The sequence below is a fragment of the Solanum dulcamara genome, chromosome 12 (assembly GCF_947179165.1).
Source record: "Solanum dulcamara chromosome 12, daSolDulc1.2, whole genome shotgun sequence".
NCBI classification, from domain to species: Eukaryota; Viridiplantae; Streptophyta; class Magnoliopsida; order Solanales; family Solanaceae; genus Solanum; species Solanum dulcamara.
Genome location: NC_077248.1, coordinates 66964730 through 67029861, shown reverse-complemented (window position 1 = coordinate 67029861; position 65132 = coordinate 66964730). Strand labels below are relative to the sequence as shown.

General features: G+C 37.3%; 3 protein-coding genes across 4 annotated transcripts; all 3 read right to left on the bottom strand.

Moving 5' to 3' along the window:
• Nucleotides 1-44546: 44546 nt before the first annotated feature.
• Nucleotides 44547-48895, bottom strand: LOC129876959 (transcription initiation factor TFIID subunit 6-like). The gene is made up of 12 exons (XM_055952436.1): nt 48513-48895; nt 48299-48385; nt 47963-48064; nt 47757-47865; nt 47392-47495; nt 47183-47320; nt 47003-47098; nt 46554-46678; nt 46117-46249; nt 45896-46021; nt 45620-45731; nt 44547-45120 (listed from the first exon to the last, which is right to left on the bottom strand). Exons 1-12 carry the CDS (start codon nt 48636-48638, stop codon nt 44738-44740), a joined length of 1641 nt encoding a protein of 546 aa, XP_055808411.1. The 5' UTR covers nt 48639-48895; the 3' UTR covers nt 44547-44737.
• Nucleotides 48896-50133: 1238 nt separating this feature from the next.
• LOC129877093 (EH domain-containing protein 1-like) lies at nt 50134-56321 on the bottom strand. Its single transcript, XM_055952573.1, has 16 exons — nt 56097-56321; nt 55826-55905; nt 54840-54908; nt 54690-54747; nt 54463-54518; nt 54350-54389; nt 54174-54244; nt 53476-53589; nt 53236-53338; nt 52957-53006; nt 52610-52738; nt 52260-52511; nt 52092-52171; nt 51040-51166; nt 50688-50831; nt 50134-50501 (listed from the first exon to the last, which is right to left on the bottom strand). The coding sequence occupies exons 1-16, from the start codon at nt 56179-56181 to the stop codon at nt 50313-50315; spliced, it is 1647 nt and encodes a 548-aa protein (XP_055808548.1). The 5' UTR covers nt 56182-56321; the 3' UTR covers nt 50134-50312.
• A 2546-nt stretch (nt 56322-58867) lies between these two features.
• On the bottom strand, nt 58868-63458 carry LOC129876503 (uncharacterized). Of its 2 annotated transcripts, none has more exons than XM_055951955.1 (5): nt 63197-63458; nt 62246-62688; nt 61269-61718; nt 60019-60328; nt 58868-59321 (listed from the first exon to the last, which is right to left on the bottom strand). In XM_055951955.1, exons 2-5 carry the CDS (start codon nt 62648-62650, stop codon nt 59185-59187), a joined length of 1302 nt encoding a protein of 433 aa, XP_055807930.1. In that variant the 5' UTR covers nt 62651-62688; nt 63197-63458; the 3' UTR covers nt 58868-59184. The 2 variants fall into 2 exon arrangements, with proteins under 2 accessions (XP_055807930.1, XP_055807931.1); XM_055951956.1 differs by lacking the exon at nt 63197-63458 and adding an exon at nt 62804-62887.
• Between the last annotated feature and the right edge of the window lie 1674 nt (nt 63459-65132).

The window sequence follows — 65132 nt, the reverse complement described above, 5'->3', positions numbered from 1 at the left end:
TTCGATCCGAACCCTCGACATCTAAAAAATCCATTGCCTAATACACACGTAAAGCTGACAAAATCGCCTAATGTCTGTTGTGTCCCCAATAAAATGCTCTTAGACCCTGTAAAGCTCCATCAGAGCTATTGGAGTCGTTCCCCTGATCGTTACGGATGATACTATGGAAGAATCCAAGGAAATTCGACCCGGACCCCCGGCACCTAAGAAATCTGTGTGCTAATATAGACGAAAAATGGAAAAATGGCCTAATTTCTATTGCATCGTCAATAAAATACTTCTAAACCCCACTAAAACCCTGCCGGGGCTACTAGAGTTGTTCTCCAGGTCTTTACGGACTCTACTATGGAAGAATCCAAGAACATTTGACCCGAACCACCGCCACCTAGAAAATGTATGAGCTAACACACACGAAAAACTGGCAAAATGGCCTAATTCTTGTTGCGTCTTTAATAAAATGCTCCTAAACCCTGCTAAAGCGCTATCGGGGCTAATAGAGTCGTTTCCCAGGTCATTACATACGCTACTATGAAAGAATCCAAGAAAATTGGATCTGGATCCCTGGTATCAAAAAAATCTGTGGGATAACACACACAAAAAACTGGCAAAATTGCCTAATTTCTATTGTATTGCTAGTAAAATTCCCCTAAACCTCTCTAAAGCGCCAACGAGGTTGCTTGAGTCGTTCCTCAGGTCGTTACGAACGCTACTATAGAAGAATCTAAGAAAATTCCACTAGACCCCCGGTACCTAGAAAATCTGTAGGTTAACACATACGAAAAATTGAAAAAATCTACTAATTACTGTTGTATCGCCAATAAAATGCTCCTAAAACCCTCTAAAGCGCCGCCGTGGTTACTAAAGTCATTCCCTAGGTCGTTACGGATGCTACTATGGAAGAATTCAAGAAAATTCAACCCGAACCCTTGGCGTATAAAAACTAGCAAAATTGTCTAATTCCTATTGCGACGCCCATAATATGCTCCTAAACTCCTCTAAAGCATTGTTGAGGCTACGCGAGTCATTCTCCAGGTCGATATGGACGTTAATATTGAAGAAGCCAAAAAAATTCGACCTGGACACCCGACACCCAAAAAATTCGTGGGCTAACACACATGAACAACTGGCAAAATCGCCTAATTACTGTTGCGTCACAAATAAAATGCTCCTAAATAACTCTAAAGCACTGCCAGGGATAGTAGAGTCTTTCCCCAAGTCATTTAAGATGCTACTATTGATGAATCCTAAAAAAATTGACCCGGATCCTCGGCACCCAAAAATCACTAGGCTAAGACATACGATAAGCTGGCAAAATCGCCTAATTCCTATTGCGTCTTCAATAAAATACTTCTAAACTCATCTAAATTATCATCGGGGATACTGGAGTCGTTCCCCAGGTCTTAAAGGACGCTACTATTGAACAATCCAATAAAATTTGAACTGGACCCCAGAACCTAAAAAATTTGTGGGCTAACACACACGAAAAACTAGCAAAATGGCCTAACTTCTATTGTGTCGCCAATAAAATTCCCCTAAACTCTCTAAAGCGCCAGCGAGGTTACTAGAGTCATTCCCAGTTCGTTACGGTTACTACTATGGAAGAATCCAAGAAAATTTGACCTGGACCCCCGACAGCTAAAAAATCTGAGGGCTAACACAAATAAAAAACTGGCAAAATTGCCTAATTCCTGTTGCGTCGCCTAGAAATGTCCCCTAACCCCTCCTAAAGCACCGCCGGAGATACTGGAGTCGTTTCTCAAGTCGATACGGACGCTATTATAGAAGAATCCAAAAAAATTTGAACCGGACCCTCGGAACCTATAAAATCCGTGGACTAACATACACGAAAAACTGGCAAAATGGTCTAATTCCTTTTGTATCGCCAATAAATTCCCCTAACCCCCTCTAAAGCGCCGCCTGGTATACTAGAGTCATTCCCCAAGTCGTTAACGACGCTACTATGAAAGAATCCAAGAAAATTTGAACAGGACCCCCGGCACCTAAAAATTCCGTATGCTAACACACACGAAAAAATTGCAAAATCAGCTAATTTCTGTTGCGCCGCCAATAAAATGCTCCTAAACCCCTCTAAAGCGCCGCTAGGGATACTGGAGTCGTTCCTCAGGTCATTAAGGACGCTACTATAGAAGAATCTAAGAAAATTTAAATTGGACCCCTAGCACCTAAAAAATCTGTGGGTTAACACACACGAAAAACTGGCAAAATTTCCTAATTCCTGTTGCGTCGCCAATAAAATTCCCCTAAACCCTCTGAAGCGCCGCCGAAGATACTGGAGTGGTTCCTAGGTCGTTATAGACGCTAGTATAGAAAATCTAAGAAAATTCAATCCGGATACCCAGTACCTAAAAAATTCATCGGCTAACACACATGAAAAACTGGCAAAATTGCCTAATTCCTATTGCGTCTCCAATTTATATTGCGTAGACAATAAAATGCTCCTTAGATAGTTACAGATGATATTATGGAAGAATCAAAGAAAATTCAATCCGGATCCCTGCACCTAAAAAATTCGTGGCCTAACAGACATGAAAAGCTGGGAAAATCGCCTAATGTCTGTTGCGTCTCCAAAAAAATGCTCCTAACCAATCTAAAGCCCCGCCGGGTTATTGGAGTCGTTCCCTAAGTCGTTATGGATGCTACTATGGAAGAATCCAAAGAAAATCAACCCGAACCCCCGGCACCTAAAAAAATCTGTGCGCTAACACACACGAAAAATTGATAAAATGGCCTAATTTCTATTGCGTCGTCAATAAAATGCTTTTTAACCCCTCTAAAATGCCGTCGGGGCTACTAAAGTTGGTTCCAAGTCGTTACGAATGCTAATATGGAACAATCTAAGAAAATTCAATTCGGACCCCGACACCTAAAAATATGTAGGCTAACACACATGAAAAACCGGCAAAATAGCCTAACTCCTATTACGTCGCTGATAAAATGCTCCTAAACCCCGCTAAAGCGCCACCGGGCCTACTGGAATCATTCTCCAGGTTGTTACGAATGATACAATGGACAAATTCAAGAAAATTTGACCCGGATTCCTGGCACCCAAAACATTTGTTGGCTAACACACATGAAAATTTGGCAAAAATGCTTAATTCCTATTGTATCGCCAATAAAATGCTCATAAACCCCTTTAAAGCGCCGTCAGAGATACTTGAGTAGTTTCCCAGATCGTTACAGACGTTACTATGGAAGAATCTAAGAAAATTCGATCCGGGCCCTCGGCACCTAAAACATCTGTGGGCTAGCACACAAAAAATTAGCAGAATCGTCTAATTTCTGTTGCGTCGCCAATAAAATTCCTCTAAACCTCTCTAAAGAGCCAGCGAGGTTATTTGAGTTATTTCCCAGGTGGTTACGGACGCTACTATAGGCTAACACACATGAAAAATTGGAAAAATCTACTAATTCCTGTTTCGTCGCCAATAAAATGCTCCTAACCCCTTCTAAAGTGCCGCTAGGGATACTGGAGTCATTCTCCAAGTCGTTACGGACGCTAATAAAATGCTTCTAAACCTCTCTAAAACACCGTCGGGGCACTATAGTCATTCTCCAGGTAGTTATAAACGCTACTATGGAAGAATCCAAGAAAATTCAACCCGAACCCCGGAACCTAAAAAATCTGTGGGCTAACAGACATGAAAAACTAGCAAAATGGTCTAATTCCTATCATCACCAATAAAATTCTTCTAAACTCCTCTAAAGCATCGCGGGGGCTACTGGATTCATTCCCCAGGTCGTTAAGGAAGCTACTATGTAAGAATCTAAGAAAAGTCCACCTGGAGCCCCTGGAATCTAAAAAATCTTTGGGCAAACACACACAAAAATCTAGCAAAATCTACTAAGTTTTATTGCGTTGCCAATAAAATATTCGTTAACCCCTCTAAAGCACCGCCGGGGATACTAAAGTTGTTCCCCAGGTCGTTACAGACTCTACTATGGAAAAATCTAAGAAAATTCAACCCGAACCCTTAGGACCTAAAAAATTTGTGGGCTAACACATACGAAAAACTAGCAAAATCAGCTAATTTCTATTGTGTTGTCAATAAAATTCCCCTAACCCTCTCTAAAGCATCGCCGGGGATACAGAGTCATTTCCCAGGTCGTTACGGATGCTACTACGGAATAATCTAAGAAAATTTGATCCATACCCCAACACTTAAAAATTCTGTAGGCTAACACATATGAAAAACAGGCAAAATCATCTAATTCTTGTTGTATTGCCAATAAAATTCCCCTAACCCCCTCTAAAGCAACGTTAGGGATACTAGAGTCAATTCCCAGGTCGCTAAGGACGCTACTATACAAGAATCCAAAAAAGTTTGAACCGGACCCCCAGCACCTAAAAAATCTGTGAGCTAACACACACGAAAAACTGACAAAATTGCTTAATTCCTGTTGCATCACTAATAAAAATCCCCTAACCCTCTCTAAAGTGCCGCCAGAGATACAAGAGTCGTTCCCAAGTCGTTACGGACGCTACTATGGAAGAATCAAATAAACCCCTCTAAAGCGTCGCGGTGCTATTAAAGGTATTCCTTATATAGTTACGGATGCTACTATGGAGAATCCAAGAAAATTCAATCCAGACCCTCGATACCTAAAAAATCTATTTCCTAACACACATGACAAGCTGGCAAAATCGCCTAATGTCTGTTGCGTCTCCAATAAAATGCTCCTAGACCTCTATAAAGCCCCACCGGAGCTATTAGAGTCGTTCCCCTGGTCGTGACACATACTACTATGGAAGAATCAAAGAAAATTGGAACCGAACCCCCGGCACCTAAAAAATCCGTGCACTAATAGACTAGAAAAATTGGCAAAATAGCCTAATTCCTATTGCATCGCCAATAAAATGATCAAAATTATTTAACTCCTATTGCGTCGCTAATAAAATACTCTTAAACCCGCTAAAACACAACTGGGGCTAATAGAGTCATTTCCCAAGTCATTACGGATGCTACTTTAGAATAATTCAAAAAAATGCAACCCGAAACCCCGACACCTAAAAAATCTGTGGGCTAACACACATAAAAACCTGGCAAAATCGCCAATAAAATTCCCCTAAACCTCTCTAAAGCACCAATGAGGTACTATAGTCGTTCTGCAGGTCATTACGGATGCTACTGGGGAAGAATCTAAGAAAATTCGGCCTGAACCCCCAGAAGCTAGAAAATCTGTAGGCTAACACACACGAAAAACTGGAAAAATCTACTAATTTCTATTTCTTCGCTAATAAAATGCTCATAAGCCCTTATAAAGCGCCGTCAGGTCTACTAGAATAATTTCCTAGGTCATTACGGATGCTACTATGAAAGAATCCAATAAAGATTCAACCTGGACCCTCGGCACCTAAAAATTTCATGGGCTAACACATGAAAAATTGGCAAAATTGCCTAATTGCTATTGCGCCGCCCATAATATGCTCCTAAACCCCTCTAAAGCACCGTCGGAGCTACTAGAGTCATTCTCCAGGTCGTTATGGACGTTAATATTGAAGAATCCAAGAAAATTTGACCTGGACCATCGACACCCAAAAAATCCGTGGGCTAACACACACAAAAATCTGACAAAATAGCCTAATTCCTATTGCGTCACAAATAAAATGCTTTTAAATCCCTCTAAAGCACTGCCATGGATGCTAGAGTCGTTCCCTAAGTTGATTAAGATGCTACTATGGAAGAATCCAACAAAATTCAATTCAGACCTCCGACATCTTAAAAATCTGTAGGCTAACATATACAAAAGGTTGACAAAATTGCCTAATTCTTGTTGCATAACCAATAAAATGCTCCTAAACTCCTCTAAAGCACTGCAGGGGCTACAGTTGTCATTCTCCAGGTTGTTATAGATGCTACTATTAATGAATCCTAGAAAATTTGACCTGGACCCTCGGTACCTAAAAAATCTATGGGCTAACACACATAAAAAACTTGCAAAATCACCTAATTCGTGTTGCGTCTTAAATAAAATGCTCCTAACCCTTAAAAAGGGTCGCCGAGGCTACTGGAGTTGTTACTCAAATCGTTACGGACGCTACTATGGGAGAATCCAAGAAAATTTGACTCCGATCCTCAGCACCCAAAATATCTGTGGGCTAACACACACGATAAGCTGGCAAAATCACCGGGGCTACCGGAGTCGTCCCCTGGGTCATTAAGGACGCTACTATGGAAGAATCCAAGAAAATTTGAACCGGACCCCCAAAACTTAAAAATCTGTGGGATAAACACACGAAAAACTAGCAAAATAGTCTAACCCCTTTTGCGTCGCTAATAAAATGCTCTTAAACCCCGCTAAAGCGCCATTGGGCTAATGGAGTCGTTCCTCAGGTTGTTACAGATGATACTATAGAAGAATCTAAGAAAATTCGACCCGGATCTCGAAACCCAAAAATTCGGTGGGCTAACACACACAAAAAACTGATAAAATCACCTAATTACGATTGGATCTCTGATAAAATTCCCCTAACCCCTCTATAGAAGAATCCAAGGATATTTGAACTTTAACCCCGGAATCTAAAAAATTCATGGGCTAACACACGCGAAAAATTGACAAAATAGTCTAATTCTTGTTGCATCACCAATGAAATTCCCCTAACCCCCTCTAAAGCACCGCTGGGGATACTAGAGTCGTTCCCTAGGCCGTTAAAGACTCTACTATAGAAAAATCAAAGAAAATTTGAACCGGACCCCCGGAATCTAAAAAATCCATGGGCTAACACAAAACAAAACTGGAAAAATTACCTAATTCTGTTGCGTCGCTAATAAAATTTCCCTAACCCCCTCTAAAGCGCTGTCGGATATACTGAAGTGTTTCCCCAAGTCGTTCAGTATGCTACTATTGAAAAATCCAAAAAAATTCAACCCAAACCCCCGGCACCTAAAAATTCTGTGGCTAACATACACGAAAAACTGGTAAAATTGCCTAATTCTTGTTGCGCCGCCAATAAAATACTCATAAACACCTCAAAAGCGCCGCTAGGGATACTAGAGTCATTTTCCAGGCCGTTAAGGACGCTACTATGAAAGAATCCAAGAAAATTTAAACCAGGCCCTCGGCACCTAAAAAATCTGTAGGCTAACATGCACAAAAAACTGATAAAATTGTCTAATTTCTGTTGCGTCGCCAATAAAATTCTCCTAAACTTCTCTAAAGCGCTGCCGGGGATATTGAAGTGGTTCTTAGGTCGTTACGGATACTACTATGGAAAAATTCAAGAAAATTTGATCCAAACCCCAGCACCTAAAAAATCTATCGGCTAACACACACGAAAATCTGGCAAAATCGCCTAATTTCTATTGCATCTCCAATAAAATGCTCATAAACCCCTATAAAGTGTCGTGGGGGATACTGTAGTCTTTCTCCAGGTCGTTACAGATACTACTATAGTTGAATTCAAGAAAATTCAACCCGAACCCCCGGCACCTAAAAAATCCGTGTGCTAACACACATGAAAAATTGGCAAATTGGCCTAATTTCCTTTGCGTCACTAATAAAATGCTTCTAAACCACTCTAAAGTACCATCGGGGATACTTGAGTAGTTCCCTAGGTTTTTACGGGCGCTACTATTGAAGAATCCAAGAAAATTCATACCGGACCATCGGCACCTAAAAATTCTATAGGCTAACACACACGATAAGCTAGCAAAATCGCCTAATTCCTGTTGCGTCTCCAATAAAATTCTCCTAAACCTCCCTAAAGAGCCAGCGAGGTTACTTGAGTTATTCCCAAAATGGTTACGGACGCTACTATTGAAGAATTTAATAAAATTTAACCTGGACACCCGACACCTAGAAAATCTATGGGCTAACACACATGAAAAACTGGTAAAATCGCCTAATTTCTGTTGCGCCGCTAATAAAATTTTCCTAAACGCCTTTAAAGCACCGCTCGAGATACTGAAGTAGTTCCCAGGTTGTTAAGGACGCTACACAGGAAAAATTCAAGAAAATTTAAACCGGACCCCTGAAAGCTAAAAACCCATTAGTTAACACACACGAAAAATTGGCAAAATTTTCTAATTCTTGTTGCGTCGCCAATAAAATTCTCCTAACCCCCTATAAAGCGCCGCCAGCGATACTGGAGTCGTTCCCCAAGTCATTACGAATGCGACTATTGAAAATTCCATGAAAATTCAACCCGAACCCCCGTCATCTAAAAAAATTGTGGGCTAACACACATGAAAAACTATCAAAATTGCCGAATTCCTGTTGCGTCGCTAATAAAATACTTCTAAACCTCTCTAAAATACGATCGGGGCTAATGTAGTTATTCCTCATGTCATTACGGACGCTACTATGAAAGAATCCAAGAAAATTCAATCCGAACCCCGAAACCTAAAAAATCGTGGGGTAACAGACATGAAAACCTGGGGAAATGGTCTAAATCCTATTGCATCGCCAATAAAATTCTCCTAAACTCTTATAAAGCACCACCGAGGCTACTGGAGTCGTTCTCCAAGTCGTTAAGAAAGCTACTATAGAAGAATCTAAGAAAATTCGATCCATACCCCTAACACTTAAAAATTACGTGGGCTAACACATACGAAAAACTGGAAAAATCATCTCATTCCTATTATATCGCCAATAAAATTCCCCTAACCCCCTCTAAAGTGCCACTAAGAGTACTGGAGTCGTTCCCCAAGTCGTTAAGGATGATACTATGGAAGAATCCAAGAAAATTTGAATCGGACCCCAGACACCTAAAAAATCTGTGGGTTAACACACACGAAAAATTGACAAAATCACCCTTACTCTCTAAAGCACTGTTGGGGATACTGAAGTCTATCCCAAGTCTTTACGGATACTACTATGAAAGAATCTAAGAAAATTCAATCCGTACCGCCAACACTTAAAAAATCCATAGGCTAACACACACTAAAAACTTGCAAAATTGCCTAATTTCTATTGCATCTCCAATAAAATTCTTCTAAACCCCTCTAAAGCATCGTGAGGGCTACTGAAGTCGTTCTCTAGGTTGTTACAGACCTACTATGGAAAAATCCAATAAAATTTGACCCGGACCCCCGTCACCTAAAAATTTCGTGGACTAACACACAAAAAACTAGCAAAATCGCCTTATTTCTATTGCGTAGCCAATAAAATACTTCTAAACCTCTCTAAAGCGTTGCGGTGCTATTAGAGGTATTTCTTTTAGAGTTACGGACGCTAATATAGAGAATTCAAAAAATTCAATCCGGACCCTCGACACCTAAAAAATCTATTTCCTAACACACACAACAAGCTGGCAAAATTGCCTAATGTCTGTTGCGTCTCCAATAAAATGCTCCTAGACCCCTATAAAGCCCCACTAGAACTATTGGAGTCGTTCAGCTGGTCGTTATTCATGCTACTATGGAAAAATCAAAGAAAATTCGATCCAAACCCCCGGCACCTAAAAAATCCGTGCGCTAACACACTAGAAAAATTGGAAAAATGGCCTAATTCATGTTGCGTCGCCAATAAAATTCTCCTAAATTCTCTAAAGCACCGTCGGGGCTACTGGAGTTGTTGCCCAGGTCATTACGGATGCTACTATGGAAGAATCTAAGAAAATTCAATCCGAACCCCGGCACCTAAAAAATCTATGGGCTAACATACACGAAAAACTGGTAAAATTATCTAATTTCTATTGCGTCGCCAATAAAATTTCCCTAAACATCTCTAAAGCACCAGCGAGGTTACTGGAGTCGTTCCCCAAGTCGTTACGGATGCTAGAATGGAAAAATATAAGAAAATTTGACCTGTACCCCGATAGCTAGAAAATCTATGTGCTAACACACACAGAAAACCGGAAAAATCTACTAATTCCTATTGCGTCGCCAATAAAATGCTCCTTGCCTATCTAAAGACCTGCCGGGGATACTGGAGTCGTTTCCCAGGTCGTTATGGATGCTACTATAAAAGAATCTAAGAAAATTCAATCCGGACCCCCGACACCTAAAAAATCTGTGTACTAACATAAACGAAACATTGACAAAATGGCCTAATTCCTGTTGTATCGCCAATAAAATTCCCCTAACCTTCTATAAAGCGCCGCTAGGGATACTGGAGTCATTCCTCAAGTCGTTAAGGACACTATTATGGAAGAATACAAAAAAAGTTGAACTGGACCCCTGGCATCTAAAAATTCTGTGGGCTAACACACACAAAAAACTAATAAAATTACCTAATTCCTGTTGCATTGCCAATAAAATTCCCCTAACCCTCTCAAAAGCGCCGCCGAGGATACTGGAGTCGTTCCCCATGTCGTTACAGATGCTACTATGGAAGAATCCAAGAAAGTTTGATCCGGACCACCAACACTTGAAAACTCCATTGGCTAACACACACGAAAAGCTGGCAAAATCGCCTAATTCCTATTTCATCTCTAATAAAATACTTCTAAATCCTTCTAAAGCATCGCGGGGGCTACTAGAGTCGTTATCTAGGTCATTACGGACCTATTATAGAAGAATCCAAGAAAATTCAACCTAGACCCTCGGCATCTAAAAAATTTGTGGTCTAACACAAACAAAAAGTTGACAAAATTGCCTAATGTTTGTTGCGTAGCCAATAAAATGCTCCTAAACCCTCTAAAGCCCCGTCGAGGTTACTGGAGTCATTTCCCCAGGTCGTTACAGATGCTACTATGGAAGAATCTAGGAAAATTTGACCCAGACCTCGGCACCTAAAAAATCCATGCGCTAAGACACACGAAAAATTTGCAAAATGGCCTAATTCATGTTGCGTCGCCAATAAAATGCCCCTCAACTCCTTTAAGGAGCCGCCGGGGCTACTGTAATTGTTCCCCAGATCATTACAGATGCTACTATTGAATAATTCAAAAAAAATTCAACTCGAACCCCCGACACCTAAAAAATCTATGGGCTAACACACACGAAAAACTAGAAATATGGCCTAACTCCTATTGCATCGCTAATAAAATGCTCCTAAACTCGCTCAAGCGTCGCCCGAGCTGTTGGAGTCGTTCCCCAGTTCATTATGAACACTACTATGGAAGAATCCAAAAAAATTCAACCTAAACCCTCGGCACCTAAAAAATCAATGGCCTAACACAAATGAAAAGATGGCAAAATCACCTAATGTCTGTTACATCTCCAATAAAATGCTCCTAAACCTCTCTAAAGCCCTGTCGAGGTTACTGGAGTCGTTTCCCAAGTTGTTACGTATGCTACTACGGAAGAATCTAAGTAATTCGACTCAGACCCCCAACACCTAAAAATTTATGCGCTAACACACAAACAAAATTGGCAAAATGGTCTAATTCCTGTTGTGTCGCTAATAAAATGCTCCTAAACCCCTCTAAAGCGTCGTCAGAGCTACTAGAGTTATTCCCCAGGTCATTACAAATGCTACTATTGAAGAATCCCTGAAAATTTGACCCGGACCCCCGACACCTAAAAAATTCGTGTTCATAATATTTTTGAAATTTTTTTTAATCGAAAGCTAGTTCAATAAAATATTCAAAGGCTAACACATGCAAAAAATGAAATAATTGCCTAATTTTGATTATGCAGCCCTTAAATGCTATAAATAAATTGTAAATCATGGCAAAACCACACATACTGATTCTCCAGACACCTAAGGATGGTCCCATAACGTTTACAGGAAGAAATTGATTCGAAGTGAGTTCACCAAAATATTAATGAGCTAATAGATACAAAAAATGAAAAATTGCCTAATTCCATTTATGCGGCCTCTAAATGTTATAAATGTACTGTGGATCATACTGAGACCACAAATATTGATACCTCGGGTACCTACAGAGGGTCCAATAATGCTTTTAGGAAGATATTAACCTGAAGGAAGTTCACCAAAATATTAATGAGCTAACACACACGAAAAATGAGAAAACATCATCTAATTCTGCTGGTGCAGCCCGTAAATACTATGAATTCATCATCGATCGTACCGACACCACACGTACTGATGCCCGGGTACTTAATGAGGTTCCCATAATAATTTCGGGAATAAATTGACTAGAATCTAGGTCTCCAAAATATTAATGGGCTAACACACACAAAAAATAAGAAAATCACCCAATTTCGCTTGTGCGACCTCTAAATGATATGAATGCACCGCGGATCATGCCAATGCCACACGTATTGATCCCTAGGGTACTACAGAGCTTCCCATAATGGTTTCGGGAATAAATTAATTGGAAGCTAGGTCACCAAAATATTCATGGCATACATACACGAAAAAAATGAGAAAATCGCCTAATTTTGCTTGTGTGGCCACTAAATATTATGGATGAAGCATGGACAGTGCCGATGCTATACATATTGATACCTCAGGTACCTATGGAGGGTCCTATTTTTATTTCATAAAGAAATTGACCGTAATCTAGTTCACCAAAATATTCATGCGCTAACAAACACGAAAAATGAGAAAATTACCTAATTTTGCTTGTGCGACTTCTAAATGCTATGAATGCGCCGTGGATCATGATGAAGACACACATACCTATCCCTCGTGTACCTATGGAGGGTATCATAAATATTTCAAGAAAAAATTGATCGGAAGCTAGTTCACCTAAATATTCATGGACTAAGACATACGAAAAATGAGAAAATTAACTAATTCCACTTGTTTGGCTCCTGAATGCTTTGAATATGTCGTGTATCATGCCAATGCCACACGTACTTATCCCTCGAGTACCTCTGGATGGTCTCATAACAGTTTCGAGAAGAAATTGACAGAAAGCCAGTTCCCTAAAATATTCTTGGACTAACACACATGAAAAATGAGAAAATTGCTTAATTCCGCTTGTGCCGCCCGTAAATGCTATGAATGCGCCTTGGATCATGCGGAGGATATAAATAATGATACATCGGGTACTTTAAAGGGTCCCATAATGGTTTCGGGAAGATATTAACTTAAAGGCAGTTTCCTAAAATATTCATAGGCTAACACACACGAAAAATGAGAAAATCATCTAGCTGCATCAACTAGCAAGGAAAATGGATGGCGCTTAAGCACGCGATCTAAACCCGTTCATCAGGGCAAGTGCTATGACTTGATAAGTAGTACGGCGCGGAGGTTGCTGCAAAACCTTTAGCGTGAGACTGAGCGGAGCGACCGTTGGTGCAAATCTTGGTGGTAGTAGAAAATATTCGAATGAGAACTTTGAAGGTTGAAGAGGGGAAATATTCCATGTAAACGCCACTTGCACATGAGTTAATCTATCCTAAGGTTCGGGGAAACCTCTACGGATACACACATGAAAAAAATAAAAAAATAGCTTAATTTTGCATGTGCGACCCCTAAATACTATTAATGATCCGTGGAACATGTCGAGGCCACACATACTATGGAAGAATACAACAAAATTCAACTCAGACCCCGACACCTAAAAATTCTGTGGGCTAATATACACAAAAAGCTGACAAAATCACCTAATTCCTGTTACTCACCAATAAAATGCTCCTAAACTCCTCTAAAGCACTACAGGAGCTATTGGTGCAATTCCCCAGGTCGTTATAGATTCTACTATTGATGAATACTAGAAAATTAGACATGGACCCTCGGCACCTAAAAAATTTGTGGGCTAACACAAATGAAAAACTGGTAAAATCGCCTAATTCCTATTGCGTCTCAAATGAAATGCTCCTAACCCCCCCAAAGGGCCGCTGAGCCTACTGGAGTTGTTCCTCAAGTCTTTTCGAATGCTACTATGAGAGAATCCAAGAAAATTTGACCCGGATCCTCGGCACCCAAAAAACTGTGGGTTAACACACACGATAAGCTGGAAAAATTGCTTAAATCCTGTTGCGTTGCCAATAAAATTCCCCTAACTCCCTCTAAAGCGCCGTCGGAGATACTGGACTCATTCTCCAAATCATTATAGATGCTACTATGAATAATCAAAGAAAATTTGAACCGGCTCCCCCGGAACCTAAAATATTTGTGGGCTAACACACACGAAAAACTGGCAAAATTGTCTAATTCATGTTGCGTTGCCAATAAAATTTTCCTAACCCCCTCTAAAGTGTCGTTGGAGATGCTGGAGTTGTTCTCCAGGTCGTTAAGGACGCTACTATATGAGAATCCAAAAAAATTCGACCCGGTCTCCCGGCACCTGAAAGTTCTGTGGGCTAACACACATAAAAAACTGGCCAAATTGCCTAATTCCTATTGCGCCGCCAATAAAATGCTCTTAAATCCGTTTAAAGCGCCGCTTGGGATATTAGAGTCGTTATCCAGGTCGTTAAGGATGCTACTATGGAAGAATTCAAGAAAATTTAAACCAAACCCCCGACACCTAAAAAATCTGTGGGCTAATACACATGAAAAACTGGCAAAATCGCCTAATTCTTATTGCATCGCCAATAAAATTCCCCTAAACCCCTCTAAAGCACCACCAGGGATACTGGAGTGGTTTCTAGGTCGTTACGAATGCTACTATGGAATAATCCAAGAAAATTCGATCCAGATATTCAGCACCTGAAAAAATCCATCGGCGAACACACACGAAAAGCAGGCAAAATCGCCTAATTACTATTGCGTCTCTAATAAAATACTTCTAAACCCCTCTAAAGCATCGCGGGGGCCATTGGAGTCGCTCTCTTGTTCGTTACGGACCTATTATGGAAGAATCCAAAAAAATATTTTATCTGGTCCTCCGGCCCTAAAGAATTCATGGGCTAACACACGAAAAATTGACAAAATCACCTTATTTCTATTGTGTAGCCAATAAAATGCTCCTAAACCCCTCTAAAGTGCCGCGGAGCTATTGGAGGCATTCCTTAGATATTTACGGACGCTAATATGGGAGAAATTAAGAAAATTCGACCTGGATCCTCGACACCTAAAAAATTTGTGGCCTAACACACTTAAAAAGTTAGCAAAATCGGCTAATGTCTTATACATCTCCTACAAAATGCTCCTAGCCCATCTAAAGCCCCACAGGGGCTACTAGAGTCGTTCCCCATGTTGTTACGGATGCTACTTTGGAAGAATCCAAGTAAATTCAATGCGGACCCCCGACACCTAAAAATTCTATAGGCTAACACACACGGAAAACTAACAAAATCGCCTAATTTCTATTGTGTCACCAATAAAATTCCCCTAAACCTCTCTAAAGCGCCAGCGAGGTTACTAAAGTTATTACCCAGGTCATTACGGACGCTACTATAGAAGAATTTAAGAAAATTCGACCTGGACCCCTAGCATCTAGAAACTCTATGGGCTAACATACACGAAAAACTGGAAAAAATCTACTAATTCTTGTTTCGTCGCCAATAAAATGATCCTAAACCCCTCTAAAGCGCTGTCGGGGCTACTAAAGTCGTTTCCTAGGTCGTTACAAATACTAATATGAAAGAATCCAAGAAAATTCGACCCGTACCCTCGGCACCTAGAAATTCCATGAGCTAACACACATGAAAAAATTAGCAAAATTGCCTAATTTCTATTGCGTCACCAATAAAATGCTCCTTAACCCCTCTAAAGCGCCGCTGGTGATACTGGAGTCGTTCCCAAGGTCTTTAAGGATGCTACTATAGAAGAATCCAAGAAAATTTGAATCGGAATCCCGGCACCTAAAATATTTGTGAGCTAACACACACGAAAAATTGGCAAAATTGTCTAATTCCTATTGCGTCGCCAATAAAATTCTCCTAACCCTCTCTAAAGCGCCTCCGGGGATACTAGAGTCTTTCCCCAGGTCATTACGGACGCTACTATGGAAGAATCCAAGAAAATTCAATCCATACCCCTAGCACTTAAAAATTATGTGGGCTAACACATACAAAAAGCTGACAAAATCGCCTAATTCCTATTGCATGTCCAATAAAATGCTTTAATCCTCTCTAAAGCACCGCCGGGGCTACTAAAGTAATTTTCCAGGTCGTTATGGACCTACTATAGAAGAATACAAAAAAATTCGACCCGTACTCCAGTCACCTAAAAAATTTGTGGGCTAACACACGAAAAACAGGCAAAATTGCCTTATTTCTATTATGTAGCCAATAAAATACTCTTAAACCCCTCTAAAGCTCCGCAGGGGCTATTGGAGTCGTTCAACACCTAAATAATTCGTTGCCTAACACACATAAAAAGCTGGCAAAATTGCCTAATGTCTGTTACGTCTCCAATAATATGCTCCTAGACCCCTCTAAAGCCCCACTGGAGCTACTGGAGTTGTTCCCCTAGTCGTTATGAATGCTACTATTAAAAGAATCCAAATAAATTCAACCCAAACCCCCGGCAACTAAAAAATCCATGCGCTAACACACACAAAAAATTGGCAAAATGGACTAATTTCTGTTGCGTCGCCAACAAAATACTCCTAAACCCCTCTAAAGCGCCACCGGGGCTACTCGAGTTGTTCCCAGGTCATTACAGACGCTACTATGGAAGAATTCAAGAAAATTCGACCCAGACCCCCGACACTAAAAAATGTGTGAGCTAACACTCATGAAAAATTGGCACAATGGCCTAACTCCTGTTGCGTCGCTAATAAAATGCTCTTAAACCCCGCTAAAATACCGTCGGGGCTAATAGAGTTGTTCTCCAGGTCATTATGGACGCTACTATGGAAGAATCCAAGACAATTAGATCCGGACCCCCGGCACCTAAAAAATTAGTGGGCTAACACAGACGAAAAATTGGCAAAATCGCCTAATTTCTATTGCGTTCCCATTAAAATTCCCTTAAACCTCTATAAAGCGCCATCGAGGTTACTAAAGTCGTTTCCCAGGTCGTTACGGACGCTACTATGGAAGAATATAAAAAAATTCAACCTAGACCCCCGACAGATAGAAAAGCTGTGGGCTAACACACATAAAAAACAGGCAAAATGGCCTAACTCTTGTTGCGTCGCTAATAAAATACTCATAAACCCCGCTAATGCGCCGTCAGAGCTACTAGAGTTGTTCTCCAGGTCTTTACGGATGCTACTATAGAAGAATTCAAAAAAATCTGACCCGAACCCCAAAACCTAAAAATTCCAACACACACGAAAAACTGGCAAAATTGCCTAATTCCTATTGTGTCGTTGATAAAATTCCCCTAACCCCCTCTAAAGCACCACCGAAGATACTGGAGTTATTTCCTAGGTCGTTACAGACGCTACTATTGAAGAATTCAAGAAAATTTAACCCGGATCTCCGACACCTAAAAATTCTGTGGGCTAACACACACAAAAATTTGGCAAAATCACTTAATTTCTGTTGCACCACTAATAAAATGCTGCTAAATCCCTCTAAAGTGCCGCTAGGGATACTGGAGTCGTTCTCTGAGTCGTTAAGGACGCTACTATGGAAGAATCCAAGAAAATTTAAACTGAACCCCCAACACCTAAAAAATCTGTGGGCTAACACACACGAAAAATTGGAAAAATCTACTAATTTCTGTTTCATCGCCAATAAAATATTCGTAAGCCTCTCTAAAGCGATGTCGGGGCTACTAGAGTAATTCCCTAGGTCATTACGAATGATACTAAGAAAGAATCCAAGAAAATTCGATCCTCACCCTCGGCATCTAAAAATTTCATGGGCTAACACATATGAAAAACTGGCAAAATTGCCTAATTCATATTGCGGCGCCCATAATATGCTCCTAAACCCCTCTAAAGCACCATCGGGGCTATGTGAGTCGTTCTCTAGGTTGTTATGGCCATTAATATTGAAGAAGCCAAGAAAATTTGACCTGGACCCCCGGCACCCAAAATATTCGTGGGCTAACGCACATAAAAAACTAGTAAAATTGCCTAATTACTGTTGCATCGCAAATAAAATACTCCTAAATCACTCTAAAGCACCGCTAGGGATACTAGAGTCTTTCCCCAAGTCGCTTAGGATGCTACTATTGATGAATCCTAAAAATATTGACCTTGACCTTCAGTACCTAAAAAATTTGTGGGCTAACACACATGAAAAATTAGCAAAATCACCTAATTCCTGTTGCGTCTCAAATAAAATTCTCCTAACCCCCCAAAAGGGCCACCAGGGCTACTGGAGTCGTTCCTCAGGTTGTTACGGTCGCTACTATGGAAGAATCTAAGAAACTTCGACCCAGAATTCTGGAACCTAAAAAATCTTTAGGTTAACACACACAAAAAACTGGCAAAATCGCGTAATTTCTTTTGCGTCCCCAATAAAATTCCCGTAAACCTCTCTAAAGCTCCGGTGAGGTTACTGGAGTCATTCCCCAGCTCGTTACAGACGCTAATACGGAAGAATCTAAGAAAATTCAACATGGACCCCTGGCAGCTAGAAAATCTGTGCGCTAACACACACGAAAAACAAGAAAATCTACTAATTCTTATTTCGTGGCCAATACAATGCTCCTAAGCCCCTCTAAAGCGTCGTCGGGGCTACTAGAATAATTCTCTAGATCATTACGGATGCTAATATGAATAAATCCAAGAAAATTTGTTCCGCACCCTCGGCATCTAAAAATTTCATGGGCTAACACACACGAAAAACTCGCAAAATTGCCTAATTCCTATTGCGGTGCCCATAATATGCTCTTAAACCCCTTTAAAGCATCGTCGGGGATACTGGAGTCCTTCTCTAGGTCGTTATGGATGCTAATATTGAAGAATCTAAGAAAATTCGACCTGGACGCCCATCACCCAAATAATCCGTGGGCTAACACACATGAAAAACTGACAAAATCGCCTAACTCTTGTAGCGTCTCAAATAAAATGCTCCTAAACCCCCAAAAGGGTCATCGAGGCAACTGGAGTTGTTTCTTAGGTCGTTACAGACTCTACTATGGGAGAAACCAATAAAATTTGACCCGCATCCTCGGCACCAAAAAAATTTATGGGCTAAGACACACGATAAGCTGGCAAAATTGCTTAATTCCTATTGCGTCTTCAATAAAATATTTCTAAACTCGTCTAAATCACGCCGGGGCTACTAGAGTCGTTTCTCAGGTTGTTACGAATGCTACTATAGAAGAATCCAAAAAAATTCAACCCAGACCCTCGGCACCTAAAAAAATTGTGGGCTAACACTGGTAAAATTACCTAATTTCTATTGCGTCACTAATAAAATTCTCATCAACCTCTCTAAAGCTCCAGCGAGGTTACTAGAGTAGTTCCCAAGGTCGTTATAGACACTACTGCAGAAGAATCTAAGAAAATTCGACTTGGACCCCCGGCAGCTGGAAAATCTGTGGGCTAACACACAAGAAAAATTGGAAAATCTACTAATTCCTGTTTCGTCGCCAATAAAATGCTCTAAAGCGTCGTCAGGGCTACTAGAGTAATTCCCTAGGTCATTACGGATGCTACTATGAAAGAATCTAAGAATATTCGATCCGTACCCTCGGCATCTAAAAATTTCATAGGCTAATACACACGAAAAAACTGATAAAATTGCCTAATTCCTAGTACGACGCCAATAATATGCTCCTAAACCCCTTTGAAGCACCGTCGGGGCTACATGAGTCATTCTCCAAATCGTTATGGATGCTAATATTAAAAAATCCAAGAAAATTCGACGTGGATGCCCAGCACCAAAAAAATTTGTGGGCTAACACACACAAAAAATTGCCAAAATCGCCTAATTATTATTGCGTCGCAAATAAAATGCTCCTAAATCACTCTAAAGCACCGCCAGGGATACTAGATTCTTTCCCTAGGTCGTTATAGATGTTACTATTGATGAATACTAGAAAATTAGACATGGACCCTCGGTACCTAAAAAATCTGTGGGCTAACACACACGAAAAACTAGCAAAATCACCTAATTCCTGTTGCGTCTCAAATAAAATGCTCCTAACCTCCCAAAAGGGCCGCCGAGACTACTGGATTCGTTTCTCAGGTCGTTACAAATGCTACTATAGGAGAAACCAAGAAAATTTGACCCGGATCTTCGGCACCCAAAATATCACTGGACTAAGACACACGATAAGCTGACAAAATCATCTAATTCCTATTGCGTCTTTAATAAAATGCTTCTAAACTCATCTAAATCGTTGTTGGGGATACTGGAGTCGTTCCCCAGGTCGTAAAAAACGCTACTATTGAACAATCCAAGAAAATTTGAACCGGACCCCCAGAGCCTAAAAATATTATGGGCTAACGCATACGAAAAACTAGCAAAATGGCCTAACTTCTATTGTGTCGCCACTAAAATTCCCCTAAACCTCTCTAAAGCGCCAGCGAGGTTATTAGAGTCGTTCCCTAGTTTGTTACGGACACTACTATGGAAGAATCTAAGAAAATCCAACCTGGACCCCCGACAGCTAGAAAATCTATGGGCTAACACATACGAAAAACTGGCAAAATCGCCTAAATCCTGTTGCGTCGCCTATAAAATTCCCTTAACCCCCTCTAAAGCGCCGCCAAGGATACTGAAGTCATTTCCCAGGTCGTTAAGGATGCTACTATGGAAGAATCTAAGAAAAATTTGAACCGGACCCCCGAAACCTAAAAACTCTATGGGCTAACACACGCAAAAAAACTGGCAAAATTGTCTCATTCATTTTGTATCGCTAATAAAATTTCCCTAAACCCCTCTAAAGCGCTAGGGATACTAGAGTCATTCCCCAGGTCTTTAAGGATGCTACTACGGAAGAATCCAAGAAAATTTAAACCTGACCCCCGACACATAAAATATCTGTGGGCTAACACACACAAAAAACTGGCAAAATCGCTTAATTCCTATTGCGTCGCCAATAAAATTTCCCTAAACCCTCTAAAGCGCCGCCGGAGATACTAGAGTGGTTCCTAGGTCATTATAGATGGTAGTATGGAAGACAATTTATATTGTGTAGACAATAAAATGCTCTTAAACCGTCTAAAGCACCACAGGGGCTATTGAAGTCGTTCCCTAGATAGTTACGGATGCTATTATGGAAGAATCAAAGAAAATTTGACCCAGATCCCAGCACCTAAAACATCCATGGCCTAACAGACACGAAAAGCTGGGAAAATCGCCTAATGTTTGTTACATCTCCAAAAAAATGCTCCTAACCAATCTAAAGCCCCGCCAGGCTACTAAAGTCGTTTCCAAGGTCGTTACGGATGCTACTATGGAAGAATCTAAAGAAAACCAACCCGGACCCCCGGCACCTAAAAAATTCTGTGTGCTAACACATAGGAAAAATTGGCAAAATGGCCTAATTCATTTTGCGTCGTCAATAAAATACTTTTTAACCACTCTAAAGTGTCATCGGGCTACTAGAGTTGTTTACCAAGTCGTTATGGATGCTAATATGGAAGAATCCAAGAAAATTCGACTCTAACCCTGACACCTAAAAAATCTATAGGCTAACACACACGAAAAACTGGCAAAATGGCCTAACTCCTATTACGTCGCTGATAAAATGCTCATAAACCCTGATAAAGCACCATTGGGCCTACTGGAGTCGTTCCTCAGGTTGTTATGGATGATACAATGGAAGAATCCAAGAAAATTTGACCCGGATTCTTGGCACCCAAAAAATGTGTTGGCTAACATTCACAAAAAATTGGCAAAAATGCCTAGTTTCTGTTGCATCGCCAATAAAATATTCATAAACCACTTTAAAGCGCCACTGGGGATACTTGAGTAGTTTTCTAGGTCGTTACAGACGCTAGTATGGAAGAATCAAAGAAAATTTAATTCGGGCCCCCAGCACCTAAAAAATCTGTGGGCTAACACACGAAAAACTAGCAGAATCACCTAATTTCTATTGCGTCGCCAATAAAATTCCCCTAAACCTCTCTAAAGCTCCAGAGAGGTTACTGGAGTTATTCCTCAGGTGGTTACGGATGCTACTATGGGCTAACATACATGAAAAACTAGAAAAATCTACTAATTCCTGTTTCGTCGCCAATAAAGTACTTCTAACCCCCTCTAAAGTGTCGTAAGGGATACTGGAGTCCCCAAGTCGTTATAGATGCTACTATGGATGAATCCATAAAAATTCAAACCGAACCTCCGTCATCTAAAAAATCTGTAGGCTAACACACAAAAAAAACTGTCAAAATTGCCTAATTCATATTGCATTGCTAATAAAATGCTTCTAAACCACTCTAAAGCACCGTTGGGGCACTGTAGTCATTCTCCATGTCGTTACGGATACTACTATGAAAGAATCTAAGAAATATTCGATCGGACCCTCAACACCTAAAAATTTCATGGGCTAACACACGAAAAATTAGCAAAATTGCCTAATTCCTATTGCGGGGCCCATAATATACTCCTAAACCCCTCTAAATCACCATCGAGGCTACTGGAGTTGTTCTCCAGGTAGTTATGGATGTTAATGTTGAAGAATCCAAGAATATTTGACCCAAACTCCTGGCACCCAAAAAATTCGTGTGCTAACACACACGAAAAATTAGCAAAATTGCCTAATTCTTGTTGCGTCGCAAATAAAATACTTCTAAATTCCTCTAAAGCACCACCAGGGATACTAGAGTCGTTCCCCAAGTCGATTAAGATGCTACTATGGAAGAATCCAACAAAATTCAACTCAGACCTTCGACACCTTAAAAATCTGTGGGCTAACATACACAAAAAGCTGACAAAATCAACTAATTCTTGTTGCGTTAATAATAAAATGCTCCTAAACTCCTCTAAAGAACTTTAGGGGCTACAGGTGTTATTACCCAGGTCATTATAGATGCTACTATTGATTAATCCTAGAAAATTTGACTTGGACCCTCGGTACCTAAAAAATCTGTGGTCTAACACATAAAAAAACTTGAAAAATTGCCTAATTCGTGTTGCGTCTTAAATAACATGCTCCTAACCCTTAAAAAGGGTCGTCGAGGCTACTGGAGTTGTTACTCAGATCGTTACGGATGCTACTATGGGAGAATTCAACAAAATTTGACTTCGATCCTCGATACCCAAAAAATCTGTGAGCTAACACACACGATAAGCTGGCAAAATCGCCTAATTACTGTTGCGTCTTCAATAAAATGCTTCTAAACTCATCTAAAGCATCGTCGGGGCTACTAGAGTCATCCCCCAGGTCGTTAAGGATGCTACTGTGGAAGAATCCAATAAAATTTGAACCGGTCCCCTGGAAACTAAAAATTCTGTGGGCTAACACACACGATAAGCTGGCAAAATCGCCTAATTACTGTTGCTTCTTCAATAAAATACTTCTAAACTAATCTAAAGCATCGCCGGGGCTACTGGAGTAATCCCCCAGGTTGTTAAGGATGCTACTATGAAAGAATCCAAGAAAATTTGAATCGGACCCCCGAAAACTAAAAAACTCGTCTAAATATGAAAAGCTGGCAAAATGGCCTAACCCCTTTTGCATCGCTAATAAAATGCTCTTAAACCCCGCTAAAGTGCCACCGGGCTACTGAAGTCCTTCCCCAGGTCATTATAAAATATATTATGGAAGAATCTAAGAAAATTCGACTCGGACCTCAAAACCCAAAAATTTAACGGGCTAACACACACGAAAAACTGGTAAAATTATCTAAATCCTATTGGATCTCCGATAAAATTCCCCTAACCCCCTCTATGGAAGAATCCAGGGATATTTGAAGCTGACCCCCGGAACCTAAAAAATCTGTGGGCTAACACACACAAAAAATTGGCAAAATGGTCTAATTCCTGTTGCATCGCTAATGAAATTCCCCTAACCCCCTCTAAAGCGCCGCTGGGGATACTGGAGTCGTTTCCTAGGTCGTTAAGGACACTACTATGGAAAAATCTAAGAAAATTTGAACCGTACCCCCAGAACCTAAAAAATCTGTGGGCTAACACACACAAAAAATTGGAAAAATTGCTTAATTCTATTGCGTCACCAATAAAATTCCCCTAACCCCCTCTAAAGCGCCACCGGATATACTGGAGTTGTTACTTAGGTCGTTAAGTACGCTACAATTGAAGAATCCAAAAATATTCAACTCGAACCCCTGTCATCTAAAAAATCTGTGGGATAACACACACGAAAAACTATCAAAATTATCAAATTCCTGTTGCATCGCTAAAAAAATGCTTCTAAACCTCTCTAAAGCACCGTCGGAGTTACTGTAGTCATTCCCAAGTCGTTACGGACACTACTATGGAAAATTCCAAGAAAATTCAACTCGAACCCCAAAACCTAAAAAATCTGTGGGGTAAAAGACATGAAAAACTGGCAAAATGTTCTAATTCCTATTGCATCACCAATAAAATTCTCCTAAACTCCTCTAAATCACCACCTAGGCTATTGGAGTCATTCTCCAAGTCGTTAAGAAAGCTACTATGGAAGAATCTAAGAAAATTTGATCCGGACCCCTAGCCCTTAAAAATTTTATGGGCTAACACACACGAAAAACTGGCAAAATCATATAATTCTTGTTGTATCGCCAATAAAATTCCCCTAACTCCCTCTAAAGTGTTGTTAGGGATACTAGAGTCGTTCCCCAAGTCGTTAAAGACGCTACTATGGAAGAATCCAAGAAAATTTGAATCAGAACCCCGACACCTAAAAAATATGTGGGCTAACACACACGAAAAATTGACAAAATCATCTAATTCCTATTGAAACCCCAATAAAATTCCCCTAACCCTCTCTAAAGCACTATCGGTGATACTGGAGTATATCCCCGGGTCATTACGGATGCTACAATTGAAGAATCCAAGAAAATTCAATCTGGACCGCCAACACTTAAAAAGTACATGGCTAACACACACGAAAAGCTGGCAAAATTGCCTAATTCCTATTGCATCTCCAATAAAATACTTCTAAACCCCTCTAAAGTGCCGCGGAGGCTACTGAAGTCGTTCTCTAAGTCGTTACGGACCTACAATGGAAGAATCCAAGAAAATTTAACCCGGACCCCCGACAACTAAAAAATGTGTGGGCTAACACATGAAAATCAGACAAAATCATCTTATTTCTATTGCGTAGCCAATAAAATTCTCCTAAACCCTTCTAAAATACCGTAGGGGCTATTAGAGTCGTTCCTTATATAGTTACGGATGCTACTATGGAGAATCCAAGAAAATAAAACCTAGACTCTCGGCACCTAAAAAATCTGTTTCCTAACACACACAAAAAGCTGGCAAAATCGTCTAATGTCTGTTGCATCTCCAATAAAAAGCTCCTAGACCCCTCTAAAGCCCCACCGGAGCTATTGGAGTGGTTCCCCAGGTCGTTACGCATACTACAATGGAAGAATCCAAGGAAATTCAACCGGAACCCCCGACACCTAAAAAATCTGTGCGCTAACACACTAGAAAAACTGGCAAAATGGCCTAATTTCTGTTGCGTCGCCAACAAAATGCTCCTAAACCCCTCTAAAGAGCCGCCGAAGCTACTAGAGCTGTTCCCCAGGTCGTTACGGACTCTACTATGGAGAATCCAAGAAAATTCAACCCGAACCCCGGCACCTAAAAAATCTATGTGCTAACACACACAAAAAACTGGCAATATTGCCTAATTTTTATTGCGTCGCCAATAAAATTCCCTAAACCTCTCTAAAGCACCAGCGAGGTTACTGGAGTCGTTCCCCAGTTCATTACGGACGCTAGAATGGAAAAATATAAGAAAATTCATCCTAGACCCCGGCAGCTAAAAAATTTATGGGCTAACACACACAAAAAAACTGGAAAAATCTACTAATTCTTATTGCGTCGCCAATAAAATGCTCCTATCCTATCTAAAGACTCATTAGGGATACTAGAGTTGTTCCCCAGGTCGTTACGGATTCTATTATGAAATAATTCAAGGAAATTCAATCCAAACCCCCAGCACCTAAAACATATGTGTGCTAACACACACAAAACATTAGCAAAATAGCCTAATTCATGTTGCGTCGCCAATCAAATACTTCTAAACCCTCTAAAGCGTCGTCGGGTCTATTAGAGTTGTTCTCCAAATCGTTACAGACGATAATATGGGAGACTACAAGAAAATTTGACCCGAACCTCCGGCACCTAAAAAATCTGTGGGCTAACATGCATGAAAAACTGGCAAAATGACCTAACTCTTGTTGCGTTGCTAATAAAATTATCCTAAGCCTCGCTAAAGTGCCGTCAGGGCTATTGGAGTCGTTCCCTAGGTTGTTACGGACGCTACTATGGAACAATCCAAGAAAATTTGATCCGGATTCTTGGCACCCAAAAAATGTGTTGGCTAACACACACGAAAAATTGGCAAAATCGCCTAATTCCTGTTGCATCACCAATAAAATGCTCTTAAACCCCTCTAAAGTACCGTCGGGGATACTTTAGTTATTCTCCGTTCATTACGGACGCTACTATATAAGAATCAAATAAAATTCGATCAAGACCCACAGCACCTAAAAAAATCTATGGGCTAACACACACGAAAAACTAGCAAAATCGCCTAATTTCTATTGCGTCGCCAATAAAATTCTCCTAAACCTCTCTAAAGCGCCAGCGAGGTTACTGGAGTTGTTCCCCAGGTCGTTACAAATGCTACTATTGAAAAATTTAAGAAAATTCGACCTGAATCCCCGGTACCTAGAAAATCTAATGGCTAACACACACGAAAAAACTAGAAAAATCTATTAATTCATGTTTCATCGCCAATACAATGCTCCTAAACACCTCTAAAGCGCTGTTGAGGATACTAGAATCATTCCCTAGGTCATTACGGATGCTACTATGAAAGAATCCAAGAAATTTCGATGCGGACCCCCGCATTTAAAAATTATGTGGGCTAACACATACCAAAAACTGATAAAATTGTCTAATTCCTGTTGTATCGCCAATAAAATTCCTCTAACCTCCTATAAAGCGCAGCTAGGGATACTAAAGTCGTTCCCCAAATTGTTAAGGACACTAATATGGAAGAATGCAAGAAAAGTTGAACCGTACCCCCGGCACCTAAAAATTCTATCGGCTAACACACAAAAAAATTGACAAAATTACCTAATTCCTGTAACATCGCCAATAAAATTCCCCTAACCCTCTCTAAAGCATCGCCGAGGATACTAGAGTCATTCCCTATGTCGTTACGGATGCTACTATGGAAGAATCCAAGAAAATTCGATCCAGACCGCCAACACTTAAAAAATCCATTGGCTAACACACACAAAAAGCTCGCAAAATCGTCTAATTCCTATTTTATCTCCAAAAAATACTTCTAAACCCCTCTAATGCCCTGCAGGGGCTGCTTGAGTTGTTTTCTAGGCCATTACGGATCTACTATGGAAGAATCCAAGAAAATGCAACCCAGACCCTCAGCACCTGAAAAATCTGTGGTCTAACACAAACAAACAGCTGACAAAATCGCCTAATGTCTGTTGCGTAGCCAATAAAATGCTCCTAAGCCCTCTAAAGCCCTGCCGAGGTTACTGGAGTCATTCCCCATGTTGTTACAGATGCTACTATGGAAGAATCCAAGGAAATTTGACCCGAACCCCGGCACCTAAAAAATCCATGCGCTAACACATATGAAAAATTGGCAAAATGGCCTAATTCATGTTGCGTCGCCAATAAAATGCCCCTCAACTCCTCTAAAGCGCCTCCGAGGCTACTGGAGTTGTTCCCTAGGTCGTTAGGGACGCTACTATTGAATAATCCAAGAAAATTTGACCCAGACTCCCGACACCTAAAAAATCTGTGGGCTAACACACGAAAAATTGGAAATATGGCCTAACTCCTGTTGCATCGCTAATAAAATTCTCCTAAACCCGCTAAAGCACCGCCGGAGCTACTAGAGTCGTTCCCCAGTTCGTTACGGATACTACTATGGAAGAATCCAAGAAAATTCAACCCGGAACCTTAGCACCTAAAAAATCTATGGCCTAACACAAACGAAAAGCTGGAAAAATCACCGAATGTCTGTTGCATCTCCAATAAAATGCTCCTAAACCCCTTTAAAGCCCCGCCGGGGTTACTAAAGTCATTTCTCAGGTCGTTACGAATGCTATTACAGAAGAATCTAAGTAAATTTGACTCGGACCCCCGGCACCTAAAAATTCTGTACGCTAACATACACGAAAAATTGGAAAAACGGTCTAATTCATATTATGTTGCCAATAAAATACTCTTAAACCCCTCTAAAGCGTCATCGGGGCAACTAGAGTTGTTCTCCCGACAGATGCTACTATAGAAGAATCTAAGAAAATTTGATTCAGACCCCCAACACCTAAAAAATTCGTGTTCATAATATTTTTGAGAAAAAAGTTAATCGAAAGCTGGTTCACTAAAATATTCATAAGCTAACACACAAAAAAAAAATGAAAAAATTGCCTAATTTGGATTATGCGGCCCTTAAATGCTATAAATACACTGTAAATCATGGCAAGGACACACGTACTGATCCCCAGGCACCTCAGGATGGTCCCATAACGGTTACAGGAAGAAATTGATGGAAAGTCAGTTCACCAAAATATTAATGGGCTAATAGATACAAAAAATGAAAAAATTATCTAATTCTATTTATGCGGCCTCTAAATGCTATAAATGTACTATGGATTGTGCTGAGGGCACAACTACTAATACCTCAGGTACCTAAAGATGGTCCAATAATGCTTTCAGGAAGATATTAACCTGAAGGAAGTTCACCAAAATATTAATGGGCTAACATACACGAAATATGAGAAAAAATCATCTAATTCTGCTAGTGAGGCCCGTAAATACTATGAATGCACCGTCGATCGTACCGACACCACACGTACTGATGCTCGGATACTTAATGAGGTTCCCATAATGATTTCGGGAATAAATTGACTAGAATTTACGTCATCAAAATATTAATGGGCTAACACACACGAAAAATAAGAAAATCGCCAATTCCGCTTGTGTGGCCTCTAAATAATATGAATGCACCACGGATCATGCCAATGCCACACATAATGATCCTTAGGGTACCTAAAGAGGTTCCCATAATGGTTTCGGGAATAAATTAATTGGAAGCTAGGTCACCAAAATATTCATGGGCATACACACACAAAAAATGAGAAAATCGCCTAATTTTGCTTGTTTGGCCACTAAATATTATGGATGAACCATGGAAAGTGACGAGGATATACATACTGATCCCTAAGGTACCAATGGAGGGTCTCATTTTTATTTTAGAAAGAAATTGATCGAAATCCAGTTCACCAAAATATTCATGCGCTAACAAACACGAAAAATGAAAAAATCACCTAATTTCATTTGTGCAACTTCTAAATGCTATGAATGCGCCATGGATCATGCTAAAGACACACATACTTACCCCATGTGTACCTACGAAGGGTCCCATAAAGATTTCAAGAAACAATTGATCGGAAGCTAGTTCACCTAAATATTCATGGATTAAGACATACGAAAAATGAGAAAATTAACTAATTCTACTTATATGGCTCCTAAATACTTTGAATATGCCTTGTATCATGCTAATGCCACACGTACTTATCCCTCGAGTACCTATGGATGGTCTCATAACAGTTTCAAGAAGAAATTGAAAGGAAGCCAGTTTCCTAAAATCGTTTAATTCCGCTTGTGCCGCCCGTAAATGCGCCTTGAATCAGGTGGAGGCTACAAATAATGATCCATTGGGTACTTCGAAGGGTCCCATAATAGTTTCGGAAAGATATTAATTTGAAGGCAGTTTCCTAAAATATTCATAGGCTAACACACACGAAAAATGAGAAAATCATCTAGCCTCATCAACTAGCACAAAAAATGGATGGCACTTAAGCACGCGATCTAAACCTGTTTGTTGGGGCAAGTGCCAGGACCTGGTAAGTAGTACGGCGCGGCGGTCGCTGCGAAACCTTTAGCGTGAGACTGAGCGGAGCAATCGTCGGTGCAGAACTTGGTGGTAGTAGATAATATTCGAATGAGAACTTTGAAGACTGAAGAGGGGAAATGTTCCATGTAAACGACACTTTCACATGAGTTAATCGATCCTAAGGTTCGGGGAAATCTCTACGGATACACACATGAAAAAAATAAAAAAATAGCTTAATTTCGTATGTGCGACCCCTAAATGCTATGAATGATCCGTGGGACGTACCGAGGCCACACATACTAAACCATCAAGTACCTACGAAGGGTACCATAATGGTTTCAAGAATATATTAACTTGAAGGTAGTTCACCAAAATATTAATGGGCTAACACATACGAAAAATGAGAAAATTGACTAATTCCGCTTGTGCGAACCCTAAATGCTATGAAATTTACATGGATCATGCCGAGGCTATACATACTATTCCTCCAGATCATTACAAAGAGTCCCATAAAGATTTTGCAAAAAATTAACTGAAAACCACATCACTAAAAAATTCATGGGCTAACATACACAATAAATGAGAAAATTATTTAATTTTGCTTTAATAACCTTTAAATGTTATGAATCTGTCGTGGATCATGCTGAGGCTATACGAACTGATCCCTTGAAAACCCATGGAAGGTCCCATAATGTTTTCAGCGAGAAACTGATCGAAAGACAATTCACCAAAATATTAATAGGCTAACACACACAAAAAATAAGAAAATTGCCTAATTCTGCTTGTGCGACCTATAAATACTATGAATACATCGTGCATCTTACAATGGACACACATACTGATCCCTTGATTTCCTACGAAGGGTCCCATTATGGTTTTAGGAAGAAATTATCTGGAGTCTATTTCACCCAAAATTCATGGGCTAAAAGACACAAAAAATTCATTGCCTAATCCGCTTTGTGATGCCCCTAAATTCTATGAATGCATCATGAATCATGTTGATGCCACATATACTGATAACCGCGTACCTATGGAGGGACCCATAATAGTCTTGGGAAGAAATTGATCGAAAGCTAGTTAAGTAAAATATTCATGGGCTAACATATGAAAAATGAGAAAATCGTTTAATTCTGCTTATGCAGTCCCTAAATGCTATTAATGCACTGGATCGTGCCGAGGCCACTAGTACTGATTCCTATATACCTACGAAGAGTCCCTAATGTTTTTGAGAAAAAAATGATAGAAAGCCAGTTCACTAAAATATTCATAGGCTAAAACACACGAAAGATGAGAAAATCACATAATTCCGCTTGTACAGCCCTAAATGCTATAAATACTCTGTGAATCATGTCAAGACGACATGTACTGATCCCGTGGGTACCTACGGATGGTCCCATAATATTTATGGGAAGAAATTGATCGGAAGCCAGTTCTTCAAAATATTAATGAGCTAACACGCACGAAAAATGAGAAAATTACCTAATTCAACTGATATGGCCTCTAAATGCTATAAATGCGGTGTGGATCTTGCCAATGCCACACGTACTGATCCCCCGGGTACCTATGTAGGGTCCTATAATGGTTTCAAAAAAAATTAATCAAAAGCTACTTCACCAAAATATTCATGGGCTAACACATATGAAAAATGAGGAAATCATCTAATTTTGCTTGTGTGACCCCTAAATGCTATTAATGCGCCATGAATTATATCGAGACCACACGTACTGACCCCTTGGGTACCTACGATGGTTCCCATAATGGTTTCAGAAAGAAATTAACTAGAAGTCAGTTCACCAAAATATTCATGGGCTAACACATATGAAAAATGAGAAACTCGCCTTATTTCGTTTGTGCAGCTCCTAAATGCCAGAATGCACCATGGATCATATTGAGGCCACTCGTACCGATCCCTAGATACCTACGAAGGGTCCATAGTGGTTTCAGGAAGAAATTGACTAGAAGATAGTTCACCAAAATATTAATGGTTAACACACACAAAAAATAAGAAATTCACGTAATTACGCTTGTACGAGGCCTAAATGCTATGAATATGCAGCTGATTCTACTGAGGCCATACGTACTGATCCCTCGGGTATTTTAGGATGGTTCTATAATAATTTTGGGAAGAAATTGACCGAAAACCAGTTTATCAAAATATTTATAGGCTCACACATAAAAAAAGAAAATTATCTAATTCCACTTGTGTGGCTCCTAAATGCTATGAATGCATCGTGGATCATGACGAAACCATTGTAATGATCCACCGAGTACCTACAGAGGGTCCCATAATATTTTCAGGAAGAAATTGACCAAAAGTCATTACACTAAAATATTTATGGTCTAACACATATGAAAAATGAGAAAAATGTCTTATTATGCATGTGTGGCCCCTAAATGCTATGAATGCGACGTGAATATTGACAAGGTCACATGTACTGATCCCTCGAAAACCTAAGGAGGGTCCTATAATGATTTCAGAAATAAATTGACCAGAAGTCAATTCACCAAAATATTTATGAGCTACCACACATAAAAAATGAGAAAATCGCCTAATTGCACTTGTGTGACACCTAAATGCTATAAATATGTAGTGAATTGTGCCAAAGTTACATATATTGATCCCCCGGATACTTACGGAGGGTCCAATAAATATTTCAAAAAAAATTGAACAGAAATCAGTTCACCAAAATATTCAAAGACTAACTCACATAAAAAAATGAGAAAATCACCTAATTTTACTTGTGCGGCCCTTAAATACAATGAATGCACCGTGGATAGTACCGAAACCACACATACAGATCCTCTGATTACCTACAAAGGGCCCCACAATAGTTTTGGGAAGAAATTGATTGAAAGTTAATTCACCAAAATAATAATGGGCTAACACACATTAAAAAAGAAAAAATCACCTAATTCCTCTTGTGCAGACCCTAAATGCTATGAGTGCCCTGTGGATTATGTCGAGCGCTTGTGCGGCCCTAAATGTTATGATTGTATCGTGGATCGTATCGAGGCTACATAAATTGATCCCCTAGGTACCTATGGAGGGTCCCATAATGTTTTGGGAAAGAAATTGACCAGAAGCTAGTTCACTAAAATATTTATGGGCTAACACAAATGAAAAATGAGTTACTCGCCTAATTTCGCTTGTGCGGCATTTAAATTCTATGAATCCACTGTAGATTATGATGAGGCCACACCTATTGATCTACCGAGTAACTATAGAGGTTTCCATAATGGTTTCGATAAGAAATTAACTGAAAGTCAGTTCACCAAAATATTCATGGGCTAACATAAATAAAAAATAAGAAAATCACCTAATTTTGCTTACGGCACTAAATGCTATGAATACACCATAGATTATGTCGAGGTCAAATGTACTGATCCCTCGGGTACCTACTGAGGTTCCCTTAATGGTTTCGGGAAGAAATTGACCAGAAGCAAGTTCACCAAAATATTCATGGGCTAACACACACGAAAAGTTAGAAAATTGCATAATTTTGATTGTGTGGCTTGTACATGTATGGATCCGCCATTTATTGGGTCGAGGACACATGTACTTATCCCTCGGGTACCTACGGAGGGTACTATAATGGTTTTGGGAAGAAATCAATAGGAAGCTACTTCACCAACATATTCATGAGCTAACAAATTCAAAAAAAAAAGATAATCGCCTAATTGTGCTTGTGCAGCCTCTAAATGCTATGAATGTATCATGAATCATGTTGAGGCTACACATACTAATCCATTGGGTATCTACAGATTGTCCCATAATAGTTTTGGGAAGAAATTAATCGAAAACCAGTTCACGGTAATTTTCATGGTCTAACACACATGAAAAATGACAATATCGCCTAATTCCGCTTCTGTACCTTCTAAATGCTATGTATATGCCGTGGATCATACTGAGGACATATGTACTAATTTATTTGGTACCAACAGAGGGTACCATATTGGTTTCAGGAAGAAATTGACCATAATACAGTTCACCAAAATATTCACAGGCTAGTAAACACAAAAAATAAAAAATCGCAACATTTATTTGTGTTGCCCTAAAATGCTATGAATTCATCGCGGATCGTGTAGAAGACATATGTACTAATCCCTTGGGTATCTACGGAGGGCCCATAATTATTTCAGAAAGAAATTAATCAGAAGCAAGTTCGCAAAAATATTCATAGGCTAACATACACAAAAAATGAGAAAATCACCTAATTCTGTTTATGCAGAACCTAAATTCTATGAATGGATTATGGATCGTGTTGAGGCCACACGTACTGATCTCATGGGTACCCACAGAGGGTCCTATAATGGTTTTGGGAAGAAATTGAACGGAAGCCACTTCACCAAAATATTCATGGGCTAACTCACACGAAAAATGAGAAAACCATCTAATTCCAATTGTGTGGACCCTAAGTGCTATGAATGCACCGTGGATCATACTGAAGCCACAGGTACTGATCCAGAGAGTACCTTTGGAGGGTCCCACAATAATTTTGGGAAGAAATTGAAAGAAAATCAGTTCACCAAAATATTAATAGGCTAACAGACAAGAAAAATGGCAAAATCACCTGATTTCGCTTGTGCAGACCCTAAATGTTATAAGTGAACCGTGAATTGTACCGAAGCCACATGTATTGATCCCTAGGTAATCTACAAAGGGTTCCATAATAGTTCCAATAAGAAACTTTTTAGAATTCAGTTCACCAAAATATTCATGGACGTTATAACATACACGAAAAATGAAAAAATCACATAATTTCGCTTGTGCGATGCCTAAATGCGATGAATACCCTGTGGATTGTGATGAGGCCACACATAGTAATCCCCGGGGTACCTACGGAGATTCGTATAATGGTTTCAGGTAGGGCTGCTTATCGAGCGGATCGAACGGGTTATTATGCTTAACGGTTCGACTTAATGGTTATCGACTTTTAAAAGTACTAATCCGCTAGCCAACCTATAAGATATAAGCTGATTTGGTATCGGATTAGCAATTATCGGACGGTTATCGGGCAGTGTATCAGTTATGTATTTTGTAAGAATGAAATATTAAAAAGCTCTACTGTTTAAAAAGGTATTTGTTACATATGGTTCGTCTAATTTAATTTATAGACACCATTAATCTTAACTACTTTTAAAAATTTTACTTGCGTAAAACATTTGGGGACGTGAAGTTATGTAACCTACTATTTTATTTTCTAAAATTTTCTTCATGTAGAAAACTATCTAATGTAGTCTTCTTCCTTTTGATAGAGCGTGTAATGTTGGTATCCCACATAAGGAAGCAGCAGTACGGTGCTGTGATGAAGTTGATCCACTTGCTAAGGTCTGATTAGCCATGTTTGCTTCTGCCTTAAATTCTTTTGCTAATGAGTGCATGAGTGTCAGACTATGCTCTTAAAAATACTTTCTATATTTTGCTTATGCTGCTTTTTTGCTTTCCTGGTTTAAAATATCAAGATGTTCAATTTTCATCCCCGTAAAAAACACTGAGCAACTCAATGTGGTTCATAATACACGGTATGCTAAACCAAGAAAATGTTTAGGCAAAATTATAATTATCATACATATTTTATATGTTTAGGGGAAAAAATATATTAAAATATAATAAATTCTTAACGGATTAATGGTTTAGCCAATAACAAAATTGAGTAATCCGTCCCCCACATCGATAAGCCATTAATTTTAAAATTTAAATTCATTCCCCAACCCGCTAATTCGATAACTCAATACCAATAAGCCAATAAACTAATTTTGCGGTTGGTTATCGGTAGCGATTGGTTTTGAATAGTCCTAGTTTCAGGAAGAAATTAATCAAAAGTCGGTTCACCAAAATATTCATGTGCTAACACACACTAAAAATGAGAAAATAACTTATTTTCGCTTGTGTGGCTCCTAAATGCTATGAATACATCGTGGATCATGTCGAGGACACACGTATTAATCTATCGGGTACCTACCAAAGGTCCCATAATGGTTTCGAGAAGAAATTAACCGAAAACTCATTCACCAAAGTATTTATGGGCTAACACACATAAAAAATGAGAAAATCGCCTAATTCCGCTTTTGCGGACCCTAAATGCTATGAATTTAAAGTGGATCGTATCAAGGCCACATGAAATGATCCCTTGAGTCCTATGAAGGGTCCCATAATAGTTTTGGAAAAAATTGACTGGAAGTCAGTTCACCAAATATTCATGGGCTAACACATACGAAAAATGAGTAAATCTCCTTATTCCTCTTGTGCGACATCTAAATTCTATAAATGCACCGTGGATCATGTTGAGGCCAAAAACACTAATCCCCTGGGTAACTACAGAGGTTCCCATAATGGTTTTGAGAATAAATTGACCTGAAGTCAGTTCACAAAGATATTCAGGGGCTAATACAAACGAAAAATAAGAAAATCGCCTAATTTCACCTATGCGGCCCCTAAATGTTATGAATACACGTATTGATACCCCTAATACCTACAGAGGTTCCCATAATGATTTTGGAAAAAAAATTGACCGAAATTTATTTCACCAAAACTTCATGTGCTAACACACATGAAAAATAACGAAATCACCTAATTTTGCTTGTGTGGATCCTAAATGTTGTGAAAGCATGTGGATCGTGCCGAACTTATACGTATTAATCCCTCAGGTACCTACAGAGAGTTCATAATGGTTTCAAAAAGAAATTAATCGAAAGTCAGTTCACCAAGATATTCACGTGCGTTCATACGAAAAATGAGAAAATCGCAGAATTCCACTTGTATGACTCTTAAATGCTATGAATGTACCGAGTCCACGTATTGATCCCTCGGGTACATATGAAGGGTATCATATTGGTTTCGAAAAAAATTGATCGAAAGTCAGTTCACCAAAATATTCATAAGCTAACACACCCGAAAAATAAGAAAATTGCATAATTTTGCTTATACAGTCCCTAAATACTATGAATGCATTGTGAATCATTTTGAGGACATACGTACTGATTCTTAGGGTACCTACAAAGGTTCCATAATGGTTTTGGAAAGAAATTGACTAGAATCCAGTTCACAATAATATTTATAGGCTAACACACATGAAAAATGAGTAATTGCTTAATTCTACTTGTGCGACATCTGAATTCTATGAATGCACTGGGGATTATCCAGAAGCCATGTGTATTGATCCCCCGAATAACTACAGTAAATCCATAATAATTTAGGGAAAAAATTGACTGAAACCAAGTTCACCAAGATATTCATTGGCTAACCCACATGAAAAATGTGAAAAAATTGCCTAATTTCGCTTGTGCGGCCCCTAAACATTATGAATGTGTCATGGATCGTGTCGAGGCCACACGTACTTATCTTCGGGTATCTACAGAGGATCCTATAATTTCTTTGGGAAAAAATTGATAGGAAATCAGTTGACTAAAATATTCATGGGCTAACACATACGAAAAATGAGAAAATCACCTAATTTCGCTTGTGCGGCCACTAAATGCTATTAATGCACAGTGGATCATGCCAAGTCCACACTACTGATCTCCTGGGTGCCCACAGAAGTTTCCATAATGTTTTTGCGAAGAAATTTATCGAAAGCAATTTCACCAAAATATTTATAGGCTAACACACAAAAAATGAAAAATTCACCTAATTCTACTTATGCAACCCATAAATACTATGGATGTGATGTGGATCTTGACGAGGACACAATACTTATCTCTTGGGTACCTATAGAAGGTCCCATAATAGTTTCGGGATAAAATTAACCGAAAGCCAATTCACTAAAATATTAATGGACTAACACACTAAAAAAATGACAAAACCACTTAATTTTGCTTATGCGACTCCTAAATGTTATAAATGCATTGTGGATCGTGCCTAACCTACACGTACTAATCAATTGGGTACCTACAGAGCATCAATAGTAATTTTGGGAAGAAATTGACAGAAAACTAGTTAACCAAAATATTCCTGGGTTAACACACACGAAAAATAAAAAAATAAAAATTTCTCTTGTGCGGCTCCTAAATACTATGAATGCGCTATGGATCTTGTCGAAGATACACGTACTGATCCCTAGGGTATCTACAGAGGGTCTCATCATGATTTCTGGAAGAAATTGATCAAAAGTCAGCTCACCAAAATATTCATGGGCTAACACACTTGAAAAAAGAGAAAATCGCATAATTCCGCTTGTATAAAAACAACAACAACCCAGTGAAATCTCACATCGTGGAGTCTGGGGAGGGTAAAGTGTACGCAGACCTGACTCCTACCAATGTAGGATGGCTGTTTCCGAAAGACCTTCGGCTCAATAGAAGCATAGGAAAAAAGGTCAGACAAGAATATTAAAAGTAGAAAAGTAGATAACGGAAGAGTTCCAAATAATAGTATAATCAAAGCACCAAAAAATAGTAGATATCGTCAAATAATAACATAAATACCATAATAAGGTAACGTAACATACATAACATAAATCAGAGTACAAAAAATCATAGTGCGTTAATAGGTCTACGGATAAGGGGGAATAATGCCACTATGTACTAGCCTTCTACCCTGATGTGTGTCCTCCACACCCTTCTATCTAAGGTCATATCCTCGGTAAGTCATAAATGTGCCATGTCCTGTCTGATCACCTCTCCCCAATATTTCTTCGGCCTACCCCTACCTCTTCTGAAACCATCCATGGCCAACCTCTCACATCTCCGCACTGGTGCCTCTAGGACTCTCCTCTTCACATGCTCAAACCATCTCAATCGCATTTCACACATCTTGTCTTCCACCGGAGCCACTCTTACCTTGTCTCGAATAGCCTCATTTCTAATTCTGTCTCTCCTGGTATGCCCACACATCCATCTCAACATTCTAATCTCGGCAAGTTTCATCTTTTGCATGTGGAAGACCTTAACTGGCCAACACTTCGCCCCATATAACATAGCTGGTCTAACCACCACTTTGTAGAACTTGCCCTTAAGTTGTGGTGGCACCTTCTTTTCACATAACACACCGGAGGCGAGCCTCCATTTCATCCATCCTGCCCCAATACGATGTGTGACATCCTCGTCGATCTCTCTGCTGCCTTGCATGATAGAACCAAGGTATAATTTCACTTGTGCAGCTCCTAAATTTTATAAATGAATCGTGGATCGTGCCAATGCCATATTCATGGATTTCTCGGGTACCTACAAAGGATTCCATATGGTTTCAAAAAGAAATTGATCGGAAATCAGTTCATCAAAATATTCATGGGCTAATACACATGAAAAATGAGAAAATTACTTAATTATGTTTGTGCAGTCCCTAAATGCTATGAATACACTGTATATCATGCTGAGGCCATATGTAATGATCACCCTGACAACTATGGAGGATACCATAATGATTTCGAGAAGAAATAGAGCGGAAGCAAATTCACCAAAATATTCATGTGCTAACACATACGAAAAATAAGAAAATCACCTAATTCCGCATGTGGTGCCCCTAAATGCTATGAATGCACAATAAATCGTGCCAAGTCCACATGTACGGATACCCCAGGTACCTACGTAGAGTCCCATAATGATTTTGGGAAGAAATTGATCAAAATCCAATTCACCAAAATATTCATGCGCTAATACACACGAAAAAATAGAAAATTGCCTAATTTCACTTGTGTGACCCCTAAATACTATAAATGTGTCATGGATCATGCCAATGCCACATGTATTAATTTCTGAATACCTACGAGGGTCACATAGCGGTTTCAAAAAGAAATTAATCGGAAGTTCACCAAATTATTCATAGGCTAACACACAAGAAAAATGAGAAAATTGTCTAATTCCTCTTATGCGGCCCCTAAATTCAATGAATGTCTCTTTGGAAATGCCAAGGCAATATGTATTGATCCTTTGGGTACCTACGGAGGGTCCCATAAAGGTTTCGAGAAGAAATTGATTGGAAATCAATTCACCAAAATATTCATGCGCTAACACATACGAAAAATAAAAAAATTATTTAATTCCGCTTGTGCGACCTCTAAATACTATGAATGGATCGTAGATCATATCGAGGTCACACGTACTTATCTCTATAATACCTACGGAGGGTCCCAGAATGAGCTCGATATGAAATTGACCAAGTCAGTTCATCAAAATATTCATATTTTAACACATACGAATAACTGAAAAAATCATCTAATTCATGTTGAGTGGACCCTAAGTACTATGAAAGTAGCCTGAATCATGCCAAAGATACGCATACTATTTCTCTCAGGTCATTACGTAAGGTCCTATAAAGGTTTTACAATAAAATTGACTGAAAGTCATATCACCAAAAAATTCATGAGCTAAAATACACGAAAAATTAAAAAAATCGCTTAATTCTTGTTGAGTTGCCCCTAAATGCTACGAAAGTGGCGTGAATCATGGATAGGCTACATGTACTGCTCCCACATGTCATTATGGAGGGTCCCATAAATGTTTTGAAAATACATTGACCAAAAGATATATCACCAAAAAATTCATGGCCTAACACACACAAAAAAGTAAAAAGAAAATTGTTTAATTCCTGTTGAATGGCCCCTAATGCTATGAAAGCAGCATGGATCATGTCGAGGCTACATATACTACCCAGGTTGTTAAGGAGGGTCCCATAAAGGTTCTGCAAAATAATTGATCGAAAGTTATATCACAAAAAATTTATGGACTAACACAACGAAAAATTGAGATAATTTCCTAATTCTTATTGAGTGACCCCTAAATGCTATGAAAGTGACGTAGATCATGCCGAACGTACACGCATTATTCCTCTAGGTCATTACGGAGGATCCCATAAAGGTTAAGCAAAAATATTAACTGAAACCCATATCAACAAACCATTCATAGGTTAATACACACGAAAACTGAGAAAAATGCCCAATTCCTGTTGAGTTTCCTGTAAATGCTATGAAAACACACGTGGATAGGCTATATGTACTATTCTCTCAGGTCATTATGGAGGGACTCATAAAGGTATTGCAGAAAAATTGATCGAAAGTCATATCATCAAAAAAAAATATAGGTTAACACATACAACAAACTGAGAAAAATCCCTTATTTTTTGTTGAGTGGCCCCTAAATGCTATGAAAGTGGAGTGGATCATGCTGAAGCTACACATACTTTCCCCGTAGGTCATTACAAAGGATCACGTAAAGATTTTACAAAAAAATTGATCAAAAACCATATCACCCAAAAATTCACAAGCTAACACGCATGAAAAACTAAGAAACTCGTCTGATTCCTGTTGATTGGCCCCTAAATTCTATGAAAGTGGCGAGGATCATGTGTATTTGTCAATGACTTTTAACGTCAATGACCTTTTTAGTAATGTGTTTTTTGGAAAAAAATTTCCAAAATCTTAACAGGACCTATAACGACCTAGGGGAATAATAGGTATAGCCTCAGTTTGATCCACACCAAGTTTTTAGCATTTAGGAATCATTCAAGAGAAACTAGGCAATTTTTTCAGTTTTTCATGTGTTAGTCAATGAATTTTTTAATGATATAATTTTTGGGCACTTTTTTTCTAAAACATTTACATGACCCTCTGTAATGATCTGGGGGAACCATACGTAGAACCTCACCCTAATCCACACCATTTGTTAAGCTTTTAGGAGCTACTTAACAGGAATAAGATGATTTTCTTAATTTTTTGTGTTAATCAATGGATTTTTTGGTGATATGATTTTGACACTTTTTTCAAAACTTTTACAAGACCCTCTGTAATGACCTTGGAAAACAGTACGTATAGTCTCACCATGATTTATGCCATAGTTTAGCATTTAGGGGTCACTCAAAGAAATTAGACGATTTTTTCAGTTTTTTTTGTGTGTGTTAGTCCATGATTTTTTTTAAAATATGACTAAATGGATTCTCTTGACGCAAAATTTTAAGGGACCATCCCTAATGACATAGTGAGCAATTTTCATAGTCTCTACAAGATTCACGTCATTTTTGTTTTCGTTTAGAGGTCATGAAACATAAATTCAAGGTTTTCTTAGTTTTTATGTGTATTAGTCCATGAATTTATGAAAGTATAACTTATCAGAATTTTTTGACGTCTTATTTTATGAGCCCAACTGTAATGACCTAGTGCTTGAAACTCATAGCCTCTACAGGATATACGCCACTTTTTAGCGTTTAGAGGTTGTTAACTAGGAATTCAATATTTTCTTGATTTTTGATGTGTATTAGTCCATGAGTTTTGAGAATATGACTGATCAGATTTTTTTTGACATCAAATTTAATAGGTACGTGTATAATGACCTAATGAATGATAGTCATAATCTCTATAAGATCCACGTCACTTTACTTTTCGTTTAGGGATCAAGAAATAAGAATTCAAGATTTTCTTAATTTTTCCATATGTATTAATCCATAAATTTTAGGCACTGACCCAATTTTTTGACTCAAAATTTTGTGGAACCATATGTAATAACCTAGTAAATGATACTCATAGCTTCTACTGCATTCACACCACTTTTTTAGTGTTTACAGGTCATGATAGAGGAATTTAAGATTTTCTCAGTTTTTTGTCTATATTAGTCGATAAATTTTTGGGAATATGACTGACTAGATTATTTTGATGTCAAATTTTATGGGACCGTCTGTATGTCCTAGTGAATGATAATCATAGACTCTACAATCCACACCACTTTTTCTCCATTTAGGGCTCATAGAATAAGAAATCAAGATATTCTCAGTTTTTAATGTGTATCTGTCATAAATTTTTTAAAATATGACTGATCGAATATTTTTTACTAATGAACGATACACATAGCTTCTACAGGATCCACACCACTTTTTTAGCGTTTAGAGGTCACGAAATAAGAATTCAAATTTTCTTTAACGTTTTTGCTTGTATTAGTCCATAAATATTTGAAAATATGGCTGCTATAATTCGTAATGACCTAGTGAACAAACCATAACTTTTACAAAATCCATACTATTTCTTTTAGGGTCTGTTTGGAAAGCCACTTGTTAATTGAAATTGGTTCCTAGTAATTACAAGTCTACTAATTACACAACCTAGTAATTATGATGATCTGTTTGTTTGCCACAATTACAGTGTAATTACAATTGTATTATTTGATTGCACAAATATAATTACAAGATTATATTAAATTTTAAAAATAAAAGTTGATTATCTAAACTTAAAATTTATGTAGACAAAAAAGGACCTTTATAAATGATATTAAATTAAATATTTAAAATGCATATTTTCTTTTGAAAATATATTAATTAATAAACATACGTTCTTACTAATATTATAAAAAATAATTTATTTACATTTTTTAAAATTAGTATATTTTAATTAATTAATCATAGAAACTAAAAATACAAGATTTCTTTGAACATCATGAAATGCATGTTTGACAAAAACATTACTATTATAAATATAATGACATAAAATTATTAAAATATTTGACAAAAAAATGATCTATCAAGTCTAACTAAAAAATAAATGGCTTGAAATGTGAAATATCAAGTCAATACTACTAAAATAAATAAAACTGAAAATATAACATAAGTTCTAAATTCAAAATAAACTTTAAACAAAATAATACTCTAATGTCAAATTTCAACATAACGTACATAAATATGATTTTAAAAAAAACGTAAATTTACAACTTTATTCAACAATGGCTTCTACTTTAATTTAAAAAGTTGAATACTAGGAAATTGTACTAATGAAAATAATTAACATAGAATTAAAAAAAAAAGTAATACGAAAAATTTCATGGAATCACATGAAATAAAAGTTGAGAAAGAGAAGGAAATGAAATTTAAATAATAAAAAAGAAATGAAATTTAAATAATAAAAATATATTTTTAGAAAATATTAGAATAATAAAAATAATAAGAATTTAAAAATATAATAAAAATAAAAATAGAAATAAAAGGAAGAAATTAAAAAGGAATTAACTTGTAATTACACCATATAATTACACTAATTCACAGCCTTCTCTTGAGAATTGTAAGAGGGTAACTAATTACCCCCTGCCAATTACATCAGTTACCTGCTGACCAAATAATTACATGATCAACCAAACATGCCAAACAATGTAATTACATCCAATTATATCAAATCCAATTATCAAAATGGCTTTCCAAACAGGCCCTTAGTGTTTAAAGGTGATGAAACAAAAATTCAAGATTTTCTCAATTTTTTTTGTATATTAATCCATAAATTTCTGAGAATATGACTTGAATGAATCTTTTTGACCCAAAATTTATTAATACAAATTGAAAGTCCTAATAATCATGAATTCACATTTTACGACCCAAAAACAAGATTTAAAAAAAAGAAGTTATGGCAGTAATGACACACTTGGTTGTAGGGCAACCAGAGTTAAATGACAACTTTTCAAAAAGTGCATGTGCTTATACACATCGACAACTCTGATAATCAATTTCGTGTTTGGAGACCCTAGAACGCGAAGAATACAAGTTACACCATTCATGACAAAACCCTAAGTCGTTTGAAATGGACCCTCCAAATTTCAAGATAAACAGAGATCGACAATTATGTTTTTAAATATCGAAAGCTTTGATAATCATGATTTTGCGTTCCAAGACATTGAAACTCAAAAAAAGTTGAAGCGACCCTCAGTCATGGCCAAGCCAAGGCCATTGGGGATGGCTCTCCAAATTTCAAAGGCAAAAGAAGCCCGGTGACAACTTTTCGAAAAATTTATGTGCGAACTAACACATACTTAAAGCTCCAATAACCCTGGATTTGGTTTCAGGACTCCGAAATGGTTTCTAAAAACAAGGTTATGTCGGTCATGACAAAGCCCAAGTCCTTTGGGATGGACCCTCTAATTTCAGGCCAAACGGAATTTGTGGACCATCTTACGGAAAATCTATGTGCTGATGCCCTATTCATGAAGGCCAAAAATTTGTCAAAGATGCAAATGGTCTAAAAGAGATATGAATGTAAGACAGCATTGTACTGGCAAATTTCATATTTCTACAGCAGAGCCAAAGCTATTTTAACACCACACTTGATGCATCTCAAGGAAAAGATGCAACATACTGTATATTACCTAAATAGTAATGTACTTGCCCAAAAAGGTGAGCAAGTGCAGTAGATATTCACTCCCACCGTCCCATTCACAAGGATCACAGAAAGAGAGAAAGCTCAGGTGAAGGGGTAAAGGAAAACATCCTTTCACCAAAACATTCAAACAGAGATGGCAACAAACGTGTGGCATCTAGATCTTCCTTCCAGGCCTGATCAAGAGCAACCGACGTTTTTTGACCTTGACCAGCAGTCATATCCCTTCTACCACTGGTTCTCAGCATATTCTCATTGTGCTGCAAACCATGTGGTGCTGAAGATACACCAGTTTCTGTAACCCCTAGGGTTACAGCATATCCAACAGCTGGTCCTTGCGTGCTTACTGGCAGAGAATTTGCCGTCATTGAACCTGTTGGACCATCTGTCATTAATCTCTTGGGTGGAGGCTGTGTCATCATGTTGTCCAGGCTTGCTTTGCGTTTGCCTAAACATTTTCTTTTTGTAAGTGTTTGTAGAGACAAAATCAAGAGGCAATGATACAAGTGATACATTCAAAGATGAAGAGATAAAGCATTGCAGAACACACAAGTTGAAGCATTTGGACAAAGAAGACATCTACGGAAGAGGATTCCCAACTTTTCATTTAATTGACAGACCACACAGAACTAGGACAAACATATACGGCAGACTCATGAGTTCCTAATAGATCAATTGGACTCTTAATATTTACCATGAACCTTCTCCGCATTATTCTGCAAGTAGAAGGCTAAATATATAATCCAGAAAGAAAATGAGAATAACTTAGGAAATCTATCATACAGATCATATCTATCTAGAACCATTTCAATACTGACACTAGAAGAGGCAGAACATAATTAACAAACAGCATACACAAAAGTTCACAAGGAAAAAGAATTAAAGGTTCAGTTATAGATTCCTCTATGGGAAAGAATAGAATAAGTAAAACAAAGACCAGGACATACTTGACAATGTAGTTGAGATTTTCCATTTACTCTTCAGGAATGTGCGAGTAGATGGAGATAGTGAAGCAGGAAGCAACTTGAAGCGCTCATAGATGCATAAACCAGCAGCACACTGCAAACCCATTAAATAATTATGAGAGTAATTGCAGACTGCAATAATGCCAAAATATCTAACAATAAATGTTAGAGAAGTCACATTTCACTACATTCACTATCACATTGAAATGATTGGACAAAATAATGAGGAAGACTCATTAAACATTTAAGACAACTGACCATCAAGGCTCCATATACACGCCAAGCTTCAAGCCTCTTCATTTCATTTTTTTGCTTCTCGAGCTGCATTTCGGGCTCCAGTAATTGTAAATAAGCCTCAAGATTTGGCAGCACAAGTAGGCGAACCTATACAAAATTAGAATATATCACCACTTGCTTCTTACACTACAAAATTTAATAGCAGCACATGGAAAGGAAGTACAGAGAGAACAAGGAAATACCACACCAGGTCCAAGAGCTGCTAGTCCTTGAATTGCTCCATAATGTTGTGGCAGCGCCTTAGTTGGATCCAGAAAAACATGCAGCAAAGTCCTGGTCACACGTGGCTGGAGATTGCGATACACACTACCATATCTGCACAACTTTTACTTGTGAACAAGACAGCGCCAATTGATAAATGGAACTGAAAACTAAGTTCAATACAGTCTATAAAGCACAAAATAGAAAGACGTGTTGGAATTGCCAACAACTATGCAGACATGCACTAGCAAACAACCCCCTTCTCATGGGGGCAGCAAAAAGGAAAAGGGAAAAAAGCCCAACATGTAACGGGATAATCCGGTTAGAGTAAATAGCTTGATCAACATAGAAGCAACAGCATGTGAAGCAGATGCATTCTTTCTGTAGCTTACAAATGTCAGAATTGAGTGATCCTTACCTCTTGCATATTAAAGCAACCAACGTTGCTGAGAAGTCCCTAAGTTCCCAATGATTGTCAGATAATCTCTTTCCCAACCTTTTTGCAACAAGGCACGTCATTATAGAAGGCATCAATTGGTGCAGCTGGAGATGAACTCAGCAAAATAAATTAATTAATTAAAAAGGAATAAAAAGTGACATGGAGGAGAAAATTATCAGATCAACCACAGAAAAATTAAACAACACCAATAATCAAAGCTGCATGGTTGAAGCCAACTAACACAGCTTATTCGAATTAAATAAATTAATTAATGCAATTACTCCCCTTTTCCACTTGTCATTCTTAACTCATTTCAAAAACAATAAAGTTTAACCAGTCCAATCATCAACAGAAATTTTTATACATTATCCTAAACCTACTTTCCAAAGTAAGAAGTATGTGCACCAAGACATCAGCAATAGACTCACATATGGTTCAATATGTATTTGTGTATTTTGGAAAAGGCTCCAGACTAGCCGCATCAAAGCGAAAAGGAGAGGAAAATTGTTCAAATTCCGAGAAACCTGAAATGTAACAGGCTATCATTAGATCATTTGTCCATCACCCACATATGTTACATGAACTAGGCTTAAATTGGCTACAATTACCTCATCAAAAACAAAATATGTGAAGTAAGGAACTACAGGATGAATCCCTGAGTCTGTTGCTAAGCTTCGTAGAGCTTCTTTAAAGAGAAGGGGATTAGATCTATTCACAGTAAGATCTTTAATTTTTTCATAGTAGAGCTGCAAAAAAAAAAGATGTATAAGGATAAATATGGGAAAAAAAGTATACAAACATTTTGGTACTCTTATACCTGGAGCTCACGCGATAGGACATGCTTAACAGGTACTTTAATATCAACAGGAACTCCATCCTCCTTATACTCAGTATTTCTATTATCAGACGGCATAGCTAAGGCTGCGATAAATTAATATGTTAGTCTGGAATATTGAGATTAAATATAAATTTTAACTAGCACCAATACTATAAGAATATTCCTCATTTCTAAGCAGTCGCGGGGAAAAGAAAATTAGTCAAGGCAGGAGGCAAACTAAGACAATGGGAATCAGTAGGGAAGAACACTATGCATGACAAAAGAATTCAGATGACTAGAGTAAAATCAAATTCTAAAACATCCAGACAAGCTAATTGCAGTTAAGGTTGTAACAAAATACAGACCTTCAGGGGGAGGGTTTTCAGGAATAGCAGGTTGTACTCCTTCTATAGCTAACCAATGGGCAACAACAGCAGCGTCTAGCGGTGCTTTCGGTAAAGGAGCTCCGATCACCTAAACCACAAAACACGACAACTTACTATGAGAATCACTTCAATAAATTCACAAACTAAATCTGGTATTTAAAACATTGTATATCAAAGTTCTTTACATCTTTGAATTCTACATCCTTCTCTTCAATGTAGAACAAATCCTTATATCCAGCCGCTCTCCTGAACCTTAACGGATCTCCTGAGGCAAAACCATATATTGGCTGCCCAACACAACACAGACATAAAAGAACAATCAATTATACCACAACCTCAAACTTAGATCAATCAGCTATAGCCAATGTTGTTCGGACTCTCCAAAAATATTGCCGCCCCCAAGTCGACTCTTCAAAAGATCCGACATATAATCATCAACATTTTTGAAGATTCCGAGCAACATAGAGGCTTTAGCATATATTCACTAATACACAATTTGGCTGGTACAACGGAAGAGGTACCTCTACACCTCTCAAGCTGAGTGCAGCATCCACATCATCAGTAGATAACGTAGTTCTCTTCGAATGATGCATACATTTAATAGCTTCCTAAAGAATCAAACAAAAATTTATGCAAATTACATACGCGATAACCTCACAAAAAAAAATGTCAAACCATTCATAATTTTACAATTCAAAAGAAGTGTGTGTTTTTGTTTGTATATATCGGAGGTACCTGCATAATCTCTCGAATACGGTATTCAACATCGACGGCGAGAGCAGGCAAGACATCTGCTGATAAATTGCTAACACCGATACTTTGTGATATCACTTCTATTGTCTCCTTCAGTACAATGCTCATCTTTACACTTGCTCCGGTTACTCTAGGTTAAATCTAGCTGCGACCTCAGAAATTCCGCGATATCCGTCAGCTTTTCAGAAGAGAAGGAGTAACTGCTAGCACAGCTACTGATGAGGAACTCTGAAGCAGAGGGCGTCGGCGGCGGACAACAGCGGTGTCGGTGCAGCGATTGAAAGGAGAGATTAAAACCTAAGCGGAGGGTAGAGAGAGAAAATTGTAAGAAAGTGACCCGACGGGTCGTTGCAATCGGGTCAAATGGTAACATAGCGACTTGGAGCACCACTATTTAAAACCTAGACAACAAACTATTTAACTTTTGTATACAGGGCGGAGCCAGGAAACAACCATTTATATCGAAAAATTATATTATTTATATATTGACAAAAATTATATTATTTATATATTGACAAAAATTATATATATATCAGATATTGAACACCTCTTAGATTTTTTTTGTATGTTTAGTTCTTCTTATTTTAAATCCATTTAATAAAAATTTGTCATTGAATGCAAATTGTGTGATCGTACATTTGTAGTGCTATCGTTGATATAAAATACAGAACTATTATATAATGCTTGATTTAAAGAAGAAAATGCGAAAGAGGACTATGAGTATGAACTTTGAGAGAATTAAATTTAATTTAAATAGCACATGTAGAATTGGCTACTTGATGCAAATTCTGCTCGTACTATCATTGGGCTGAACACGCACCAGCCCAAAGAATTGTATCATATTTATTGTCTCTGATTTCTAAGTCTTTCATAGCTATTCTTCTTTTTATTTTATATGTTATCGATCCACCTAAAATTCGATTGATTCGTTGAAAACGGTCTATTGATAAATACTTATCATTACAAAAATCATATTTTGATGTTCTGCAGTCAGAAAATACAAATTCATAATTATGGACATTTTGTATGTGTATTAGCACATGCTAATTTTTTTTTGAATTTGATTGATAATTCCGATTGATCTAAAATTTAGTCGGTCCATTAAAAACGACCTAGTGATCGATACTCACCATGACACATGCCTTTTTTTGGAATTTTGGGGTCATGAAATACAAAGGTAAATGTTTGTTTTTCTGTATTTGATTGATGGATTCGATTGGCCTGAAATTAAATATATCCATAAAAAACAACCTAGTGATCCATACTCACCATGACAAACATTGTTATTTTGGCGTTTTGGATTCATAAAATACAAATTTATGATTAATGAATTTTTTTAGTGTGCAGTAGTAAATGCTGAATTCTGAATTTGATTGACGGGCTCCGATTGACCTAAAATTTGATCGGTCCAACAAAGAACGACCTAGTGATCAATACTCACCATGACAAAGGTTTTTCTTTTGGGCGTTTTGCAGTTATGAAATACAAATTTAGGATACAACCACATTCCATATTATATACCTAAAGGGAGCGAAAAGGGCTATTGAATCCCCTTTGTCGAAAAATCATACTATACAATTAGCCTAAAAACAATTATTTTAATTATATATGAACTGCTGAATCCCTTTGACATAAGAAAAGATTGTAGTGGTAAATGGGATGCAAAAGTCGCCTTCGGGTCTCAAGTTCCAAATCCTATGAGTGCTTAGTATTATTTGAATCTCCTTGAATGAATTTCTGTCTTCATCAATGCAGATATAACTCAGTACTCTACGTACCTAGTTAGTCGTCGTAAGGATTCTTGAAATTTTTGAGAAGTTCAGGGATGTCATAACCAAGCATGTCATCAACAGCTTGTATCAACTTGGGTTTCAATTTCTCAAACTTGTCAATGCTAAAACCACTCAGAATTTCTCTAAAATGTTCAACATTTGGAAAATCCCCAGCTGGTAGATGGTGTTCTTTTTGAATCTGTTTGGAAGAATGATAACATTAAAGACATAGTACTCCATATTAATGCTTCTCATACTCTCCAAAAATGTTATCGCAAATGCACTAGTTTTGGAGGATATGGCACACACCGTTGATATTTTTGAAGAGTCCGAGCAATGTACTAATACGTTCATATAGAGTAAGGGAATAAGGGGTGACAGATACCTTTACGAATTCATCTGCCAAGTTATCGATCAGTCTTTTTTGGGTCTTCGATTTACCCATCATAGCAGGCATCTCCTTTTTCAGATGACTTATGATATAAGCGTGTACCTTTGCAGCTCTAGCACGTTTTACGAATTCATTTATCTGTACACAACAAAAACTGACTTTCATCCTTGTTTAAAGTAACTCAGAAGCATAGTTTACAACAATAATTGCGCCTCAAGTCCAAACAAGTTGGGATTGGCTATATAAACCTCACTGACCGCATCTCCTCATGTAAGCTCAACTCAGATCGGAAGCATAGTTTATGAGAAAAAAAGTTTAGGACCACATTCAGAGATTGTAAACTTACACGGCGATCACAAGCCTTTTTGGGTATGTTTTTAATGTCTGTAAGGAGATCAGCTTGTTCCTTCTCAAAAAGTTCTTTCCCCAAAGGCTCTGCGAGGTCCTCATTTATAGGACTGTCATTAAATGATCTGTCAAAGCCAAAAAACATCCATAGAGTTTATGCAAAACGCTAAGAAAAGAATTTTTATCTTATTTGCCATATAAAAATGAAACATTTTGGATGACTTCATAATTATGAATTCAAATAGACAGAACTATGAAATGCACATGGATATTTAGATATTTGCAAACATTAACTCTGCGCTGAAGCAAGCGTGACTTGAACACAAGGTAGTAAGAAACACGCTATATCCAACGAAGCAAATATGACGTCTATTATCTCATGAGCTAAGTTACTCCGGTTCTCTGAAAATGTTGCCACACCTCTGTCGGATCCTCCAAACTGCACTACTTTTGGCTAATCTGACATGCAAGCGTCAACATTTTTGAAGAGTCTGAGCAACATAACTCATAAGGTGTAATGTGAAACCTACTTGCAGATCTATATAAAAGTCTAGATGAGTAATCTTACATTTCACCTCTCAGTCAATAGTTAGAACCAAAATAAAGAGTTGGTTCACTATATTATCAAAGCCATCATGGTATGGATATTTCCATTCTCACCGTAAAGAAATGGATGTTGGGCCTAACTCAGCCCTAAAAGCTAGCTCATGAGGAGAGGATTGTCCAAGACTAAATAAGGAGATCAAAGGATCCTTAAACCAACCGATGTGGGACTCCAACACCCCCTATGGACAATATAAGACGGGGCCGGGTAGGTCTGGCTTTGATGCCATATAAAGAAATGGATTTTGGGCCTAAATCAACCCCAAAAGCTAGCTCATGAGAGGAAGATTATCCAAGACAATATAAAGAGACCAAAGGACCCTTAAACCCACCGATGTGGGACTCCATCACTCACATTATCATTTTATGCCACTTAATCATGTTTAGTTTGCTATAATAGTCCCATCAAAATCAATTATGAACTAATTGAAAATATAGAGATCATACCCTATGTAGACGCGTGAAACTTCAGGGGTATTCTGAACTTTACCCAAAGACCACATCAAAGCTCCATAAACCCTCATAAGCTGCAATGAAGACCAATTAAGAAAACAAATTTTAGGAGTCTATAAAGAGATTGTGAACATGAACGAAAGAAAAAATAATATGCCTTACTTGTTGGGTATCAACTTTGTCAGCCTTGTTCAATACCACACGAATCTTATCATCATGTCCTTGAAGAGATGCAATCACACGTTTGAATTCATCGCTAATATCAAGTTTGTGGGGATCAAATAATAGCAGAATGAGATCACATTTAGCAGCAAACCAGGACGTCACCCCCGTAAATTCATAGCTCCTCTGTGTTCGTTGCTTTTCTCCTGATAAAACTCCGGGTGTATCGACAAATGTAATATTCTCTAACAGCTTTTTCAACATGAGAGAGAAGGAAAAGTGTTCAGTTGTTATAAAAGAAAAAACAATGTTTTCATTATATGGTATGAGTAAGGAAGAGTCAAACTCACAGGATGCGGCATTTGAGAACATTCAAACTTTGACAAAAACGCTGTTCCAAAAGTTGTCAGACCACTAAACGGCATATCTGCTTGAACAGCAATTGTGTTCCCTGGGATACTTCTTTCATCAGGTCCATTCTGTATAATGCACAATTACAGCCACAGGTGAATCTTCAGTGTAACTTATGAGTTCACGTGAACCCAATAATTTTTGCCCAAATCCTGTATACTAATAAGAAATCCACTAAATATCTATAAATGTTTGACGGTAAACCCATGAGTTCTTGGCACCATATCAAGAAGAATAATAAGCGAGTGAACACAGTAGACAGTACAAATCAGATAAGTAGAAGTACCATGACGACGACAAATCTGTCTGTTGTAGGCTCCGGTCCAATATTAGCACCTATGGACATAAAAGAACCACAAAATGTCAACAGAGACCCGTTAAATGCACTAAAAAAGCACATAAAAGGGCAGTCCGAAGCACTAAGCTACCGGTATGCGTGGTGTCCGGGAAGGACTGGACCACAAGGGCCTATTGTACACAACCTTACCCTGCATTTCTGCAAAAGGCTGTTTCCACAGCTCGAACCCGAGATCTACCAGTTACGCCAAGAATCTTTTTTGCTAACCTGGATAGCTGGTTCTGAGTAAATGCTTAATGAAGGTTGTTTTGCCAGTGGAGTATTGACCCAAAAGCATCACCATTGGTTTGGCATCAAAATCACTATTTGCCTACCAACATAGAAGAATAACGAAGTTTAATTCATCTATATGCATCACCGTCATCATGATACCAATAAGAAAGATAACATAGTTGGGGGGGGGGGGAGATTTTAATCAGCGCAGGTAAACTGAAATGCTATACCTACCAATAAAGGAGAGACAAAATCACTGAAGTGATATGCAACTTCCAGTGGCTTTAGTTTTTTGACGTACAACTTCTTTAGTCCATCAATTATTGATGTGACATAGTTTGAAGGGACCTGAAAGGCAAATGAAAGACCGAGCATCACTCCAGGAGAAAAATAAAAATACATACTAATGGAATGCTATAAGATGTGTTCAGGATAATTTGGGAAAAGGACATTCCCATGCAATAAGTCCAACAGATAGTTTATGACATCAAAGCAAACTAAACATTTCATTGAAAGATGAGGATCACAATAATTGTTCACAAGTTAGCTTCATAGGGAGTCCATGCCATCATGTTTATAACTATCAAATGAAGTCCCACTTGTACACTGTGAAAGTTATTTAGAACATAATAACAGTTCATGCAGATTTAGTGCAGATCGGAACGATGGAATAAATAGATTCATATTGGTGATACCAATAAGTATGAAGGTTTGGTCAAGTTTTTACATGTATATTAAGCCCAATGTTCAATAGGAGAATTCTTGTATTGTTAGAGTTTTGTATGCTAGTAGAAATGTCTAGAATTTTAATGTTAGAGAACCTATTGAATTGATGTACCTAATTGGAGCAACATGGCTAGTGAATATCCATATAGACGACCCCACTATCTTGATATCGAGGCGTAGTAGCAAAGATAAAAGACAACAACCACACTCACCTTCTTTGCAGATTTTGACGATGAAAACCAATTAGCTCGTGAAGATAGCGAAAGACTGCCTGCTTCTCAACTCAATTAGTTAGATGTAGAGACAACATCCCCTTCCCAATTTCCCAAGAACGTAAACAAATAAAATAAAAATCTTATTGGATGTACTGAAATAACATTACCATTACTGTCAGGTACCCATTTGGCCACACGCTTCTTCTTCTGTAAAACATTTGAAGTAACAGTTAAGCAATGGATGGTAAAAGAAAAAAGTGAATCTAGCTGGCGTACTTACAGCGAGAAGTCCATCTAGACCTTCCATTGTAGGTAGCTGCAAATTCTCAAAGTCAACTGCATTGAATTGAAATTGTTCTAATTATAAGACCAGTATAAGAGAACAAATTCTGCTTGCTACAGAAAGCCAAAATAATGCATGACAAACAATCAACTAATTTTTAGATTTAAAATTGACCACATTTGCCAAAAGGTGCAATTGACCACTACGAAGTTAACACTACTTACCGTCAGCATTTGTGAAATCACTTGTCACTGCATGGCCAGCTTGAGCCAACGAGACCAACTACATAGCGAAATGCAAAAAATGATCTGCAGTTTATAGGGAAGAAAATTAACTATAAAAGGTGAATGAGAGTCCACACAAAGAGTTAGTACCTGCATTGCAGTTATAAACTCTTTGAAACCAAGATATCCTTGCCGTTTGGAATCTGCAGTTGCCCACACCTTAGGAAAAACAGAGAAGAAAAATGATTTGTTGAGTTTAAACAGTAGAAGCGATTCATAAAACTGCAAAGAATCATAGAACATATTAAATATAGCCGTTAATTGATTAGACATAGGTATTAAATGCATAAAAGGTACAGTAATGGTGCATCAGCTTCATCGTCGTAACAAAAAGCCATATATAAGTCAAAAAGAACTATTATGCTGCACATAATCAAATGGTATTTAGCATGGCGTGCTGTAACACTCTCTCAAATAACTAAAAGGTCCGCATCAAGAAAAACCTAGGAAGGATTTTTCTTGCAAGTAATCTCGAGGCTTTCAAATGCATCTAAGCAATTGGTATCCTACCAAAGATAGAAAGCATAGATTCGCGAAATTTCAATTTAGCAGGCAACGGAGAAAAAGACTCATTTCGGCATCCAATATTGCTAGTGGCTATTTCCACGGCTTGAAAATAGCCACTAGCAATATGGAAAATGATTCAAGATGGAAAATTACTGGACAACCAATAATCTTTTAGAGCACGTAAAAAATAACCTAAATGATACCTGGAGGAGAATTTTGAACAAAGGGGTTTTTTAAAAAAAAAAAAACAAGAAGGCCGCACCTACTTATGACCTAAAGAAAATTTTGAACACCCTTCGCCGCTAGCATAGAATCTTCATTTATGTCAAGGGGATTCAACAACTTGTATACAAACAAATACAATTCCTTTTCCCTAATCATGCAGTACAAGTTTGAAATGGCTCCCCCCCCCCTCCCCCCGCCTTGAAGGAAACGCGTGAGCGCACACACATGTGCTGTACCTAATACTGACTTATAGAAGTGCAATGATTAATAGTGCTAAAAAATAACAAAGAAACACCGAAGAAGTGAAGGGCTTGTTTGAAAAGAATTAATCACAAAAAAAGAACCTGCTTGAGATCTTCACGAGGCAAGTTTGACATCGCAAGGAAGCTGGTGGCATCCTTTCCGATGAGACGTCCATCTCCATCTGTGCTACCATTAAATTCAACAAATATTAAACTTGTAGTATTCTAAACGCATGATTTCAAAATTACACTGTGTCCAGTTCTAGAAACTCTTGAAAGTCGAACCATTCAAATTTAAATTATGGATTCATATCCACATGCACATATTTAAACAAGAATAATGGTGAGAGTGCGCGCGATAGAGAGAACAAACCCGAATCAGCAGAACTAAACCATTCTTGATAAATCTTCTCGTTCCTTTTGGAGCAGCGATTGATGGGACAAGTATCAAACTCCATTCTTCACAGAAGCCAAATTTTTTGTTCTTCTTTTGAACAAGCTAAAACCTTCTTCTTTGTTAGAGTGCCCCCACTCTATTTTTCATTTTTTTAAGGGGAAGATCCAACTTAGTTTGTTCTACCACTGCTGAGAACATAATTATGTTAAAGAAACTATCATGGATCACATAATTAAATGAGATTAACTAATACACACAGATAATGAATATATATATTCCCATGACAAAAGTTTAGCAAACACACAAGAGGATGTATTAAAGACATAAGAAAACAAATTAAAAAGGCATACTTTTTTCTAAAAAATTTGAACTTTTAGATGAAATGGTCACACAATCCATATCAAGTGTGATATAGCTTTTCCGAAATGTAGATTGAAGAGTATAAGAACAATTTGAATGTCGAATGAACAATTATTTTGTAAGAAAATTTCTAAACAACAGTGTAATTTGGATTTTAATGGTTTTTTCATGAATCATACAGAAACAGGGAGGAGAAAATTGTTGGTGATGGAATCATGCATGCATTTTTTAGCCTAAGGTCTATTAAAAACAGCCTTCTCCACAAAGATAGGATAAGGTCTACATACATGCATCCTACCCTCTGTAGATCCCACTTGTGGGATTAAACTTGGTATGTTGGAATCATGCGTGCATTTTGTGGTGGGATGAATGAAATCCCTTATTTATTCATAAACTCAACAAATCTTTGAACCATCTCTACAATTCTCCACAACTCTCTACCACATGAAAATAGCCCAATTCATAGCAGTACAAAACCTACTCTCCACAACTCTCTACCACATGAAAATAGCCCAATTCATAGCAGTACAAAACCTACTTTGACTAGAAATTGTAAAACCTATTCCTATATAACTTTACCTACAAATCGTACATAGACAAAATCAAAATAATCTAGCAAATATCAAATCCTAAACAAATTTTATTTCCTACAATTTTGAAATATTCTTCAACGTAAAATACTCCTAGTAAGAGCCGTCCCTCTTGAACGGTATGAGCCCAACATAGACCAAATCTAAATTGAATACAATAATAGCATTTCCAACGTAATCTCAGAAGCAATTCCTACCTTGTGAAGGTAGAGAAATTATTTTCCATAACACCTCAAATCAAAATTGACTGAGCTTGTGAATTTTGAATATCAGATGGTTAAATAAAAAAAAATCATGCACTAAATGATTACGACAACATACCCAGTGTAATTCCATAAGTGGGTCTACCCAACCTTACCCTCCCTCCCATGCACCCTCGAATCAAAATTAATTGAGCTTGTGAATTTCAAATATTAGATGATTAAATAAAAAAATAAATCATGCACTAAATTGATTACAACAACATAACCAATGTAACCACAAGTGGGTCTGGGAGGTGGTGTCTACCCAACCTTATCCTCCCATGCACCCTCGAATCAAAATTAATTGAGCTTGTGAATTTCGAATATCAGATGGTTAAATAAAAAAAATGAAATCATGCACTAAATATATTACAACAACAACATATCCAGTGTAATCCCACGAGTGGGAGCTACCCAACCTTACCCTCCCTCCCATGCACCCTCGAATCAAAATTAATTGAGCTCGTGAATTTCGAATATCAGATGATTAAATAAAAGGGAAATGATCAATACTTACAAATATGAAGCCTTTAGGTTTTCAATATGAAAGAATTGGGTTGAAATGCCTTAATTGCTCTCTGCTTTCTCCTCTCCTTCTGTGTATAAATTTTTGTTTGTGTGTATAAAATAAATGAGATCAAACAAGGAGAGGAAAAAAAACAGAGCGTTTATAAAAAGAGAAAGCCTATAATAATGAAGATTATGGAAAGAAAAGGAGAGAAATGTGCACAAGGCAAAAAGAAAGGAAGGAAATAATTTTTTTTATAAAAAAAAAAACAGAAAGAAAAAGGGAAATAGGAAAAAGGAAAAAGAATAAATAAAAGAGTTTACGGGCAATAAGAATAGAGTGTATGCAAACTTTATCATTTGCAATAAATTTTAAAATAATGGAAATTGACGACAAATTTGAAATCACAAATAAAATATGATGAAACAAAACTTTTATTGATTGAATATTTGTGAGTACAATTTTATTTTTATTCTTCTCTCCTAAATATTCTCAAATAACATGATTGGAGGGCCGTTAGTAGCGAATTTCTAGAAACCAAGGATGATATAGGCGTCAGGCGACATGCTTTACTTAGAGAAAAATAATATTTGATGTCTTGATCGTTTGTGAATATGAAAGATTTAATGGAAATATTCAAGATGTGATGCCTTAATTTCTTTATAAATACACAAGAATTTATGAGATATCTTGATTTCTTTATAAATATCCAAAACATTATGAAATATTCAAGAAACACATTACTTTGCTAATATGAATCTCTTCACTTTTGATGCCACACCTAGAGGCTAAGCTATCCTTGCCAAAGGGGTGCCAAGCGACACCCTTCATCAGAAAACTACACTATATATATAGGTCAATTTTGATTTTATATATATATATAAAAGTGCTGACACTTCATAACACAAGGTAAATCTTTAGTGCAGTGGTTAAGGGATTGCAAAAGTTCTTAAGGTCGTGTTCTAGCCTTGTCTTAATAGAAATAAGTCATGGACAAGAAGAAAATTTGTAATTACATGTACATATACAAAAGTCAGAAATAACATGAAATAACAACATATTTCCTCAAAATAACTCAAGTGAAATTGGCATCAGAACTACAATCCATCCTGATAAGTTATTTACCAAGCAAAAAAACAATAATAGAAAGAATATGACATCAGAAATGATATAAAAGTTGAATCAACAAATAACTCGCTACGCAAACTCGCCTTATAAGAAGAGCTCGGAATGTTGCTCGAACTCTTCAAAAATATCATTCGATGTATGTTGAATTCTCCAAAAGTAGTACGTTTTTGGAGTATCCAACAAGGGTACAACAACATTTTTAAAGAATCCGAACAACATAACGTGTAGCTAATAATTCAAGAAATGCCAATGGTTTTCCCCAGCAACCAGAGCACTAGTGACAATTCTATCCCAAATATGGTGTGAATAGAACTTCTATCCAGCATGAATCCATAAATTGTTACTCCTGCTCTGTTGTTCTCAAAATATGTCACTGCAAACAGGTTTGTCAAAATAAAGTACCATTAGAGTGATCCTAGCTAAGCAATATTACAAAACTTAATACTCCTTCCGTTTCAAATTATGTGGTGTAGTTTGACTGGTTGCGGAATTAAAGAAATATGGAAAAGACTTTGCAATGTTCCATAACTATCCTTAGAATAATTGAGTTTTTAAATAGAAGAAAACACCTTTGTGCCCTTTTTGCCAAATAAGTGGAACCAAACATGGGTAAAAGTAAAATGTTGATTGTGTCATTAAACATATGTTAAATAGAAAATGTGTCATTTTTTTGGGGACGAACTTAAAAATAAGTGTCACATAAATGAGGACAGAGTGTGATTTTAACACAACTATTTTCTATATTTTCCAAGTTACCAAATTGTCTTGTTATATGAATAAGTAGTCTGCTGTTGTAGGTAATTTAACTTAATGGCGCAAAATTATTACATAATGTCTCGGCTTGGGTAGAGTTAGGAGCGCGCAAGGGGTTCATCTAACATTCTTCATCAAAAAATTACCTATATATACAAAAGGTCAAATTTTTTACTATCCCCATGGATTCTCCGTGTGTTTACTTCTATATATTTTGAATCCATAGTGATAATTCAAGTTGTCAGTTCACAGAAGTTAAACTCATATAGTAATACAAGGGAAGGAACAAGAAAACAATTTAAACAAACATATCATACCTAATGCCTGTCTTTTCTGGAATGAAATTGTGCTATAAGCATATGCATGGATGAATTTCGTATTGTCCAACTCGTCTTCTTCATCTCCAACGTCATCAGCATCAGATGATCCTTCAGAACATACAGGAAAAACTTGGTCACGGGTCGCTCGACTAATTGGAGTCTCAGCCTCAGTCGAATCAAATGAGTCTATAGTTGCACATACGTGCCACTTGGCGGCAAGGCACGTTACAGATTGAGCCTTGTGTGTAATTCTGGTTGCGCTTCTCAACAGTATCATGAGACCAGCAAGAAGGCTGACAGAGCAGAGCTGCATATTAAGACGACAGCATTTAATCACGAGTAACAGCAACAAAACAAAGATTCAGGATGAGGATCGGCTGGAAGAACTAGGGGAATGGAGTTGAACTGCTAAACGAAGGGTCAATCATCTAGGATAAGAATCCTAATAGGTACTCTCTTGGTTTCATTTTGTATGACGGTATTTGACTGAGCACGAACTTTATAAAAGAAAGACCGACTTTAACCACAATCACGAAGTACCCTTAGAATGCTAAAAGAGCATGTCATTACAGTAAAATGAGAAATTTAAAGTTAAAGGTGTACCAAATATAGAAGGGTATTGTTCTTTTTGGTACAAGTTAAAAACGAAAGAGTGTCATATAAAATGGAACGGAAATGGAGGAAATGGTTGATTTGTTTGATATGCTCTGTTACCAGAAATACTTGGTGAAAAATAGCATTCAGTACCAAACATTCACTGATAAAATTGTGATCAGTGATATATAGTTCAAGATTCATGTGTTTGTATCTCATTTGTCGACTGACACATTTTTTATGACGTGTTTACTCTAAATTACTCCCTCCGTTTCAATTTGTTTGTCCTACTTTTCGTTTTAGTCCATTTAAAAAAGAATGTCTATTTTCTTTTTTGGCAACTCTTTAATTCTAACTTTCCGTCTAACATGTTTAAGATCACAAGATTAAAGAGTATTTTTGGTACATTCTATATATCTTTAGTTTAAGACCATAATATTCAAAAGTCTTCTTTACTTTCTTAAACTTCGTATCAAGTCAAAACCAGACAAACAAATTGAAATGAAGGGAGTATTAGAAATGTGGACATGAGAATTTCCACATATCATCTCGGTGATACTCTCTTAGTTAAAATAGAATTTCTCAAACTATTTCTGTTGAATATAGGAAGCAATGAGAAATAAGAATGCTAATTATAGGTTAATAAGGCATACCGCGAGTTCACCACTTTTGTAGATATGAAGATCTGCAGTTGAACGTGTAGTCATGAGAAGGGACGCAAATTGGCTTGCTGTAACGAACATCAATACCCACAAGATGAATGATCGGTACCTATGGCTAATGATCCTTAAGTGCCTCCTAATTCTCAAATGCTCTCTCAACACCGATTCAACATCAGAATCCACGTGAAAGACCTGAGCAAAATCTTGTAGTCGAAGAATTTGAAGGTAACATATCAACCGGAAAAGTATACAAACTAGGAAGAACACAACCGTCCTGTAGAGCCAAGAACTCAGCTCTAGAATGCACGCGACAGTATCACTCACAATGACGTTGCCCAAAAAGGGGATTCGGGTACCACCCGAGCTGTACCACCAAATCTTGTACGCGCATTCAACAGCAAAACATGGTAGGACAAATATGAATAAGATCTTTAGTGAGCTCTGCATAATGAGAAGAAGAATTATTGTTACATCAAAGTTGATCAATACTCCATCCTTTCAACTTATATAAACACTCTTTCTATTTCGAAATGTTTCATATAATTGATTCAATTCCACTAATAATATTATCCTTTGTAATTATCAAGACTTTCAAGAATTGATTTAACTATTCAAAATAGGTGATTCCTCAAGTGTACAAAATCTTTCTCTACACTCTCAAACGCTCTTCTATTCCTCTCTCACCATTATCAATTAAATTCTTTTAACTGCTAGTTACAATCTTTACGAGATTATGAATTACTCCCTCCGTCTCAATTTATATGACATTATTGACTTGACACAATATTTAAGAAAAAAAAGGAAATTTTTGAAACTTGTGGTCTAAACTAACCCTTAGAAGAGGGAGTAATAACGATCACGAGATTTACGTCTAATTACCAAACAAGTTAGGTAATAATACAAATATTTGTTCACTATCCGTGCATAAAACTTAAACTCGGAAAAAAAAAGTGAAAGAGAAAACTTACATTGAGCTGTTCAGTGTAGCCTCTTCTTACTGTTTCACTCTCATCACAAAGCTTATCAAGGAACAAAAACCTTCTCAGCCCATATTTCTTAACAAATCGAGAAAGACAAACAAATGACAGAGCAGCAACACAGCTAAGCGACAGCTGCACAACGTTGTCATAAGGACGACTGTGCGCAGCATCGCTACCGTCCCTTGCCAGAAGAAAATGTGAAAGGCAAGGGACGATTACAGCCAATAGTATAAAAACAAACCAAGATAGACAAGCGGAAAATACGTCAGATTGATCAACACACATCCATTTCAGCCATGTTCTGAAACTTCGTAATTCGTCGTAAGCATTTGATACTGTTCTTTCAATTTCCTTGTTTTTGTTAAGTAAAGTTTCCTTCTTGTTGTCACACATTTTGGCTAAGTTTTCGTGATCTCTGCTTGTTTGTTTTTCTGGAAAAAAAAATTAAACTGTGTTTCAGACAAATTTATGGTGTATGAGATAAATGGCAGAGCTAGACATTCATAAAGTATACAAGAAATTATGGGCAGACAGAGTTAATGGTACCTGTAATAGTGAGAGGTTAATATACTATGATAATAATTAAATTTACCGTCCTCGAAAGAGTGCATTTGACAGATAGAAGTACTTAGTATCTGTGTTTATATAAAAGGTAATAAGAAGTTCCTAAAATATATCAAGCTTGTTTGTTTGAAACCATAAGTCATAATAAAGTTAGAAATTCTAACTTAAATGACTTTTTGTTTATTTTTAAATATTTTTTTTATGTTACTTAAATATTATAAAGGTTATTTTAACTTAGAAATACCTTAAATAAGTCAATTCAAATAAACTCATAGTAATATGATATTTATAGTGATAGAAGATAACAAATATCTCATCGTGATGCATGCGATCCAAACCTATGATTATTAAAAGAAATAAAAATTAGTGGCATACCTGGAAATTATGTGATCCAAAGCAATTTTTGAATTCCTTGCTATTGAACTAAAACTTTTGCTTCAATAAATTTATACAGTATAATTTTTCGTTGAAGATAATTATACTCCCTAAAATGACAGTAAGTTTGATGATTGGGTGATGGAGATGGGAGAAGAAAGGGAAGAGCAGGATGCAAGAAAAAGCAATTGGTTGCTTTATGTGGGGAGAGGGAAGGAATAAATGTTTTCTTAAAAGCAAAAAGAAGAAGAAAAAAAGCAATAGAAACATGCAGAAGACAGTGAGAATTATGTAGTGTAGTATCCTTTTATAATGAAAAGATAATACTGTGCATAATGGTTCTGGATTCTTCCAATCAATGGGATTTACTTCTTAATTAGTTTGGTATATATATATAATAAGTAATACTTCCCATTTTAAAAAGAATTGGCTGGTTTAATTTGACACGAAATTAAAAAAAAAAAGATTTTTCATTCTTGTGGTTCTAAATTAAAGTTATGTCAAATATATAAAAACGTTCTTTAATCTTATGGCCTAAAACATGTCATGTGGAAAGGTGAAATTAAAATGTTACAAAAAAAAGAATTATTCTTTTTTAAACAGAATAAAAAGAGTAGGGAGATCTTTTTTTTAAACGGGTGGAGTATAATAATACTAATAACAAGATTAATTGTATCATAATTTATTTTTTTTGCATTAATATTTAAAAACACATCCGCTTTATCATTTTTTTTGTGAATTTTATATCATAAATAGCTCAAGCACATTAGTCTCTTAAAGTTAAAATCAAACAAATGCCTTAATATTCTTTTTTAAAATCAGTCTATTCTTGGAGCTCATTAAAATGCAAAATTGTTAATAACTTTTTTATGATTGATTTTTTCTAATAATTCAATTTTGCTAATTGATAATATGGGCTATTCATTTCATCTTTCTTGAGATATAATAAACCTAATTTGTCAAGCTTCTTCTGATAAATTTTCTTCTATGAAAAGTTTACTATTTCTACAATAATACTCAATAATTTACTTGGAGTGAAAGCTCACTACCTACTTTTAGGCTTTATCTTTACAAAATATCCACTACATGAAATTTTAAATTCCATGGTTGTCTTAATAACTTGTTGGTAAAAATTTATTCATACAGAGTATTTATATCAAATTAATATATGTATATCATGTGTTTAAATACAGAGGCTATTTAATTAATTATAACTAATTTATATATAATCTTATTTTATTAAATCATTTAATCATGATAAATTATATTAATTTGATGTATCCGAAGCAATTTAAGTTTTTACCATTATTTGGTTGCCAAAGGAATCTTAGGCTAGTCCACGTGTCAATATATACTAGCTAACTAAGTTGTACCCATAATTTATATATAAACTAGCTAACCAAGGTTGTTTATATAGCATTAATTAAACTTGATTTGTTAGTTAGTTTTGTCTATACATTATATTATATCCAAATCAGATGCTTTAATAAGATGACAAAATGAGATCATATGCAGATCATAAGTAACAGATGTACTAAGTTTATAGAGCAAACATGCGATTATGCAAATTTGCCAACCTGCCCATTATTATCACCACATGTGATGTCGACCTTTATTCTCTTTATAAAATGTATTTTTATAATTGTTGTTTGATATTTGTATTGAAATTCATTTTTATTACATTCAAAGTTATGATTCATCGTTATAAAATAGGAGCGTACGTAAAGGGGCCATTAGGTATACGTGAAATCCATGCTTCTCTCTCGAAATCATATATTATAGTGTTATATTTTTTTAAAAATATTTAAATATAGATATGTGAACTCACATTTAGTATCATATAATATAAGATTGGATGCACCCCTCTAAATGAGTTTAAAATTTTGAATCTTATACTTATCTTGTTTAATTTTTCTTTCTAAACACCTCTTTAAGT

What these genes read in the sequence shown, in the direction of transcription:
- LOC129876503 (XM_055951955.1), bottom strand. Translation starts at nt 62,650, where the DNA reads ATGTGTGACAACAAGAAGGAAACTTTACTTAACAAAAACAAGGAAATT. An exon ending in GCTACACTGAACAGCTCAAT is followed by an intron (nt 61,719 to 62,245) that starts GTAAGTTTTCTC and finishes CTCATTATGCAG; the next exon opens with AGCTCACTAAAGATCTTATT. An exon ending in ACAAAAGTGGTGAACTCGCG is followed by an intron (nt 60,329 to 61,268) that starts GTATGCCTTATT and finishes CTTAATATGCAG; the next exon opens with CTCTGCTCTGTCAGCCTTCT.
- LOC129876959 (XM_055952436.1), bottom strand. Translation starts at nt 48,638, where the DNA reads ATGAGCATTGTACTGAAGGAGACAATAGAAGTGATATCACAAAGTATC. An exon ending in AGGATGTAGAATTCAAAGAT is followed by an intron (nt 47,866 to 47,962) that starts GTAAAGAACTTT and finishes TTTGTGGTTTAG; the next exon opens with GTGATCGGAGCTCCTTTACC. An exon ending in GTGTATATGGAGCCTTGATG is followed by an intron (nt 45,732 to 45,895) that starts GTCAGTTGTCTT and finishes ATGGGTTTGCAG; the next exon opens with TGTGCTGCTGGTTTATGCAT.
- LOC129877093 (XM_055952573.1), bottom strand. Translation starts at nt 56,181, where the DNA reads ATGGAGTTTGATACTTGTCCCATCAATCGCTGCTCCAAAAGGAACGAG. An exon ending in GTCTAGATGGACTTCTCGCT is followed by an intron (nt 54,390 to 54,462) that starts GTAAGTACGCCA and finishes AATGTTTTACAG; the next exon opens with AAGAAGAAGCGTGTGGCCAA. An exon ending in AATCTGCAAAGAAGGTGAGT is followed by an intron (nt 53,590 to 54,173) that starts GTGGTTGTTGTC and finishes TTTGCCTTTCAG; the next exon opens with GTCCCTTCAAACTATGTCAC.